Source organism: Bombyx mori, chromosome 24 (assembly GCF_030269925.1).
Source record: "Bombyx mori chromosome 24, ASM3026992v2".
Taxonomy (NCBI): Eukaryota; Metazoa; Arthropoda; class Insecta; order Lepidoptera; family Bombycidae; genus Bombyx; species Bombyx mori.
In genome coordinates, this window is record NC_085130.1 from 15,524,585 (window position 1) to 15,596,673 (window position 72,089).

At 46.5% G+C, this 72,089-nt stretch overlaps 2 long non-coding RNA genes across 2 annotated transcripts; both read left to right on the top strand.

Annotated features, from left to right (window-relative positions):
- The first annotated feature begins 9,752 nt into the window (after nt 1-9,752).
- On the top strand, nt 9,753-10,767 carry LOC134201194 (uncharacterized). The gene is made up of 2 exons (XR_009976399.1): nt 9,753-10,152; nt 10,559-10,767. It is a non-coding gene; the product is annotated as an uncharacterized LOC134201194 (long non-coding RNA).
- Nucleotides 10,768-22,586: 11,819 nt separating this feature from the next.
- Nucleotides 22,587-27,160, top strand: LOC119630467 (uncharacterized). The gene is made up of 2 exons (XR_009976561.1): nt 22,587-22,683; nt 24,236-27,160. It is a non-coding gene; the product is annotated as an uncharacterized LOC119630467 (long non-coding RNA).
- Nucleotides 27,161-72,089: the final 44,929 nt, after the last annotated feature.

Below are 72,089 nucleotides of genomic sequence, written 5' to 3' on the forward strand. Positions count from 1 at the left end.
TGGGACACGGGTGGGCTGTGTCACCAGCTGGGAGAGGCCGTAGGCCAAGGCGAAATCGTAGGCAGCCCGACCCGGGAGGTCAGTGGTTCTGGACCCCAACCACTCTTGGTGATGAGCGTTAAAGTCTCCAAGAACCACCACCTCCGCAGATGGGTACTGCTCAAGCACGCGGTTAGTCCCCTCTTGCACATGCTCTATCAGAGCTGAACCTGCATCACTGCTGTGGGACCTGTACAGGCACGCGTAGACTCGGGTACAGCCCCCGTGATCTACGCGCAGCCACAAGAGGGACAGGTCCCGTTGTTCGAGGCTTCGTAGACGGCGACAACAGACATCAGCCCGGACGAATACACACACCCCGGCTTTACGCAGGAAGTTGTGCTCCAATACGTAGCCGGGGTATTCAAGGTACGAAGTATCATCCGGAGCAGATATCTGCGTCTCCGTCAGAAAAAGAAGGGCAGGCTGCGCCGTCTCAAGATGGTGGTGTACGGCGTCGAGGTTACTATGTAGACCCCTTACATTGCTGAAATCCACATTAAATGTGGAATGCGGAGTCGCCGACAAAACCCTTTTCCTTTTTCGAACTTTCATTTTTTTACACTTAATTGCACTTAATTGCACTTGCACTTAACACCAGGTGGGCTGTGATCTTGTCTACCCATCTAAGCTATTGTGCAGGCAGGGTGGGTGGTGGTACCTACCCATGCGGACTCACAATATGCAGGCTCTCCCTCACTGCGCCTAACAATGTCTATTTTTTTTTTCGAAGAACTAAACGAACGAAGTTTGTCTCGATAAGATTGATTGTCTCTCAAGTGAACTAATTTTTTCTTTCTTTCTAAAATACCGTAGAGTGGAGCTATTTTGTAAGGTGACGGCTACTTGAGACACTGAGTGGTAGCAGTTTTGCCCAAGAAACTTTTTTTTCCCTACTCATGCCGATAGCCTTGAGAGGCTACATCAGCGTTACCCTAGCGTGTAGGTGAGCTCTCGGGGCTCAAACCGGAGGTGTGGCTAACATTGGCCCTAGCAAGAGCAGTGCTTCCCAGAATCTACCACCGTGTCGGAAACGCGACCCGCTCAGAAGATCCGGCGAGAAACTCAGTGGGCTGTGTCTGTGGATGGACCGATACAGTGCGCATAGTCACAGACTCAAAGGCGGGCTTGACCCTCGACATGGAAGCTGCGGAGGCTTGCGTATTGTTTACGCAGGCGGCTCTGAAACAATTTGTAATGTGTGATAAGACTTAGCGGTTATATTAGTAGTGCAATCGTTTATGTTGGAGTGAGTCACAGATTTTATGAGGTCGGTCCATCGTGTTGAAGATTGTCCGCGAGATCTTTTGCCATCGACTTTCCCTTGCACCACCAACCGCTCAATGGAGTCCTCATTACGAGTGATGTCCCCGAAGAACTTGAGGATTCGTATTTGGGCTGTTGACGTTAGTCTCTCCTTGATAATGAGCTCTTTCAGGATCGAAACGTTGGTACGGTGCGCGGTCCACGGAATTCTGAGGAAACGTCTGCAACACCACATTTCCAGTGCGTCAATCTTGCGACGATCTTGCATCCTCAGCGTCCACGTCTCAGCCACATATATAAACGATTGCTCTCCCTCTGCCAAACACCGGGCCACATGGCGGCGCATCGCGGAAGCATCGATATCGCAGGATCCGACTGATGCATGACCACGACCACTCTGTAAAGAGTGTACGAATAGGAAGAAGAAAAGAATTAGTAGTGCTGACCAATGCTTCAAGGCGTTATCGGAAGTGAGATAACTGTTTTTTTTCCTACTTAAGCTGGTAGCCTTGAGAGGCTGTTCTAGCGTAACCTTAACTAGTAGGTGAGCTCACTGGGCTCAAACCTGACAACGTTGCTAACACGAACCCTAGCAAGAGCCGTGCTTCGCAGAATCTACCACCGGAACGGAAACGCGACCCACTGAGAAGATCCGGCGAGAAACTCAGTAGGCTGTGTCTGAGGGTTAATTTACTCGACGGGTTCGACGAGAACGGTGACCGGTGCTTAAGGTACCTAAAAGCACCGTTAGTGGATCGGGAGGATCCGAGATGACGTGTCGGACGACGTCGACTACTTTCCATTCTGTCCGCAGGATCGGGAATGTAGTTACCGGCGGTCACGATGAGAGGGTTCTCGTGTCGTGCCGCTTTATCGAAGTGGGAGATAACTATAATAATTAAATAACACAACTGGTTAATATTACAGTTTATTCTCGACTAAAACTTAAAAAGTGAAAAGCAACGGAGCTTTCGGGCGCAGCCGCGTGTTATCGCACAATTTTGTTTAACTAATAAACTGTCCCTGCAGACGTTTTTAAATTGTTAAGTAGCAACTGAATCGATGTTCAATTCTAGAAAATTAACAATTGAGTTTTTTTGGTTTGATAAAACACATTTTATTTGGTGTCGTGGCTTGCAACCTCTTTGACAGGACATAAGACCTACACCGACTTACGAAATGAAACAAAGAGAGAAATGGAACGAGGGTGGACGTGACTAGCGGCAGGCAATGCTTTTAATGTCTTCCTAAAAGACGGACACGAACCAGACGACAAGGAACGAATTGACCGTTCTCATATGTACATAAAATAAACGACAAAAGAACGAACCGACCGTTCAGCAGAGTGCTTAGTGCTAGTTTTTTAACATTCTCGATAGCGTAAAAGTTAACCCAATTTGGTATGCAGTTGGAACAGCGCCCCTAGCGGCAAACGTACTGTTATGCGGGGTCTCCCGATTAGGTTTTTAAAAAAGAATTTTGAAAGAGAGATTTCACTTTTATTAGTTGAATTACACAAACAATTAAATTATGGAAATTGCCAGAAAGGAGATATTGTTCAAGACCGCTCCCGATGGGTGACTAAATACGACTGAGTGACTCTCGGTCGGTAACTATTACCAAGAGATTTCTCACAATGCTTACTCAGCATCAGTGGTGGTTAAAAGAGATGTATCATTACTTTAACTTTTTTTTTTATTGCTTAGATGGGTTGACGAGCTCACAGCCCACCTACTTGGTGTTAAGTGGTTACTGGAGCCCATAGACATCCACAACGTAAATGCGCCACCCACCTTGAGATATAAGTTCTTGGGTCTCAAGTATAGCTACAGCGGCTGGCCCACCCTTCAAACCGAAACGCATTAGGGACGAGCCACACCGGAATGGCAGCGCCCCTGGCGTCGCTGCTGGAGTTTTCGCGATTCCTCCAAACTGCACGCGCCTAGTCTCCTTTTGACTAGTTAAGTTTCTTCATTCGGCAATGGTCGTGTAATAAAACATGAAACCCGCAAAATTATAATTTGTGTAATTACTGGTGGTAGGACCCCTTGTGAGTCCGCGCGGGTAGGTACCACCGCCCTGCCAATTTCTGCCGTGAAGCAGTAATGTGTTTCGGTGTGAAGGATGGGGCAGCCGTTGTAACTATACTGAGACCTTAGAACTTATATCTCAAGGTGGGTGGCGCATTTACGTTGTGGATGTCTATGGGCTCCAGTAAGCACTTAACACCAGGTGGGCTGTGATCTTGTCTACCCATCTAAGCTATTGTGCAGGCAGGGTGGGTGGTGGTACCTACCCATGCGGACTCACAATATGCAGGCTCTCCCTCACTGCGCCTAACAATGTCTATTTTTTTTTTCGAAGAACTAAACGAACGAAGTTTGTCTCGATAAGATTGATTGTCTCTCAAGTGAACTAATTTTTTCTTTCTTTCTAAAATACCGTAGAGTGGAGCTATTTTGTAAGGTGACGGCTACTTGAGACACTGAGTGGTAGCAGTTTTGCCCAAGAAACTTTTTTTTCCCTACTCATGCCGATAGCCTTGAGAGGCTACATCAGCGTTACCCTAGCGTGTAGGTGAGCTCTCGGGGCTCAAACCGGAGGTGTGGCTAACATTGGCCCTAGCAAGAGCAGTGCTTCCCAGAATCTACCACCGTGTCGGAAACGCGACCCGCTCAGAAGATCCGGCGAGAAACTCAGTGGGCTGTGTCTGTGGATGGACCGATACAGTGCGCATAGTCACAGACTCAAAGGCGGGCTTGACCCTCGACATGGAAGCTGCGGAGGCTTGCGTATTGTTTACGCAGGCGGCTCTGAAACAATTTGTAATGTGTGATAAGACTTAGCGGTTATATTAGTAGTGCAATCGTTTATGTTGGAGTGAGTCACAGATTTTATGAGGTCGGTCCATCGTGTTGAAGATTGTCCGCGAGATCTTTTGCCATCGACTTTCCCTTGCACCACCAACCGCTCAATGGAGTCCTCATTACGAGTGATGTCCCCGAAGAACTTGAGGATTCGTATTTGGGCTGTTGACGTTAGTCTCTCCTTGATAATGAGCTCTTTCAGGATCGAAACGTTGGTACGGTGCGCGGTCCACGGAATTCTGAGGAAACGTCTGCAACACCACATTTCCAGTGCGTCAATCTTGCGACGATCTTGCATCCTCAGCGTCCACGTCTCAGCCACATATATAAACGATTGCTCTCCCTCTGCCAAACACCGGGCCACATGGCGGCGCATCGCGGAAGCATCGGTATCGCAGGATCCGACTGATGCATGACCACGACCACTCTGTAAAGAGTGTACGAATAGGAAGAAGAAAAGAATTAGTAGTGCTGACCAATGCTTCAAGGCGTTATCGGAAGTGAGATAACTGTTTTTTTTTCCTACTTAAGCTGGTAGCCTTGAGAGGCTGTTCTAGCGTAACCTTAACTAGTAGGTGAGCTCACTGGGCTCAAACCTGACAACGTTGCTAACACGAACCCTAGCAAGAGCCGTGCTTCGCAGAATCTACCACCGGAACGGAAACGCGACCCACTGAGAAGATCCGGCGAGAAACTCAGTAGGCTGTGTCTGAGGGTTAATTTACTCGACGGGTTCGACGAGAACGGTGACCGGTGCTTAAGGTACCTAAAAGCACCGTTAGTGGATCGGGAGGATCCGAGATGACGTGTCGGACGACGTCGACTACTTTCCATTCTGTCCGCAGGATCGGGAATGTAGTTACCGGCGGTCACGATGAGAGGGTTCTCGTGTCGTGCCGCTTTATCGAAGTGGGAGATAACTATAATAATTAAATAACACAACTGGTTAATATTACAGTTTATTCTCGACTAAAACTTAAAAAGTGAAAAGCAACGGAGCTTTCGGGCGCAGCCGCGTGTTATCGCACAATTTTGTTTAACTAATAAACTGTCCCTGCAGACGTTTTTAAATTGTTAAGTAGCAACTGAATCGATGTTCAATTCTAGAAAATTAACAATTGAGTTTTTTTGGTTTGATAAAACACATTTTATTTGGTGTCGTGGCTTGCAACCTCTTTGACAGGACATAAGACCTACACCGACTTACGAAATGAAACAAAGAGAGAAATGGAACGAGGGTGGACGTGACTAGCGGCAGGCAATGCTTTTAATGTCTTCCTAAAAGACGGACACGAACCAGACGACAAGGAACGAATTGACCGTTCTCATATGTACATAAAATAAACGACAAAAGAACGAACCGACCGTTCAGCAGAGTGCTTAGTGCTAGTTTTTTAACATTCTCGATAGCGTAAAAGTTAACCCAATTTGGTATGCAGTTGGAACAGCGCCCCTAGCGGCAAACGTACTGTTATGCGGGGTCTCCCGATTAGGTTTTTAAAAAAGAATTTTGAAAGAGAGATTTCACTTTTATTAGTTGAATTACACAAACAATTAAATTATGGAAATTGCCAGAAAGGAGATATTGTTCAAGACCGCTCCCGATGGGTGACTAAATACGACTGAGTGACTCTCGGTCGGTAACTATTACCAAGAGATTTCTCACAATGCTTACTCAGCATCAGTGGTGGTTAAAAGAGATGTATCATTACTTTAACTTTTTTTTTTATTGCTTAGATGGGTTGACGAGCTCACAGCCCACCTACTTGGTGTTAAGTGGTTACTGGAGCCCATAGACATCCACAACGTAAATGCGCCACCCACCTTGAGATATAAGTTCTAAGGTCTCAAGTAAGTTACAACGGCTGCCCCACCCTTCAAACCGAAACGCATTATTGCTTCATGGCAGAAATAGGCAGGGTGGTGGTACCCATCCGCGCGGACTCACAAGAGGTCCTACCACTAGCTAACATGGGAACTCTGTGACAGTACGCAAACGATCCCATTCCATACAAATATGAGTTAACTTTTACGCTATCGAGAACGTTAAAAAACTGAGTATTAGTATTCGTATAGTATGAGTATGAGTTTAAGTCTTCGATCATCAATAGTAACTATTGTTGATCGAAGGTTTAAGTATTCGAATCGGTCCCAAATCAGCCTGAGTTGACACATCTCTAAGTATGGTGCCTTGGTTCTCTAGCCCTAGTAAAAGCAGTGCTTGGAAGAGTACTAACGGATAGTCTCTGCGGCGGATATGTAATTAGCACATAACCGCCAAAAAACTCAAATATTAATAAGCATAGATATTAAAAACAAACCTGATACAAATAACATTATTACTCTGAATAAATATTGTTTTTTTTTTATTGCGAATCATGTTAGTGGCGCCACTAACATGATCAGACTATGTAAGAATAAAATTTGTTTGGGCTATTTAAATGTAATTTATGTAAAATAAATGACTTGGACTGATGTAAAATTCACATAAATATTTAATGTTAATAATTAGTTTCGTTTCATCAATTGTTTTGTAGTACCGTAAAATGGGGCGATTAGGGACAAATTCCAACTTTATGAGCAATTTTAAGGTAGTTGTTGATGTATATAGTGCTATATCAGGATCAAAATGATTGAGTCTTGGGAGCATCTTTGTTGTCTAATTTAAAATTATGCAACTAGCATTCCAGTTTAAGCAAAAAATGCAAAAATAGGTGTAATCCCTATTTACCCGAAAATTGCGGGTAATTGGGACGAAATGAGAAATTTGCTAGGGTTGGCACTACTATTATTTTTATATATAGATTTAATTAATTAATTTATTTAGTTGCACCAAGAAAGTGATCATCAATAAAAAAAATTGAAAAACTGACAAAAGTACATGGCAGACATCACCTCAATTATAGGTGCAATCGACAGTGCTGATATTTCTATCTGGGTTAAGAGATTAGGTGTGTCGGTTATTCCATGGATTAATCAGATGAATACCCCCACTCTGAACAAATATTAAATATTTTATTATGTATTACTTAGACATTTTTGTCCACCTTGAGATTTCATTGATCTTGTTACATGTCTCTGCAAAATCGACTTACTTATATTAAATTGCTTATCTATTTCAACTAAAGACTTATTCCCAGTTTCGCTTCGAATAAACCAGATTTTTACCAACAAATTTAAAAAATATTGTTATAACTACATAGACAACCCTACAAACCTGTACCTATTTATACTTAGGTCGTTTCCATTTCACGTATTCTCATCCCAATTGACCCCTTTTTCGTTGTTATTTGTACCTAAGACGTCCCCAATATCCCCAAAAACAACAGATTTTTACATGTATTTTTATTTAATCAAATACATTAAAACCAATAACAACTGAGACTTACCTTTAATATATATGCTGGTTCAAATACTAAATAACGTTTATAAATCATAGTCGTCTTCTATTATTATCAAATAAATAAAAGAGAGCAAAGTTTCTAGCACTAAAATAATTACCACCACAGGAAGTTAATTTGAAACGCGATTTTTTATAAGTTAGCAGCTATTATCATGCATATTCAGAGTTGTTTTGTGAACTTTCAACATTCTACTATTAAACTACAAAAAATGGAAGATTTTGCAACGAATATAAAACTTAAATTGAGCGTCGAAAGATTTTCCCGGTTTTTTCCCGATTCGCCTCTCAATCCCTAATCGCCCCATTTTACCGGTAGTCCAAGTAGTAGTAGGAAAAAAGCGCGGGAAACTTCGTTTATGGTAGACGTATTTTTCACGGTGGTGAAAATTTAATTTAATTTTATAGTTAAAACGCGGAGGATAAGCTGGTAGTGTAAGTTTTTGTAATATATGTAATCTTTGTATCATATTTGTGTATAGTGTCATCGTATAGTTGGTAAGTTTTTGTAATTTTTGTAAATATTGTATGAACGAGCCCCCCGATCTCGATCGGGGGGATGATGGCTATGTTGGCCTGAATCTCCCCGTGGGATCATATGTAACTGTTGTTTCACAAGATGAATTTGATAAAATGGATACGGATTGTTCGTTATCATCTCAGACAGGTGAAGGAAGTCGTAAACGAACACGTTATCTACGCCTTTGTCGGCAGTGTACGAAAAGGAGAAATAAGAAAGGTGGTTCTAGCGGTGATTACTGTCAGTGCGAAAGTTTATGCAATATGGAAGATGAGTCAATTTTAATAAAAAAGATTACTTCTAAAAGTTCTAAACCTATATCTCAATCGACGTCATCTTCACACTCGCAAAATAATATTAACTCACATAAAACGTCCTCTCAACCATCAACATCTTATACGGAAAATTCAAATATCTCTCAAGACTCTAACGCGGGAAATTCAAATATCTCTCAAGACTCTAACGCGGGAAATTCAAATAACACGAAAACTACAGTAACCAATACAGACTCCCGTTGGATCGGCCGGACTGAATATGTTCTTACTGATGTTTCCCCTTATTTGATACACGTTCAACGTATACAAAGTTCACCTGATGACGGGACCGTTCTCCATCCTATAACTTTCGGCAATTTTTTAAAGCAGAACAAATTTGAAAATATTATTCCCGGTAGTGTAAAGCGTATAGGAAGAAATAGGTGCGTAGTTGGCTTTTCCGATTATAAAGACGCCAATAACTTTCTTAACTGCAATCTTTTGGAAACGAAAAAGTTAAAAGCCTTCATTCCGACTTTCAACATAACAAGAATGGGGCTAGTTCGTGGGGTCCCTGTAGATTGGAGTGTAGAGGAAGTTCAACGAAATGTATCCGTTCCTATAGGCTGCGGCAAAATACTTAAAATAAGACGTTTGAATCGCAAGGTGAAAATTAATGACTCGGTTTCTTGGAAACCCTCTGAATCCGTTGTAATAACGTTTGATGGGCAAGTTTTACCAAAACGGATTTTTATGTGCTATAATGCTCTTCCAGTAGAGATATATATTTTTCCTACAATACAATGCTATAAATGCTGTCGTTATGGTCATACCAAAGTATAATGTCGTTCTAAGACTCCAATATGTTATAACTGTGGAGGTCAACATGCAGGTGTCTCATGTGACAGGTCAGATGAAGATCCTCTATACTGTGTAATGTGTAAAGTTGAAGGGTCTCATTCAGCGATAGACAAGTCATGTCCAGAGTTTGTGAGACAGACAGAAATCAAACTTAAAATGGCTCAGAGCTGCATGTCTTACGCAGAAGCCAGTAAATGTTTTCCTTCTGTTAAGCCTTCATACGCAGATGCACTAAACTCAACAATTCCAGAAGTACCGAAACCTGCATATGTTCCCACACCGAAGTCTGCATCTCGTAACAATTTTATTAATTCATCTTATAAAAAGACAGTATTTTTAAAACCTCGCTCTCCTCCTAAGCATCAATATGGTTATGATCGTGTTGTTCATAAAAATTTATTAAAATATTTCCAGGTTTCAGAGCCTAAAAATGGCTGTGCTCTGGTAGATAAAAGTAAAGAGGAAGAAAACTCTGATGTCTTAGAAATGATACTAGCTTTATTAAGTACTTTAATAAACTCAACTGATTTAGAATCATCTTTATATTCCCACATAAATGTGCTACAATATGCAGATGATCTGCTTTTTTATTCCGTAAATAAATCTATAGATATCGCTTGCAATTTCATGTCTAATTCACTTAATAGTTTAAATGTGTGGTTGGTTAAAAATGACTTAAATTTATCCGTATCCAAAAGTTCAATAGTCGTATTTTCTAAAAAACGTACAACTCCTATCATAAATGTGACCTTCAATGGTCAATCTTTGCCATATAAAACAAAAATTAAATTTTTAGGAGTTATATTAGATTCAAAATTGTCTGGACTTGCCCATTATGAACATATTGATATGAAATGTGCACAGCTACTTAATATCATGAAATGCCTCTCAGGTGTATGGTGGGGTGCTCATCCGTTTTCTATGAAACTTGTGTATAACGCTCTTGTAAGATCTGTTCTAGATTATGGCACATTTCTATTAGATGGTGGAAGTGTCTTGGGGAGTAAAAAACTTGATGTCATTCAGTCAAAAGCTTTGAGAATTGTGACAGGAGTGATGAAATCTTGCCCAACCAATGCATTACAAGTAGAATGCTGCGATCCTCCTTTAAAATTAAGAAGGCAATTTCTAAGCGATCGATACTTGTTCAAATCTATGCAGTTTTCTGACCATACTCTTCATGGAAAACTGCATGAATTGAACAATATTATTCAGACATCCCGTTATTGGCGTCACAAATCGTTACCATGTCTAATAAAAAGCTTTCGTAAATTTTTAACAATACACAGCCACATTCATCGATCTCCATCATTATCCATATTTATGACACAATTCAATTCTTTAATTCTAGCTCCGGATATAAGATATGATATAGGTGTCGGTAAACAAGATATTCTGGAGACAAATATTCGTTTCATGAGTAGCGTTGAGGAACAAAATTGGAGTGGATGGGATTATATTTTTACAGATGCCTCTAAAATCTCTATTGATGATTGTGTTGGAGTCGGTCTAGTTCATTGGCAACATAAAATAATACAAAAGATTAAACTTCCTCCTGAATCCTCTGTTTTTACTGGAGAGTGTTTTGCTCTTTTAAAAGCTGTAGAACTAGTTATTTTATTAAAATCTAAAAGAACAATCATATTTTCCGACTCAAAAAGTGCACTACGAACTATTGAAAAATTTCCATTCCAAATGAAACCTTGTTATCCTATTATATGCGAAATACGTGATAAGCTTTTGATATGTTCTCAAAGAAATCACACCATTATCTTTGCATGGATTCCAAGTCACTGTGGGATTACTTAAAGGGAACGAGAAAGCCGATCAGCTTGCCAAAGAAGCTATAAAGGATGGAGACATAGTCCCATACATTAATTATTGTCATGATTTGACTGCTCTTCCCAAAACCTATCTTTGGGAGTCATGGAATGATGTTTGGTTGAGAAGCAGCAAGTTCAAAGGCAAACTTTATGCTGAAATTCAACCCACGATTTCCAGTAAACCATGGTTCTTTAAAGCTAAAAGTTCTAAAATTGTCACTTCTATCATTTCCAGAATGCGTTTAGGACATGTATGTACACCTCATCATTTAGCAAGGCTTCGTATTGTTGATAGCAATATTTGTGAGTGTGGAGAAGATATTGGTGATCTCGACCATATTTTCTTTTCTTGCTCCCAATATGACCGCACCTCCTTTATGAATTCCTTACAATTACTACAGGTTCCGTTTCCGACTAAAATCTCCTGCCTTTTGCTTTATCCTTTATTGTATTATAATGTATTATCCTCTTTCATAATCAATAATAATATTAAGATTTAATATATTTAATTTATTTTTATTAATTATTTTCCATGTCTTGTTTTTAACTAGCTTATCCTTTTGTTTCCTTTTGATGACTTTGTCGCGTGTAGTTTCCACTGAAGTAGGAAACCTATGGAAATGAAACGTCAACAAAAATTCGTGCCACTGTGACGTCATCTGGCCACAAAACATGGCGGTTTTAGTGCTGCCCAGAAAATTTTAATGTTAGTAGGTTTTATCGATAAACGTTCTTGGCTCATTTTATTTTAAATATTGTTGAGTGAATGTATTTGTAGAATTTATACCTACTTTAATAGGAAGTAAGTATATTGTTATGTGCAAAGATGATGTGATTTAGATATTATGTGAAATCTAAGACGAGTTCGTGCTTCAAATTTGCCAAGTAAACGATATGACGATTTTTAAAATTTGCTACACTGATTTTATAAAGTTGTCGTTTGCCGCAAAACATAAAGATATGGCGTAGTACAGTGCCATCTGCCCATTTCTAGCATGCTGAATGTTATCTTATTTTGAGTACGTGTTTTTCTTAGACTATTACAATCTGTTTTAATTGTTTTGCTGACTCTAAAGTCCGTAACACACTACCGCAGCGCACCTCAAGGAAGGTACGCCGCACAATTTGAATCACTTTCACTTGAGAGTGATTCAAATTTTAAACATATCAAGGGATCGCCTGATAAAAAAAAACACCTACAGAACATTTATTCGTTAATAAAATTACAAACATTCCTTGTGACTTCCTCTCTAAAATCACTTAATTATTAAATATTTAACGAGTTGACAATAGTGTTATAAAACTATTTTATTTAAATAGTTCCGACGACTTTCTTGAGATCCTATAAAATATGTTTTAATTATTATTTTTGTATGTTTTAAGCATGATAAAATAAGAAATTTTATATAAGCAATCATATTAAATCGATATCAAAGTCAATAAATAATGTACAACCCAAAACAGACGGCCGAACTGACGTGACAATGACATTTGGCGCGCTAAACATGGCGGATTTTCGGCCTCATTAGACGGAGACGGAGACATTTACGTATATTCATGTTTCATTTTATGTACGCACTGAAATACTGTTATATTGTTTTCCTGCGAGTTAAAGTGGTGAGTAAGAACGAGATAGATATATGTTTATGTATGTGCCTTCAAAATGGGTGCTATTTATATAAGCAATTGTACGTATAGAACAATATGTCGTGTCCCTACTATATAGGTCTATGGTAGTTTCCCTACCTTTCACTTGAAACTGGCATAAAGTTAAAACTATTGCCATAAAGGAAAAAAAAAAAAAAAAAGTAGTAGTAGTTTTATTTTTCCAAATGGAAAGGCAAAGGTATTATTACACCATACAGCCTAATCTTTAATACATATTTTTTATGAAATATGATATTATGAAATGAAATGAAGCTGATTAATTTAATATGAAACATGGCATGGCATGAAATGAATTGAAATGAGATGATATGATATGGGATATTTATATGAAAAATGATAATATGGAGTGAAATGAAATGAGGAATTTGAGACATCAATCAACTGGGATGCAATTAAATGAAATGAGATGATAAATGTGATAAATGATATGGGATGAAATATAATCTTAGTAAAATGGTGGTCATTTACTAAGATTTTTTCAGTGGACTTTTTGGAGGATCCCGAGAAGTTACGTCCAACGGCTTTGTTTCATTTTCCCACATTTGTACAATTTCACAGATACTTAACAGTTAATAAACCACCATTATTACACATTTAAACCTGAAGAAACACTAAATAGACAAAATAAAACAAATTGCACAACTTGACACCTCGCGTTCCCGCCAAAAAGTCGTAGTAATCCAATTTCAATTTGTTTGTCATAGAAATGGTCTAAAAGTTGTGCCGTATTTTTTAAAGGGATTTTATAACCTAGGAACTGAGACCTTTAAGTCATGTCTTATTTTAATTTATATTTTGTAGCAAACCGACCGGTACGTCACTCTCGCGGCCGTATGCCCGCTCGCTATACATTAGACGTGCGCTAATCATGTTCGGAACTGGATTGAACATGACATCGTTCTTTTGAGTGTCGGAACTAGTTCCAGTAAACATGTTCGCGGAACTGTTTAGTTCCACGAACATGTTAAGTCTAGTGGCTGTTTGTAGTTTGTAGCTGTTTAGTTCCGCGGACATATTAAGTCTAGTAGCTGTTTGAAGCTGTTTAGTTCCGCGGACATGTTAAGTCTAGTAGCTGTTTGTATTGTAGCGAATCACGTATTAAGTTATTATTAATTACACAATATTTTTCAAAAAAGGTATTAAAAATACAATTTTTTAAAAGCGCTATATAAAAATAGATTGCCGATTATGGCAATTATTATTGTAATTATTATTTTGTAAGGTTTTTAGTTTTAGGTTCATTGTTACAGCTGGTTGCATAATTTATTAATGTACTGTAATTACTTTGTCATAATTTCAATTACTCTACTACTTTTATTATTTTTAAATGTATTGTACGATGCACCGGAAACTATAACCTATCAATTGTTAATTAAAATACCACGTTATTCTGATATACAACGTAAATTGAGCTCGTTGTAGCCTTACAACCTTTTTCCCATAACCGAGATACCGAATAGCGAAAGTGGTGAATGTTTTAAAATTCTCTAATTTTGAATTATGATTTTCTAAGAAATGGTCTACAAACACTTAAGGTTAAGTGCTCGTAGGAATGATGCATGGTCAAGGTCAAAATCCATAGCAAAACATTTTAATTTATTCAACTATCGACTGTAACACGTAGGTCGTAGAGCATAACTTCAATATTAATAAAAATGTAATATGAAAGAGCTCCACACGCAGTTTCATGCACTCGCTCCATCTCACTCCCTCGTATTCGTGCCATATGTCGCCTTATCTCTTTACGTGGACTCGTGTCGGTTCGAGACTCGTTCGGGTGGACTCGCCGCGCCACGCCTCCGCGCCGCCCGGTACCTATGCTCTAATCATGTCCGCATGTCCGTCATGTTCAACGCGTTCGTAGTTCCATACATGTACACTTGGAATGGAAATGGAACTGTCTGAACATGTTAATTTTGACAACTCGGATTGAATGATATAGTTCCATATGAGGACATAGTTCCAGGAACTATTTAGGTCCGGAACTACGCATGTCTACTATACATAGTTAGTATCTATGTCAATCTTGTAACAGTGTATAATCTATGTTCCGGGCGCTTCCGTTTTGAGTGTGAATAGCGTGCGCCCGCGTCTAAATGTAATTATTGTTTAAAATTGAAAATTGTTTGTGATAAAGGAAGATTAAAATTCGAAATTCGATATTGGTGACTAACCCATAGTTTTAAATACCCCTGAGATCTACCCCTCACTATATCTGGCTGCCCAACGTTTCCTAATTTTTTTCTTGCTTGGACTAACAAAATGGCGCGCACGCTTTTGTGAAAAATTTGCTAACTATTGTATGCTGTTGGTGCTTAATTGTAAAGAATGCCTTTAACTAGAAATCAAGATCGCCAGCAACGTCGCGAAGACGACGCTATTCCTGCTGCAGATGCAAATGCCAACGAAAATCACGAGGAGCATGATAGCCCCCATGATCGCCCCCACGCCGAATCACGTAGCAACAATTCTACGTTCAACCTGGATGATGTTTCAGCGTTGATGGCCTCGCTGCAACGTTCGCAGGCCGAAACATTTAAGAACATTATGTCGTACGTGATGGAACAAAGATCGTCGACTCCGGCACCTTCGCCGATGCCCCCAGTGAACGTAGATGGTACCTTGGCGCGTTGCAGAGCTTCTTTCAGCGGTGCACCTGGTGAATCTGTTGAGGCCTTTATAGATGCAATTGAAAGTTATACAGAATGCGTTCAAGTATCTGACGCTAACATCATACGAGGCCTAGCCATGCTTTTGTCTGCTGACGCAGCTACGTGGTGGCTAGGATTAAAGCATCACATCTCCACTTGGAACGAAGCCAAAGAAAATTTAATATATGCATATGGCACCCGCCTTCCACCACATAGAATATATTTGGAAATATTTGCTTCCCCGCAGGATAAAGAAAACACAGACAAGTTTGTTGCTCGTATTCGTGCGCTTATGGCAAAGCTACCGCGGGATGATATTACTGAAAAAGTACAACTTGATATGATATACGGGTTGCTTCATAATAGAATACGCACAAGATTGCACCGTGAAGAAATCACATCTTTCAATTCATTATTAAACCATGCTCGGAATATAGAAGATTCGATAGAGGAGACTCAATCGAGACCAGTGTCGTCCACTAGTGGTGTCCGTTCGATCCGTGCCCAGCCGGCCCCGGCTGCGAGTCGGCCTGAACCGTGCGCCGCTCGTGCGAGTGCGCCGGCGCCGCGCGCGCGCTTTCCTAACTCCGCCGCGGCCGTCGTGCCCGCCACCGCTGTGCCAGTCGCTGTCGCCCAGTCTACCGTTGCCACGCCTGCCGCTGCTGTGCCAGGTTCTGCAGAGCAATTCGTGACCACGAAGAAACAGCGTCCAGTGTGCTCCTACTGTAAACGGTTTGGACATGCACGGGAACAGTGCCGTAAGTTAAACAACCGAGGTGAGCAAAGTCAATCTAACTTTTCCGAGGGTGTGCAAAATGACAATAATGCGTTTTATAGTGTTCAGTGTAATGTTAATAATACTAACACAATTAGTTCTAATTTACCTGTTCAGAATGCAATGTATGATGTTAAGCAGCATGACAAAAATAATTTTCTGAGTAATTTTGAATGTCAAAATTTTTGTAACCGGGATGCAAATATTAATTATGCTACCATTAACAGAGGCCCTACTTCCAGAAAATCTTATTTTCATGCCTGTAATGATTCTGTGTCAAAGAATATTAACTGTAATTGCACTAGTAATAATGAGATGCCAACCTTTTGTGATTCTCATGTTTTATATAATCAGGATGTTCGGACAAAGTGTAAAAATTTAAATATTTGTTATAACCAGGGAACTAGACCTAAATGTAAGAACTCATTTTTACCTTATAAACAAATAATTGAACCAAATTGTAATAATTTAAAATTTTCAACTAACCATGACTGTGACACAAAAGGCAGTAAGTGTAATTTTGGAAAAATTAACGAATGTGTGGAAATTGATAATTGTTTGAATTTTAATTATTGTACATGTGAGGGAAGTGTTGTAGCGTCCGTGTACGACCGTGAGAGTGATGATAGGTATTTGCATTTACGGCCTATTTTCAAAATTCAAGTTCTCGGTAAACAGGGTACTGCACTTATAGATACAGCAGCTAAGCATTGTATTGCTGGTCACACGCTGTATGCTCTCCTTCTGCATAAGGGTCACCCTCTTACTCCCTCCACTAGGCGAGTCAAACTTGCTGATGGGCATGTTCGGAATATGGATGTATTGACAACCATATTACCAGTGAGGTTAGAACACATAGTGATTAACATTCCATTTATAATCTTCCCTGATTCTAATGATAATGAAACTTTACTGGGTATTGATTTTATTAATGCTGCCAAAGTTATTATTGATTTTCATCGTCATGAATGGTATTTTAGTACTGATGCTAAGGTGCATTATAAATTACTTTTTGAACCTATGTCTCGTGGTGTGTGCATAGCTTCTGCTAACATGCTTCGGGATGATGAAGGCATGCACTTGCAATCAGCTGAGCGCCAAGCATTATCTGAGTTCCTTATTCGGCATGAAAGTATTTTTACAGCAGGGGGAGGTCCGACACCATTCATAGAACATTGCATAGACACCGGAGATCACCCCCCGATAGCTGTGCCGCCCTATCGCCTTAACCCTTCCAAGAAGGAGACGATGAAGAATGAAATAGAGAAGATGCTGGCAGATGACATCATTGAAGAGTGCGAATCCGCCTGGTGCTCTCCTGCATTGATGATACCGAAGTCCAATGGTAATGTAAGATTCTGCGTGGATTACAGGCGCTTAAATGAAGTAACCAAATCGGATACTTACCCACTCCCACGCATTGATGATCTTCTCCAGAGTACGAAGAAGAATTGTTACATGACCACAATAGACCTTCGTTCTTCATATTGGCAAGTTATGGTCCGAGAAGCAGACAGAGACAAAACAGCTTTTGTCTGCCCCCTAGGCACTTACCGTTTTAAAAGAATGCCGTTCGGCTTGAAGAATGCGCCGGCGACTTTTCAAAGGCTTATTGATCGTCTACGCTCCTGTGCTGCTTTGAAGGATGTTACAGTACTTGCTTATCTAGACGATTTGTTAATTATTTCAGAAGGATTCCAGCAACACCTACAAGACCTGGAAGCTGTTTTTAGACGTCTGTCTGAATTTAAACTTCACGTAAACAGAGAGAAGTGCACTTTTGCCAAAGAAAGGGTCCGTTATCTGGGCCACGTCATCACTCCAGACGGTGTGTCTCCTGACCCTGAGAAGGTCAGTGCTGTCCTTAATATGCTGGAACCATCTAACCTAAAACATTTAAAAACTTTTCTCCAAACATGCTCTTGGTTCAGGAAGTTTATTCCAAACTTTTCAAAGATAGCAGAACCGCTTACTCGACTGACCAAGAAGAATTACACATGGAGCTGGGGACCTGAACAAACACAGGCATTCAAAGAATTGAAGCGTCTGCTGACCACGGCGCCCGTACTTGTTCAAGCGAATTTTAAACAACCCTTAGTACTGCGTACCGACGCGAGCAACTATGCACTTGGCGCAGTTTTAGCTCAAGGGGAAGGCAAGGACGAAAGGCCTATCGAGTATGCTAGCCGCCTACTCACCGCAGCGGAGCGCAACTACTCTACTACAGAACGGGAAGCGCTTGCTGTAGTCTGGGCCGTGGAGCGTTTCAGGCCATACCTCGACGGCCAACCAATTATTATAGGCAGTGACCACCAACCCTTGCGTTGGTTGCTTTCTTTAAAGTCTCCTGCTGGTAGGTTGGTCCGTTGGGCGCTTAAACTCCAAGAATTTGACATTAGATTCGAGTACACCCCAGGAAAAGCTAACGTTGTCGCTGACACGTTAAGTAGACCGATCTGTTCCAACGAAACACAAAATAACTGCGGCATCTGTTCTGTCATTTGCGACCTGCCCACCAAGTCACCTACCCAGTTACGTCAAGACCAGTTGACTGATCCGGAAATACAGAAGATCGTCACAGAACTGGAAGGAGTGGATGAACTTGCTGCTAAAAGATGGTCAGAAAGAGGATTTCTAATGGAACAAGGTGTTTTATATCGACTTAATCCGGATTCTGATGCCGAGGCTCCACAATTAGTCATTCCTGCCCATCAAGTGACCGACATTCTCAAAGAGCATCACGATGCCCCTACCGCTGGACATGCAGGAATTGACCGGACTTACCAACAAGTCTCACGTCTGTTCTACTTCACAGGAATGAGAAGAATCATAACCGACTATGTAAAGGCATGTATCCATTGTCAACGCTATAAGGCTGCTAATACCAAGCCTCCAGGTCTATTGCAGACGCCGGTGATGAACCAGCGCAACGAAGTCTTGGCAGTTGATCTTTTCGGCCCGTTACCACCTGGAAAACAGGGGGAGCGTTGGATCTTGCTAATAGAAGATACTGCTACGAGGTGGACAGAACTTTTCCCATTGAAGGAAGCTACTGCTGAGGCGTGTGCACATGTCCTCATAGAGGAGTATTTTATGAGGTTTGGTCTTCCACGCCGACTAGTTTCTGATAATGGCGTACAATTTATTTCGGCAGTCATGCGTCAATGCATGTCCATCCTGGGGATAAAGCAAAACCTTATCCCTCTCTATCACCCAGAAGCAAACCCCGCCGAACGTAAAAACAGAGATCTTAAGACTTTATTAGCACAACTCGTGGAATATGACCACACTTCCTGGCCAAACATGTTACCAGTGATTCGGTTCGCTCTTAATAACGCTAAATGTCGCACCACAGGTATGTCACCTGCTTACTTATCATTTGGCAGAGAGATGAGGTCCCCCACAGAAGTCACCCATGACCTTCGTGCTGTTCTAGACAAAGATAACTTTGTTCCCCAAATAACTCCCTATCTCAGGAAATTTGTTAACTCCTTTTCAGCGGTGCGCGAACGTGTAGAGACGCTTCAAGATAAAGCTAAAGGGTATGCTGATCGTTCGAGACGGCCCATTGAAACATTCAACGAAGGTGACATGGTTCTCATCAAATCACACGTCCTCAGTAAGAGCGCTAAAGGCCTTACTTCTAAGTTTGTTCCAAAACGCGATGGTCCGTATCGCATCGTTAAAAAGGTCAGCCCTACTACTTACCACGTCGCGCATGTTGACAAACCTGATGAAGTTTTAGGGAAATATCATGTGAACGATCTCACTCTATACCGTGAGAATCAGAGTGATGCTCTTCCGCGGCCGGTGATGCCTAAAAAGAAACGTGGTCGTCCCCCAAATAATGTTAAAACAGATTCTCGAGTTCCAGGGCATATGACGACACGGCATGCTGAACCATGTGCTGAAGCTCCACGTCTTTCTCCCGCAGCTGGTGGTATGGTTGGTCTTGCGCCTGTCCCTCAGCCCAGTAGTAATGAGATGCTAGTCCAGGAGCGAGGGCGTCCTCCAGGACTAGAGGGGGAGTATGTAGCAAACCGACCGGTACGTCACTCTCGCGGCCGTATGCCCGCTCGCTATACATAGTTAGTATCTATGTCAATCTTGTAACAGTGTATAATCTATGTTCCGGGCGCTTCCGTTTTGAGTGTGAATAGCGTGCGCCCGCGTCTAAATGTAATTATTGTTTAAAATTGAAAATTGTTTGTGATAAAGGAAGATTAAAATTCGAAATTCGATATTGGTGACTAACCCATAGTTTTAAATACCCCTGAGATCTACCCCTCACTATAATTTATATTTTTATGAAAAATGATATTATGGAGTGAAATGAAATGAAGATGATTAATTTGAGACATTAATCAACTGGGATGAAATTAGATGAAATGAAATGAGATGATATGGGATGAAATAAAATCTTAGTAAAATGGTGGTCATTTACTAAGATTTTTTCTGTGGACTTTTTGGAGGATCCCGAGAAGTTACGTCTTGCGGCTTTGTTTCATTTTCCCACATTTGTGCAATTTTACAGATATTAAACAGTTCATAAACCACCATTATTAAACATTTAAACCTGAAGAAACACTAATTATACCAAATAAAACAAATCACACAACTTCACTCCTCGCGTTCCCGCCAAAAAGTCCAGTTGTACTGTATTTAGTTGCTATAACCATAGATTATACACTTAATATTGGCTATATCTATTAAAACCTATTTAAATGGCTGACCGTGAGAAAAATTAAGGAAGCGCTTGTACAAAATATAAAAAGTTTCATTAAATTGTGTTGCGTTTTCTTTATAACAGAACCCACTGCCTGTTACATTACCGATATAATACCTCATTAAAAGAATTCACTCAGAATTGGCTTGTTAATCATAAATGTTACACCCAGTACGACAATGATATCGCAAAAAGCTCTTGCCATACTGAAAAAAACACAAGTATATATCAAAATATCGGTACCTACCTAAAACAAACAAGTTTAAATCAGTGTTTCTACTTTTAGGGATTTCGCCTTTTTTAGAGCAAAATTATGATTCATGTACAACTTATGGCTTGCTTTAAAAATGTAAACTGAATTTAGGGTATTTTACAAATTCTTTATTAGGTAACTATTTATTATATGCTCAAAAGTATTGCTTTATCTTCTTGAGGGAATTCCCCAAATTAGTTAGGATTAAATTCCAACAAATTTTATTTTACTGTTTGGATAGTATTATCAACATTTTTTGTAAAAGGCAATATACATTAATAATGATTTATATAACTATATTTGTTTTCGTTCGTTAAATATTCTCCCGGCATTGAAATTATAGCAAAGAGCTAATTTTATTACGCGAAATTGATTGTTTTTTTCGTAAGATTTATGACGTAAATAAAGGTATATTTACACATGACCCCTAAGAGAACGTAATCATTGAAACAATTCCAAGATTAACAAGTTCCGAACAACAACATTTGGACCGTCGATCTACCGAGCAGTATCACTCGTTCGGAGGAGGATCTTCCTTTCGTCGCAAACCTACAAACTAGTGACCCACGACTACGAATACCCCGGAGAAACATATGTCGGAATCCAGAGAATTGAACACGGCGCGTTCACAAGCTCGTCGTAAACCTACAGCTGTCACTTCAAGCTTAGATCGGCAGGAGACGGGTACGATACGATACCTTGATTATTTTTTTCAGAGGCCTTTTTTTAGGAGCCCTCTAATACAAATGATTCCTTATTATATTATCATAATGACCCATTCACTCAAGCATATTTACGTTTCATGAGTTATAACTTCACAGGATACATGAACAAACGAGTATAACACTTCTGACGTGAGAACGTCTTTTAATTCGATGGAACCGAACGAAAAAACATGACTCATTGAGGCGTTCCATTTAAGGCTTGAAGTGCAAGCGAGAGCGCAAGGAGCGTCAAAGAGGCACAGGCCTCCGCGTTCGGCAGCGTCAACATCTGTCTCTCTCCAACTTGAGTGAACGATGCATCCGCGTGGACAGCTGCTATACAATAATATATTTACATGTTTTCATCAAGTATGAAGTTGAGTCAATTGTCCATACAAAATATCTATCAAACAAATAAAATTAAAATTTTCTTTTCAAAATTGAAACCATTCCATGAGTATTTTCTTATGACGTTATCACGTTCAACTATCGTCAGTAAACCGACTTTACAGACAACCGATTTTTTTAACAATAAAAATCAACTCAACATATTTCATCGCATATCATCTCATCTCATTTTATTTCCGTTTCATTTCATTTTATGCCATGTTTCATATTAATCAACTTCGACTCATTTCATAATATGATTTTTATTTATAAAAGTTTTCATAAAATTAAAATCAGACTTGACTTAAAGGACTTAGTTACCAAGTCAAAAAAGTGTCGAAGATTCACGAAGCTTTGGCGTTTGGCGTCAATGGCGTCCCTCGCCCATTTCCTGTTTGGAAGGCCGTTGGTGTATAACAGAAACGAGAGGATATTATCCAAACATATCAAGCTTCAGCTATCATGAAGACTTGGAGTTTATATGCGTTGGTGAGTCTAATATAATCGAAATTTTTATTAATTGCCGGAAGCTACACCTGCTTCATAGGTAAGCCGTTATGGCTTGTCCCAATTGAATTGGGGTACCTATTAGTTTCGCTCTTGCTCATGCATAGCTTGTTGCTAATTTGCTTCTGCTCTGCATTATCTCTCTATCTATCTCTGCTAATATTTGTAGGCATTGCTCTGCATTAAGTATAGCAAACAAATATTAGTAAATGCGGACGTGTCTACCACGTGCACATAAACTTAACCATGAAGGAGTGACATCGTGTAACAAGAAGAAACTCGACATTTTGGTTGAGTTCGAACAGTGAAGTACCACCATTTTTACCGTTTTTGTAGTATAGTACAACTGGATCATAATTGGTTGAGATTTCAACTTGGTCTCAAAACATGGATAGTTGTGTTTATGTTGCGATGTCCATGGGTTCCAATACCTATTTATAGCCAGATGAGCCCCACTAGCTTTGGGAAGACACGGAGCAGTACAACCAGTAGTGTTGTGACAAGGAGACTACTTCTTGAGCCAAACATAGTTCTAAATTAAATATGAATCAATGACTTGGTGTCTTGACTGAAAACTTTGAACAAAATCAAATTGAAAAACTCCTAGAAATCTTGATTAAATTTTTTATACGAATTTCATATCCGCAACAATCAGACCAGGTGGTATACCGAGCAAAAGCATCATTGTTTTCTACTACCAGTATACTGCTCACTTCACACCAGATCAGGAGCAGTGCACATCCACAACCCAACACATGAAGCCAACATTAGCACTTTCAAAATAAACTAAGTATTGCAGTTCATTATCCGGTAGCACATATCTTCAATATTAAATCTCAACATTAGACATTGATTGACATTCTTCACACTTCCACTACTGCATTGGTAACGTGGCAGCTCTGTATTACTACTGACATTATTTTTTTGGACCACACGCTTCACTAAAACTTCATTAAACTCATGAAGCACACTACTCTATAAAACTAAGCATTTATTTGTTACAAGTGCAAGGGAAGCTGTTGGGTCATGTTTTGTTTTAAATAAATTATTTATGACTATTTAAAATCGTCAATTCTTATTCTGTTGATAGATTTAAATAAATGCTTTTGTAAGATTCAGTTATGACAAAACCCTCCCCAAACAGAGTGAAATAATTACACTATACAATTGACATCAGTTATCATTTTTTTAGCTGAATGTCCATAACTATTGACAATATTATTGTGGCTATCTTGTAGTATTTATGGGTTAGGGTACCACCAAACACTGATTAGGCTTTACATGACGATTTGTAAATCAGTTTTTTTTGTCAAAGGTACAAATGTGCTATTTTCATGCAATTCCCTATATTAGTGCTAAAATAACTAGCTTCTTGCAACCAGACAGGATAGTTAATAGATACTATAATATATGGTAATAAAGAGATGCATATATAATACAGCTTAGGCTTTTCTTTTCAGTATCCAGACCCTACGTGCCACAGAAATTGGGCTGACTGATAGAAATAATTGTAAAAGAATTTCTTTTATTCCAGGTCACCCCATGCACAATTTCCTATCGATGTCAAGCCATCCTTAGAAGCAGGCATCGATACATCAGAAAAAGGCTTCCTTTGCATCAACCCTGGGACAAATGAGCTGACTTTTGTCGTGAGCCACAACTTTAGGCTGACTCCACTCGAAGAGGGACTGTGTGACACAGAGACACATCAAGTAATTTTAGAAACAATTTATCTAGAATTTCATTTGCTAAACCACCCTTTGTGAAAAGAATTAAGAGGGTTTTCAAACTACTGAGTGATGATCAGTTGTAAGCAACATTGTATATGGAAACTGATACTACACCAATGAGTGAACGTTTGATGGCAGTTTACAAAAAACTTCAATATATTTTATTTTATTATACACATACAACTATAGCATTGCCTGCCATTGGGAGCTGTCAAGTAAGACAATTCATATTCCATCCACATTCTATTAAAACCTTAGATAAAGGAGTCTACTGTATGATATTGTTTATAGGGAGGGGTCTTGTGAGGCTCATTCATTACTGACAGCAAAACAGTTAATTAGTGCCCTTGATGTAGACATTACAGCTAAGGTATCAGATATTTTGAAAGCTATTTATTTAATATGATGATGAAGACTGGAAAACTATATAGAATTATTTAAAAAAATATTGTTAAATATTATGGATACCATTACATTAAAGAAACTGACTTTTATGTAAAATTTCAACCTGTGTTCCAAGATTTAAAATGCTTTAATTTTTAGTGTCTGTTAAATGTTGAACAATGTCATATTTATTCAGAATAAAATAATTAGTCGGGAATATTATCAAATATAATCATGTATTGGAGAAACAATTTAAGCCCACTAATAAGGTTCAGGTATATTATAAGGGGTGAAAAAATATCGGAATAGATAGGAATATTTCATGGCACATGTGAGTGAACAAGACAATGTTAACAGCTATTCATGTTTTCACAACATCACACAAGCGTACGCACGCGCACGCGCACGCGCACGCACACACACACACGCACACACACACACGCACACACACACACGCGCGCGCGCGCACACACACACACACCCACCATCAATATTATTTTCATAAAATGTTTAGATGTAAAATTCTCAAGGGTTTTTCAGAAGTATTTTCCATATATTGTGTTTCTACTGTTGCACACATTTAAAATAAAATAAAAATTATTGCTCGCTAGTAGTATCCATGACTTTATCCATTTAAACTCCAGTTATCGTTTATAACTGCATTCTACAATAATTGAGAGCTCTTCTAATTGAGAATCTAAATCTTTAAACCTCGTTCAGAGACGCCAATATTCTTGAAATTGCCTGGTGTTTAATTGTTCTTCTTTTTTAATCGGAGTTTCGTTGGAATAACGATCGTAAGCCCGGGTTGCCGTCGTGCTACCACTTATGCGGTTTCTGAGCACGGAGGAGTCGGCTGTCGCATGGTCGCCGAGATGTTTAATGCAACGTGGGCCCGCGTGGCAATTACGCGACGAGTGCCCGTAAAGCTGACGTCGGTGGCACTGCCCGGGAGAGCCACGTTTATAAGGGGGCTTCGACCATTACCCCAGATAGGCCGCAAATGGTGCGGAGACTTGAGGCAATCCGTTTGCCTTCCGCGGTGTATGGAATGGAATGGCATACACCATATTGTATGGAAACTTGTCGCGACCGCTGTGCACCCGATGCACACTTATTATCGGGTATACTTGCCTGATGAGGTCGTCCTTGACTAGCTCGGTATCGAGCTCCTTGGTTACTCCGTGTATTACTACGCGGAGTTCGCGTTCCTCCTGGAGCGCATGTGTGATAGCTTAGGCGCTCCTTTCGGAGGTGGGCTGTCCGCGCCCTTTGGTCGTCCTGTGTGGCCACCTTAATTTGTGTTCTGTGCGCGATGCTACGCGCATGGACGAAGTTCACGTTTTGTGCCTTGTAAGGCACTGGATACGCGATCCCACGCGGTCCTATCTTGTAGGATGACCGGCGGCAGCGCGGCAATTTTGCGGACGGGTGCGGGCTTGGGGGCGTGGCGATGGGGTTGCGCGGCGGGGGTAGTCGGGCGTGACTACGATCTCACTCCGCCCAAACAATTAAATTGAATTGTTGCGGACGATTCCACAGCGCGGGCGCGTTTCTTGCCGCGCGCGACGGTAGTGAACCCGTCCGAGGTTCTGGGTTGCGGACTCGCGGCGGACTCTTACTCCATTTCAGACCCGGTGTCGGAGCCGGAGTTAGCGGCCTCTGAGGACGCGATTGATACTGCGGGCGCAGGGGTGGGGGGGAAAGCGGCGACTTGGGGAGTACCGACGGGACCTTCGCGGCGGTGGCGAATCGGTGCGTGGGGGTTTGAACCTAGGCTGGCCTTGTAGGCCTCGAAACGGGACATTATGTCCGGGCAGAATTCCCGGACACATTTTGCGAACAGCGCGCTGTTCGCGTCACTCATTTTGGTGCCTGGGGGGGCGTCCCCGGGACTTAATGTAACTCGCCGAAAGGCGAGTCCCCTGAATGGGGTTTGACCCCCCTGCGCTGTACTTGTCAGCAGTGATTAGCAGAGGGGGGGGGGTGCCTATGCCGTGAAAACGACAATCAGCTGGGATTGGGGTGGAATATGGAAAGGTAGGGCCCCGCTAGGTTGTGAGAATGCCACAACAAGCGGTGATCGCAGTGGGGTGTTAGTCTCGAAAGAGACTGTTTTTTAAAAAGAATAAATAAATAAAAATAATAATGACAATGAAATGGATGATAAAATGAAATGAAATTGTCGTTTTCGAGAGCAGGAAGACTAACGAACTCGAATTACGTTTTTCCGATTCAAGGTCGCGACGCCAGCGACAGTGCGTCAGGAATGCACAACAATGTCGCGATCGGTGCGACAACGACAATGTTGGACAACACGAAACACACGTTCGCGACGGCAGCGACAATTTTTTGCAAAAAAGCGTCCGGACTGAACGGCGATGCAATCGGAACTGGAGAGAATCTGTTTTTTTTTTCCTACCTAAGCTGAGAGGCTATTTCAGAGTAAATGCATTTAAGATGGTGGCCAACATCGTTATTAGTTGGGCTGGTAACAGTTTTAGCGCGCGGCTGCGGATGCCGTCGGAGCCGTAAGCTTTCCGTGGTTGTAGGCTATCGATCGCCTCCTTAACCTCGGAAGTGGTAATGGGGGGTAACGCGTCCGAGGGCGGCAGGGAAGCTCTGCGCTCGACCTCCCTGTCGACTAGCTCGGTGTGTTCGTGGTCCGCGTGTTAAGTGCTGGTGGTGCACTGCTCTTGCAGTGCATCGGCCAGCAACTCTGCCTTGTCATCGTCATCGAAAGCCGGTGGTTGGCCTGAGGGGCGTACGAGAGGCGGCATAGTGGCGATAGTTTCGGACTTGAGGGTCCTAGCTAGTCGCCAGTATGCTTGGTGAGTGGGCGCGAGCTCTTCTAAATAACTATCCCAGTTTTCGTTTCGGGCGTCGCTTAAGCGGGATTTGACCTCCCGCTGTAAGCGACGCATCCGAGTCCGGTTTGAATCCGTGGGATATCGATCGTAGGCCCGGATTTCCGCGTTTCTAACTCTTACGAGGTCCCTAAGATCGGGGGAAAGTCTGATGCGGTGGAAGCAGTCCTCCACATCGACTTGCTTTGAAGATCTTATGATCGCCGTCGAGACGTGATCAGTGAAGATGTTTACGGATTCGACGGTGTCCTCGGGGGATGGAGTTGAATCCGGGCCGCATGGGAGGATTGGTGGAGCGGTGTCAGCTAAGCACGTGCCCAGCTTCTTCCAATCCACCATGGTCCTCGTATCTGGTTCGCGGTTGAGTGGGCGACCGAGCTGTATGACGACAGGTCGGTGGTCTGAGTCGAGTTCTGACATTGCCTCGATGGAGCGTAAGCGCAGGGTTACGTTCCTCAGCAGTGCCAGATCTATTGTGCTCGGACGACGCGCGGCGTTGTACGGATAGCACGTGGGGGTCGGGGGGTTGAATATCTCGAATGTGAGGTCGTCTATGAACGCGTCGAGACGCCTACCGTTCACATTCGTGCGATGGCAGTTCCACCTAGTGTGGTGGCAATTTAGATCGCCTGCCAGAATGACCGCGTCCCCCATACCGAGCAGTGTCTCGAGGTCACTGCTCAGGAGGGGTTTGTCAGGGGGGAGATAAACGGATGCGATGACGATCGGCTGGTGTCCCGTCAGCGCGATGCGGCACACTGACGTCTCGATATGTAAGAGCGAGGGAGTATCGAGCGGGACGCAGTGCAGGGCCCTCCTATAGTAAATGACAGTCCCGCCCTTACGGGTGGAGAGTCTGTCATTCCTAACCATGACGTAATTCGCGACTTTGGGGTCGCGACGCGAGGGCTTTAGGAAGGTCTCCTGCACCAGAAGGATGTCGATGAGATTATCGCGGAGAAACTCATATACTTGATCGCGCTGACGCGCGAGTCCGTTAGCATTATAAAATGCTAACTTTAAGGAGCGCGGTTTTTCCCTACCGTTGTTGGCCATTGATTACCGGTAATCAAACCAGCGTACGCTGGACGGACTCGATGACGTCTATGTATTCGAACGTCGCGTATAGGCGGTCTTCGGCCGTGACCGCTCTGCGCATGGCGTCGGCGAATGAACGCATGCGGTCGATGTTAATCGCGGCGATGTAGTCGCGAATAATCGAAAAGTCGTTTGAGTGCGCGGAGCCGGGGCGAGGCGCGGGACCGGGCGCGGGGGCGGGGCGCGGCGCGAGAAGGGGCTGGGGTGCCGGTGGTTTCCCTGCCAGCGTGAGCGGCAGCGGTTTTGCCCACGTGGAGACGGTGGGCACCGGTGCCGGCACGAAGGCAGGTTTCGGCGCGCGGGGCGCCGAAGTCTTTGGGCCGACGGTTTTTGGTGGCGCGTTGGCCAGACGCTTTCGCGGGGCCTTAGGGCATCCGCGGTAGTTGGCTGTGTGGCCCTGCTTCTGGCAGAGCACACAGCTCGGCGGTTCGGTCGCGGTTTCCTTGACCCGCGAGCAGTCGGCTGTCGCGTGGTCACCGAGGCACTTTACGCACCGCGGACGCGCGTGGCAATTGCGCGCGGAATGGCCGTAAAGCTGGCAGCGGTGGCACTGCCCGGGAGTGCCTTTTTTATATGGGGCCTCGACGGTGACCCCGGATAAGCCGCAAACGGTGCGGAGACTTGAGGCAATCCGTTTGCCTTCCGGAGTAGGTTCTAGCGCGACGAGAACCATATTGAATGGGAACCTATCTCGGCCGCTGTGCATTCGGTGCACGCTTATAATCGGGTACGCCTGCCCGATGAGGTCCTCCTTGACTAGCTCGACGTCGAGCTCCTTCGGTACTCCACGTATTACTACGCGGAGCTCGCGATCCTCCTGGAGCGCATAAGTGTGGAAGCTTATGCGCTCCTTACGGAGGTGGGCTGTCAGCGCCCTGTGATCGTCCGGTGAGGCCGTCTTAATTTGTATGCCGTGCGCGATGTTACGCGCATGGACGACGTTGACGTTAAGTGCCTTACAGGCACGGGATACGCGATCCCACGCGGTCTTTTCTTGTAAAATTACCGGCGGCGGCGCGGGAATTTTGCGGACGGACGCGGGTTGGGGTCGCGGCGACGGGGTTGCGCGGCGAGGGGAGTCGGGTGAGACCACGACTTTAGGCCGCGACGCGTTCGCGGCCTTGGGTTGTTTCGGCGCCGCGGACGGTTCCACGGCGCGGGCGCGTTTCTTACCGCGCGTTACGATTTTGAACCCATCGGAGGTTCCGGGTTCGGGGCTGGCGGCCGACTCGAACTCCATCTCCGACTCGGAGTCGGAGCCGGAGCTTGATGCCGCGCATGACGCGATCGACGCGGGCGCGGGGGTGGGGGGCGACATCGGTGAGTCGGGAATAGTCGCGGCGGCGGCGATCGGTGCGTGGGTGCTCTCTACTAGGCTGGCTTTGTACGCCCTAAACTTCGACATAATGTCCGGGCAGTACTCGCGGACGAATTTCGCGAACAGCGCGGGGTTCTCGTTTTTTTCCATCGTAGTTTTACCCGGGGGGGGCGTCCCCGGGACTTAAGGCACACTCGCCGAAAGGCGAGTCCCCTGAGTAGGAGTTATACCCCCTGCGCTTTACCAGCTACAAGGGGGGGAGTGCCTATGCCGTGAGAACGGCAGTCAGCTGGGATTGGGGTGGAAGTTTGGGAAGGTGGGGCCCCACTGGGTTGTGAGTGCCACAACAAGCGGTGATCGCAGTGGAGGCTTAGTCTTTAAAAAGACTGTTTTGCTCGCCGAATAATATAAATAAATTTAATAATATGGTATGAGTGAAATGATAGTGAGGTTGTCGTTTCGAATGCACAATCAACAAGTTCGAATTGTTTTTACGATCCAAGGTCGCGACGCCAGCGACAGTGCGTCAAGAATTCACAACAATGCCGCGATCGGTGCGACAACGACAATGCAGTGAAACTCAGGACACAAGATCGCGACGGCAGCGACAATTTTTCGTAAGAACGCGTCCGGACTGTACGGCGATGCAATCGGAACTGCCCCTTTTTTTTTTTTTTTTTTCCTGCCACAATCTGTTTTGTTTTTTTTTTTTTTTCCTACCTAAGCTGAGAGCCTTCAGAGGCTATGTCAGCGTAACCCTAACTTTTGTAGGTGAGCTCACGGGGCTCAAACCTGATGACGTTGCTAACACGAACCCTAGCAAGAGCCGTGCTTCGCAGAATCTACCACCGGATCGGAAACGCGACCCACTGAGAAGATCCGGCGAGAAACTCAGTGGGCTGTGTCTGAGAGTTAGTTTACTCGTCGAGCCCTTCGTCGCAAGCGACGGGTTCGACGAGAACGGTGACCGGTGCTTGAAGTACCTAGAAGCACCGTTAGTGGATCGGGAGGATCCGAGATGACGTGTTTTGGGCGACGTCGACTGCTTTCCATTCTGTCCGCAGGATCGGGAATGTAGTTACCGGCGGCCACGATGAGAGGGTTCTCGTGTCGTGCCGCTTTATCGAAGTGGCGCATGGACGCCAACTGCAGATACTTACTGATGGACTCTAAGTCCAGCTCGTCATGGAGGTCGACGTTCCTGACGAACCACGGGGCTCCGACGGCTATCCTGCAAAAACGGGATTGAATGATTTGGAAGGATTTTAAGTGTATGCGGGCCGCGTGAGCGAACACTACACTTGCATAGGTCATGACGGGGCGTATGCAAGTTTTGTAGAGTGTCACCTTATTTCTAAGGGACATTTTGCTTCGCCTACATATCATCGGGTAGAGACGTCCTAGAATGAAGGCGGCACGGTCGCGTACCGTCTTAATGTGGGGGCGGAATGTCATCCTACTGTCGAGGGTGACACCTAAGTATTTGACCTTCGGGGCCCACGGTATGGGCTGGTCGAACATCGTGATTGGGCGAACGGCGGGGGCGGGGGTATTGACGCGCCTAGTCGGGAGGGGGATGCTCAGCGTGGTGTTCGGAGGGCGACCCCTTTTGAAGAGCACCGCTGTGCTTTTCGTAGGGTTGATGTCGATGCGCCACTTCCGGAACCACTGTCCCATGGTGGTAGCTGCGGTCTGAAGTCGTCGATGAAGCAACGCCTTCTTCCTACACGAGTAGTAGATGGCGGTGTCATCGGCGAAGAGCGCCAGATGGGTCTCCGGAGACCGGGGTATATCATTGATATACAAACTGAATAGTAACGGGGAGAGGGCGGAGCCTTGCGGGCTGTGACGTGACGGGGCCGGGAACGCGTTCCCTCGACTCGATATCGGAACGAACGGTTCGACAAGTAGTCTCGTATGATGAGCACGAGCCTGTCTGGCACTCCCATGTTATACAGTTTGTATATCAAACCGTTGTGCCAGACTTTGTCGAACGCCTTCGCTATATCGAAGAAGAGGGCTCCTGTCGGAATGGGTTTCCGCCTGTTCAGCCCTAGTAAGATGTGCTCCGTGAGGCGGTGCACTTGATGGACGCACGAGTGTCTGGCGCGGAATCCAAACTGCTCGTCTATCAGAATTTTGTTCGCGGATACGAAGTCCCAGAGGCGTTTACGAAGGAGCCGTTCGTATAGTTTGCCTATCGCCGGGAGGAGACTGATGGGGCGGTAACTCGCGGTTTCGTTATTCGGTTTGCCCGGCTTGTGTATGCCGATAACGTCCGCTTCTTTCCACGCCGCGGGAAAGATGCAGTTCGTCATAGCAGCATTTAGTATGGTGGCCAACATCGTTATCAGTTGGGCTGGTAACAATTTAAGCGCGCGGTTGCGGATGCCGTCGGAGCCGGGAGCTTTCCGTGGTTGTAGGCTATCGATCGCCTCCTTAACCTCGGAAGTGGTAATGGGGGGTAACGCGTCCGAGGGCGGCAGGGAAGCTCTGCGCTCGACCTCCCTGTCGACGAACTCGGTGTGTTCGGGGTCCGCGTGTTGAGTGCTGGTGGTGCACTGCTCTTGCAGTGCATCGGCCAGCAACTCTGCCTTGTCATCGTCATCGTAAGCCGGTGGTTGGCCTGAGGGGCGTACGAGAGGCGGCATAGTGACGATAGTTTCGGACTTGAGGGTCCTAGCTAGTCGCCAGTATGCTTGGTGAGTGGGCGCGAGTTCTTTTAAATAACTATCCCAGTTTTCGTTTCGGGCGTCGCTCAAGCGGGATTTGACCTCCCGCTGTAAGCGACGCATCCGAGTCCGGTTTGAATCCGTGGGATATCGATCGTAGGCCCGGATTGCCGCGTTTCTAACTCTTACGAGGTCCCTAAGATCGGGGGAAAGTCTGATGCGGTGGAAGCAGTCCTCCACATCGACTTGCTTTGAAGATCTTGTGATCGCCGTCGAGACGTGATCAGTGAAGATGTTTATGGATTCGACGGTGTCCTCGGGGGATGGAGTTGAATCCGGGCCGCAAGGGAGGATTGGTGGAGCGGTGTCAGCTAAGCACGTGCCCAGCTTCTTCCAATCCACCATGGTCCTCGTATCTGGTTCGCGGTTGAGTGGGCGACCGAGCTGCATGACGACAGGTCGGTGGTCTGAGTCGAGTTCTGACATTGCCTCGATGGAGCGCAAGCGCAGAGTTACGTTCCTCAGCAGTGCCAGATCTATTGTGCTCGGACGACGCGCGGCGTTGTACGGATAGCACGTGGGGGTCGGAGGGTTGAATATCTCGAATGTGAGGTCGTCTATGAACGCGTCGAGACGCCTACCGTTCACATTCGTGCGATGGCAGTTCCACCTAGTGTGGTGGCAATTTAAATCGCCTGCCAGAATGACCGCGTCCCCCATACCGAGCAGTGTCTCGAGGTCACTGCTCAGGAGGGGTTTGTCAGGGGGGAGATAAACGGATGCGATGACGATCGGCTGGTGTCCCGTCAGCGCGATGCGGCACACTGACGCCTCGATATGTAAGAGCGAGGGAGTATCGAGAGGGACGCAGTGCAGGGCCCTCCTATAGTAAATGACAGTCCCGCCCTTGCGGGTGGAGAGTCTGTCATTCCTAACCATGACGTAATTCGCGACTTTGGGGTCGCGACGCGAGGGCTTTAGGAAGGTCTCCTGCACCAGAAGGATGTCGATGAGATTGTCACGTAGAAACTCATAAACCTGGTCGCGCTGACGCGCGAGTCCGTTAGCATTGTAGAATGCTAACTTCAAGGAATGGGGTTTTAATCTCGCGTTGCACGCCATTGATTACCGGTAATCAAACCAGCGTGCGCTGGACGGACTCGATGACGTCTTATGTATTCGAACGTCGCGTTTAGGCGGTCTTCGGCCGTGACCGCTCTGCGCATGGCGTCGGCGAATGAACGCATGCGGTCGATGTTTATCGCGGCGATGTAGTCGCGAATAATCGTAAAGTCGTTTGAGTGCGCGGGGCGGGGGCGGGGCGCGGCACGAGTAGAGGTTGCGGCGCGTACCGCGGTTGGGATGCCGGTGTCGTTCCTGCCTTCGTGAACGGCAACGGTTTCGCCCACGCGGAGACGGTGGGCACCGGAGCCGGTACGAAAGCCGGTTTCGGCGCCGAAGTCTTTGGGCCAGCGGATTTAGGGGGCGCGTTTGCCGGGCGCTTCCGTGGAGCCTTGGGGCATCCACGGTAGTTGGCCGTGTGTCCCTGCTTGCGGCAGAGTACACAGCTCGGCGGCTCCGTCGCTGTCTCCTTTACGCGCGAGCAATCGGTGGTCGCGTGATCGTCTAAACACTTCACGCAACGCGGTCGCGCGTTGCAGTTACGCGCGGAGTGGCCATAGAGCTGGCAACGGTGGCACTGCCCGGGAGTGCCGCGTTTGTAGGGGGCCTCTACGGTGACCCCCGATAGGCCGCACACGGTGCGGAGACATGAGGCAATTTTCTTGCCCTCCGGTGTGGGTTCGAGTGCTACGAGCACCATGTCGTACGCGAATTTGTCGCGCCCGCTGTGCATCCGGTGCACACTTATGACGGGGTAGGACTGACCTACCAGGTCATTTTTAATTTGCTCGACGTCGAGCTCTTTTGGGACTCCGCGTACTACGACGCGGAGTTCGCGCTCCTCCTGGAGCGCATAGGTGTGATAACCTATGCGTTCCTTGCGGAGGTATGCTGTCAAAGACCTATGGTCGTCGGATGTCTCTACTTTGATTTGTATTCCATGCGGGATATTCCTCGCATGGACTACATTTATCTTGTTGGGCTTAAGGGCCAGGGATACGCGATCCCAAGAAGACTTTTCCCGCAGGATGACCGGCGGCGGCGCGGGAACTTTTCGGACGGGCGCGGGCCCGGGGCGCGGCGACGGGGTTGCGCGGCGAGGGGAGTCCGGGGTTATGACGGTCTTAGGCCGCGAGGCCTTGGGTTGTTTGGGCGCCGTGGGCGGATCCACAGCGCGGGCGCGTTTTTTGCCGCGCGCGACGGTGGTGAACCCTTCCGAGGTTCCCGGTTGAGGCGCGCGTTGTCCTCGCGGCGGACTCGTACTCCATTTCCGACTCCGACTCGGAGTCGGAGCCGGAGCTTACTGCTACGGAGGACGCGATTGACACGGGCGCGGGGGTGGGGGGCGACAGTGGCGAGTCGCGAGGTACTGGCGCGGGGGGCGACAACGGAGAGTCGCGGAGTGCCGGCGCGTCAAGGCCGGCCTTGTAGGCTTCGAATCTTGATATGATGTCCGGACAAAAGTCGCGGACGAACTTAAAAAAGAGCGCGCCATTGGCGTCACTCATGGTGAGTGTGCCCGGGGGGCGTCCCCGGGACTTAAAGCAAACTCGCCGAAAGGCGAGTCCCCTTTTCTTTTTTTTTTTTTTTTTTCTACAGGAGAAAATCGCCGGATCCCCACCCGCGCGGCAGGTGGGGTATGTGGGAGTTGAACCTCACTAAAAACTCCTGCCGCTCACAACCGGCGCCCTACCTCGGACCGGGCCGGAGCCCAGTCGGGGCTATTGAAACGGCGGGACAGGGTTGACGCAGAGCACATTACATCCATCCCACCGTCCCACGGACGCCGGACCGGTGGCCGCCAGCGAAACGACCACCGGTTCCCTCGTTCAGCGGGCCGAGAGCCCGCTTTGATGGCGCCGCGTTACACCTTCCCCCAGAGCGGTCGGGGGAACGCGGTCTACCATCACCCGGCTTCCTATTGCGGGTGAGCGTGCAGAGCACGCCACCCCTCGTCTGGGTCCCTCCCCGCACAAAACGGGTGGGACCCCTAGCTCTTAGGGGGCCAGGTCACGGATACGACCCCGGTCCCGACCCCCTGCTCGGCGGCGGCGGGTTTCTGCGTAGTGAGGAGAGCTTTCCCTCACTCGCCCCGCCGCCTCCTTCTGCGAGATGGTGCACTCGCAGAAGTCGAGCATAGCCTTCCATGACTCATCGCTGCCAAGCATCGACGCCACGACGCCAGGCAGCGACAAGTCAGGTCCTATCTTTGCGACCAGGACACGGCGCTGCACCTCCCAAGCGGGGCAGACAGCGAGCGTATGCTCCGCCGTGTCCAGGTCGTGTCCACAATGGTGACACCTCGTCGTCGGCTCAGCCCCTATCCGGCGCAGGTACTTCCCGAAGCATCCGTGCCCGGTCAGCACCTGCACCAGACGAAAGGTGAGACGTCCCTCGCCACGATTCACCCAGTCATCAAAGACCGGGTAAACCGCCTCGACGGTCCGTAGCCCCCACGTGGGGTTGGCCAATCGCCTCGACCACGACTCGAGCACGGACCGCCGAGAATGGGCCTTCCGCGCCCGCAGCTCACTCTCGGGGACACGCGCCACGCCCCGAGCACGAAGCTCGCTGCGCCACCGATAGTCGGCAGCGAGCGACTCCGCCTCCAGCTCCCATGGCGGCGTCCCCGCCAAAACACACGCCGCCTCGAAGGAGACGGTGCGATATCCGCGGATGACCCTGATGGCAACGGTGCGCTGCGGCCGGCGCAAGAACCGAGCCATAGTGGCCCGGCTGCGCGGCTCAGCCCACACAGGTGCACCGTACAGGGCCATCGATCGCACCACCCCCGCGTAGAGACGGCGCACAACCTGATCCGGTCCCCCAATATTCGGGAGCAGCCGGCTCAAAGAACCGGCCGTCCCCATCAATCGGGGGACCAGCTCCGCAAAGTGAGCACGAAAGACCCACCGGCTGTCCAACACGAGGCCGAGGTACTTCAACTGCACCCCGACCCCTATCCGGACGCCTCCAACCACGATGTGGGTGTCAACGGGTGGCGCCCTCCGCGGCCCGTGAAACCACAGAGCCTCGGATTTATTGAGCGCCACGTCGAGACCCAGCCTCCTTATCCTTCCGACGACGAGGGCCACTCCCGCTGTGGCGAGACGGGCAGACTCCCTAAAATCATCCCCCCGGGCCACGACCAACGTGTCGTCCGCGTAACAAATAACGCGGAGGCCCGGGAGGAGGGCGCCCCTCAGCACCCAGTCGTACCCGATATTCCACAAGAGGGGGCCGAGAACCGACCCCTGCGGAACACCACGCACGACCGGAAAACGATGAAGGGTCCCACCGTACCCGGTACATACGACCGACCTGGCCCCCAAATAGGACCCAACCAGCCGGCGGAGGTAGAGGGGCACTCCATGCCTCTCCAGTGCCCCCCCTATCACGGTCCAGGGCAGAGTGTTAAATGCGTTGGCGATGTCAAGAGACACCGCCAGCGCCACCCCACCCCGAGAAACGGCCTCGTCCGAGAGGGACCGCACGCGAAGAATTGCATCCACGGTCGAACGGCCCTCCCGGAAGCCGTACTGCTCCGCCGACAGGTCAGGCCCCACCCCGACCAGGTGCCGAACGATGCGGGCAGCCAGAATACGTTCCAGCAATTTTCCCGCCTCGTCCAGCAGCACGATAGGACGATACCCGGCGGCTGTATCCACCGGGCGCCCCTCCTTCCTCAACAACACAAGTCTACCCGTCCGCCAGAGCGACGGAAACCGTCCCGACTCCAAGCAGCCATTATATAGCTCAAGGAGCCGGTCCCCCAGGGCAAGGCGAGTCCCCTGAGTGGGATTTATACCCCCTGCGCTGTACTTGCCAGCAGTGATTTGCAGGGGGGGGATGCCTATGCCGTGAAAACGGCAGTCAGCTGGGATTGGGGTGGAGAGTTTGGGAAGGTGGGGCCCCACTGGGTTGTGAGTGCCACAACAAGCGGTGATCGCAGTGGGTTTTAGTCTTTAAAAAGACTGTTTTGCACGACGGATAAATTAAATATATTTAATAAATGGTAATGAATGAAAGTGAATGTGAAATTGGCGTTTTCGAATGCAGAACAACGAACTCGAAATGTTTTTTCGACCCAAGGTCGCGACGCCAGCGACCGTGCGTCAGGAATTCACAACAAAGTCGCGATCGACGCGACAGCGACAATGTCGTGTAAACCAAAACACAAGATCGCGACGGCAGCGACAATATTTCGAGAAAACACGTCCGGACTCGACAGCGTTGCAAACGGAATTGCGATGACACACACAATCTGAAAGTCTAAATGCGCTTTTATACAGATTGACTCGAGCGGTGTTTTGCCGTAACGAGAGCGCTTAGAATGCACCCTTGATCTGTGTGTTATTCGAGTCGAGTTCACGGACGAACGCGGTGAAATGCTATTAAGTTGTTGAGGCGAGACGCCGGAGCTTGCCGCTGGTGGCAGACAAGGAGCCCAAGCCGGCAGGAGCAACGTGCTTAGTCCGAGGAGTCCTCGTGGGAGGCAGCCATTTAAAGTGCGTACTATTAGAGTGGGTCCGAGCACCGGTGCACACGACTTCACTCGACGGCTGTCTGAGTACAAGTTCAGCTGCTACATATTACTGGAGCTTACTTTGCACACACACACACACACATATATAAATTAAAATCTGTCAGCAATTGACGGTGTTAACTAATTACTAATTACTACGTTACTTTTAATTATACTCTTATAGTATTTAATTTTAAAATAAAATTAGAATCCGATAGCGCTAACAGAAATGTACAGTTAAATAAAAAAACTTAAACCTAAAAATAATAACTCAATGAAATGTCATCATTACTTCTATCTATTCCAAAAACTGTCTCTTTATGTTATTAGTTAATGTAATAAAAATGCGAAATATTAACTTATGTGATGTAGTATTTTTTCTAAACTCATGCTAAGTGGGGTGAGACGATGTGAGATTGATGCAACACGGTTTGATGTTAATTGTGACAAATTTATAAACAAATGTTATGGGAAAGAAAATTTTTGTTTGCTAACGCTTCATTTTACTACTAATTCACCTGTCAATTATTCGTTCTGGTGCTTGAATAAGATCGATTGGACTAAACATATTAGTGTTGGAAATTGTTGTTGAATGCAGTGTCTTATATTTATTTATAAATGAATGTCCATTCGAAGAAAATTGTGATAATCTCAACATTAAATTAATTCATAAAAAATTGATTATAGATAATGTGACTGTTTTCCTTCCTTCAAATCACATACTTTAACTGTTACATAAATAGTTAATTACCTACGTAGATAAATAAGAAAGACAGGTCCGAAACGTAAACACGGTATTATTATTTATATTAATTTTCTTGTTTTTTTTTTTTTATTGATTGAATAATATTGTAAGAGTTAGTTACATTTTTTATTAAATGTTTTAAAAAGTTTGTTTGGTTTTATTTATTTTGAGCTTGTTTCCATACTCAAACAGATTCATTACAAATTACCACGTTGACTGCGTTATGCAGTTTTGAAGACCCCACGACTTTTTTTATTGCTTACATGGGTGGACGAGCTCACAGCCCACCTGGTGCTATGTGGTTACTGGAGCCCATAGACATCTACAACGTAAATGCGCCATCCACCTCGAGATATAAGTTCTAAGGTCTCAAGTACAGTTACAACGGTTGGCCCACGCTTCAAACCGAAACTGATTACTGCTTCACGGCAGAAATAAGAAAGGCGGTGGTACGTACCCGTCCGGACTCAAGAGGTCTACCACCAGTAATTACGCAAATTATACTTTTGCGGGGTTCATTTTTATTACAACGTTATTTCTTCACCGTGAAAGTCAATCGTGAACATTTGTTGAGTACATATTTCATTAGAAAAATTGGTACCCGCCTGAGATTCGAATACCGGTGCATCGCTCAACACGAATGCACCGGACTCCTATGATGCGGCAGTTACACCCGCGTTCATTCGCTCGATACGGGAGGCGACTACGTCAAGACTTCCATGGGTGTGGGTGAGTTCTTTGTGATGCATATCAGGTCTCATTGTCACTCTGTAATTAAGTCCAATCTTGCCTCGAAAAGATCTCATGTCCACTGGTAGTAAGTCTTTCGAAAATGTTCCAGGCAGTATTTTAGCTGTTCCCCTGAGCAATGATGACTGACGTACACAAGGAGGCGGTGAGTGACCACTGAACGTCTGGACGTCTGCTGAGGACAATTTAAACGAATTGTCATAATTATAATCTTTTTTTTTTCTATAATTATATTAGCTAGACGCCATGGTGGAGAAGAACAGTTATGACTCGGTACCCTGCAAGTAAATCTGGGCACCTGACCGATAGCAGTCCCGAGACTGGCACTAAAGTTGACTTAGAACAAGTGATCGGCAAACCGCGGCTCTTCCGCGAAATGTTCCCATATTTAATTGTGAAATAATAATGTATCTTATTAAAGCAAAGCATAAGTTAAAACAATTGCTTTTTAAACAAATTCTAATACTGTATTACCTATACCACAGACCCAGAAACAATAGAGGTCCTATATGTAGCATCAACATGTCCGGTTCAACAAACAGACCCGGCCACTGGTACCTACCACGAGGACATTGTCTGTTTCCCAAAAAAAAAATTTTTTTTATTGCTTAGGTGGGTGTCCACCCATCTAAGCTGTGAGCTCGTCCGAGCTTACGGCCGACCTGGAGTTAAGTGCTTACCGGAGCTCCTAGACATTAACAGCGTAAATACGCCACCCACCTGTAGATATGAGTTCTAAGGTCTCAGTATAGTTACAATGGCTGCCCCGCCCTTCAAACCGAAAGGCGTTACTGCTTCACGGCAGAAATAGGCAGGGTGGTGGTACCTACCCGGCGGACTCACAATATGCAGGCTCCCTCACTGCGCCTAACAATGTCTATTTTATTCGAAGAACTAAACCAACGAAGTTTGTCTCAATAAGATTGATTCCGTCTCATGTGAACTAATTTTTCCTTTCTTTGTGAAATACCGGAGAGTGGAGCTATTTTGGAAGACGAGGGTTACTTGAGACACTGAATGGTAGCAGTTTTGCCCAAGACCGAAGCTTTTTTTTCTTACCTAGGCTGAGAGCCTTGAGAGGCTACATCAGCATTACCCTAGCGTGTAGGTGAGCTCGCGGGGCTCAATCCGGAAGTGTTGCTAACACTGGGCCTAGCAAGAACAGTGCTTCCCACAATCTACCACCGGATCGGAAACGCGACCCGCTCAGAAGATCCGGCGAGAAACTCAGTGTGCTGTGTCTGTGGGTGGACCGATACACTGCGCATAGTCGCAGACTCAAAGGCGGGCTTGGCCCTCGACATGGAAGCTGCGGTGGCTTGCGAATTGTTTACGCAGGCGGCTCTGAAACAATTTGTAATGTGTGATAAGACTAAGCGATTATATTGGTAGTGCTGACCAATGGTTCAAGGCTGTAGGGACACTGTTTGTTATGTAAACAAAATTGTTCGTAGTCATGACATGACATGCGGCTGCACTCGCAAGCTCTGTTTCTTTTTACTTCTTAAATTCAGTCGCGAATAAACGCTCTGATTAACCAGTTGTGTTATTTAATTATCTCACTTCCGATAACACCCTGAACCATTATTGAACACTACCAAAATAACTCCATAAAGGCGTTATCGGAAGAAATATAACTATAATAATTAAATAACACAATGTTAAACGGACTAAAAACTGACGCGAACCAGACGACAAGGAACGAATTGACCGTTCTCATACATACATAAAACAGACGACAAAAGAACGAACCGACCGTTCAGCAGAGTGCTTAGTGCTAGTTGCGTTCGACAAAGTCTGGCACAACGGTTTGATCTACAAACTGTACAACATGGGAGTGCCAGACAGACTCGTGCTCATCATACGAGACTTCTTGTCGAACCGTTCGTTTCGATATCGAGTAGAGGGAACTCGTTCTCGTCCCCGTCATCTGACTGCCGGAGTCCCGCAAGGCTCCGCACTCTCCCCGTTACTATTTAGTTTGTATATCAACGATATACCCCGGTCTCCGGAGACCCATCTAGCGCTCTTCGCCGATGACACGGCTATCTACTACTCGTGTAGGAAGATGTCGTTGCTTCATCGGCGACTCCAGACCGCAGTAACCACCATGGGACAGTGGTTCCGGAAGTGGCGAATAGACATTAACCCCACGAAAAGCACAGCGGTGCTATTCAAAAGGGGTCGCCCTCCGAATACCACTTCGAGCACCCCACTCCCCAGTAGGCGCGTAAACACCTCCGCCGTTAGCCCCATCACTCTCTTTGACCAGCCCATACCGTGGGCCCCGAAGGTCAAATACCTAGGCGTCACCCTCGACAGAGGGATGACATTCCGTCCCCACGTAAAAACGGTACGCGATCGCGCCGCGTTTATACTAGGACGACTCTACCCAATGCTTTGTAGACGAAGCAAACTGTCCCTCCGTAACAAGGTAACCCTCTACAAAACTTGCATACGCCCCGTCATGACGTATGCAAGCGTAGTGTTCGCTCACGCGGCCCGCACCAACTTGAAACCCCTTCAGGTAATACAATCCCGATTCTGCAGGATAGCCGTCGGAGCACCATGGTTCCAGAGGAACGTGGACCTCCACGATGACCTGGAGCTCGACCCCGTCAGTAAGTATCTACAGTCGGCATCGCTGCGCCACTTTGAGAAGGCGGCACGACATGAGAACCCTCTTGTCGTGGCCGCCGGAAACTACATACCCGATCCTGTAGACCGTTTGGTAAACCGTCGACGTCGCCCAAAGCACGTCATCACGGATCCTCCTGATCCACTAACGGTGCTTTTAGGCAATACAAGCACCGGTCACCGTCCTCGCCGAACCCGTCGCTTGCGACGAAGGGCTCGACGAGCGAATTAACCCACAGACACAGCCCACTGAGTTTCTCGCCGGATCTTCTCAGTGGGTCGCGCTTCCGATCCGGTGGTAGATTCTGCGAAGCACTGCTCTTGCTAGGGCGGTGTTAGCAATTCTCCGGTTTGAGCCCCGCGAGCTCACCTACACAAGCTAGGGTACGCTGAAATAGCCTCTCAAGGCTATCAGCATAGGTAGGAAAAAAAAAAAAAAAAAAAAAAAAAAAAAAAAAAAAAAAAAAAAAAAAAAAAAAAAAAAAAAAAAAAAAAAAAGTGCTAGTTTTTTAACGTTCTCGATAGCGTAAAAGTTAACCCAATTTTGTAAGCAGTTGGAACAGCGCCCCTAGCGGCAAACGTACGCAAACGATCCCATTCCATACAAATATGAGCTAACTTTTACGCTATCGAGAACGTTAAAAAACTCGCACTAAGCACACTGGACCTGTTGAATACAAATATAATTAAACGACTAGCCCTCGTTACATGACAATTAGAACAGTCAGAATACTCAAGTTCCTGAGTACTTTTTAAGTATTCGAATCGGTCCCAAATCAGCCTGAGTTGACACATCTCTAAGTATGATGCCTTGCTTCTCTAGCCCTAGTAAAAGCAGTGCTTAGCACAGTATACCAACGGATCGTCCCTGCGGTGCCACGTTGCCCGGACCGGATATGTAATTAGCAAATAATTACCAAAAAACTCAAATATTAATAAGCATGGATATTAAAAACAACCCTGTTACAGTTCACACTGAATAAATACTGAATTTTTTTTATTGCGAATCATGTTGGTGGTGCCACCTATTATCATACTATGTAAGAATACATTTTGTTTGGGTTATTTAAATACAGGGTGGCCCATAAGTCCTTTGATATGAAAAAAAATTTATTAAAATAAAACTAATTACATTATGAATTAAATTTTTATTTACATAAAAAGCTTAAAAAACGGGAATTATTTTTTGAAAATAACATCTCCTAAATGTAATCCGTTGCGATCACGGCACTCTTGCAAACGACGTCTAAAATTGTCGATGACTGCGCGGCACGTCACTGCTGAAATGCTTGTCATTTCTCTGCGGATGTTTTCTTTTAGGGCCTCAATTGACCGCGGGTTTGTGTCGTATACTTCAGCATTAAGGTAGCCCCACAAAAAAAAATCCATCGGGGTCAGATCTGGACTACGTGGAGGCCAGGAAATGTCTCCTCTCTTAGAGATAACTTTGCCAGGAAAAGTTGACGGATAACGGGCATAGCAGTGTTAGAGGTGTGAGAAGTGGCCCCATCCTGTTGAAACCACGTCCTGGCATTAAAGCCTGAAAAGTTTTGCAATTCTGGTATGAAAAACTCTTCGATCATAGCCACATATCGCTCCGACGTAACAGTAACTGCGCGCCCTCTGCCATCCTCAAAGAAGTAAGGCCCTAGGATACCATGGGCTGACATAGCGGCCCAAACAGTCACTTTCGGACTATGTAAGGGCTTCTGATGCTTAAGTTTTGGATTGATGGGGCTCCAATAGCGGCAATTTTGTTTACTAACATGCCCGTTAAGATGGAAATGAGCCTCGTCAGAGAACATTATGTTATTGAAGGAAGTAAACCGATTCAACATTTCATTCGCATAATTTTGTCTTTGAATACCGTCAGTTTCCTTTAATTCTTGAACCAACTAAATTTTGTAAGGGTGCATATGTAAATCTTTCTTCAAAATCCGTTGTAACGATGTCCTGGATACGTTTAATGCTCTGGCGCGCTTACGAGTTGACTGTGTCGGATTTTCGCGAATAGACTGTGTCACTGTGTCTATGTTTTGTTCCGTACGTGACGTCCTTGGGCGACCCAACCGCGGTTTATCTAACGTCGAACCGGTCTCCTCGAACTTAGCAACCCAGTTCTTAATCGTTTGAAGAGTTGGAGTGTCGTCAAAGTTGTGTAAACCTTTGTGTTCTCGAAATTTACGCCGCGCAACGGTTGCCGAATTGTCGTTTTTATAAAACTCGCGCACACAAAACACACGGTCCGCTCCGGTAAAACGCTCCATCGCGACTAAATTCCCAGAAACCGAAGTTACTCCCCCCGCTTCCCCTGCACCGCTCACGCGCCCCCTGTTCGTTTTATTCAAATTTTACTTTTCAAAGGACTTATGGGCCACCCTGTATAATTTATGTAAATTAAACGACTTGGGCTGATGTAAAATTCACTTATATATTTAATGTTAATAATTAGTTACGTTTTATCAATTGTTTGGTAGTAATTCAATTTCAATTTATATGTATAAAAGAAGTTGTATTTAGTTGCTATAACCATTAAAACCTATTTAAATGGCTGACCGTGAGACCGTGAGAAAAATTAAGGAAGCGCTTGTACAAAATATAAAGTTTCATTAGATTGTGTTGCGTTTTCTTTATAACAGAACCCACTGCCTGTTACATTGCCGATATAATACCTCATTAAAAGAATTCACTCAGAATTGGCTTGTTAATCATAAATGTTACACCCAGTACGAGAATGATATCCCAAAAAGCTCTTGCCATACTGAAAAAAACACAAGTATATATCAAAATATCGGTACCTACCTACAACAAACAAATTTCAATCAGTGTTTCTACTTTTAGGGATTTCGCCTTTTTTAGAGCAAAATTGTGATTCAAGTACAACTTATGGCTTGTTTTAAAAATGAAAACTGAATTTAGGGAATTTTACAAATTCTTTATTACGTGACTATTTATTATATTATGCTCAAAAGTATTGCTTTATCTTCTTGAGGAAATTCCCCAAATTAGTTAGGATTTAATTCCAACATTTTATTTTACTATTTGGATAGTATTATCAACATTTTTTATAAAAGGCAATATACATTAATAATGATTTATATAACTATATTTGTTTTCGTTTCTTAAATATTCTCCCGGCATTTAAATTATAGCAAAGAGCTAATTTTATTACGAGAAATTGAGTGTTTTTTTTCGTAAGATTTACGACCTAAATAAAGGCATATTTACACATGACCCCTAACAGAACATAATCATTGAAACAGTTCCAAGATTTTTTGAACATTGACGATAATTTATTAGCTGCAGCTAAAACAAGATGGTTGTGGTAGCCATGATACAACACAAGATTATTGACAGATGCCTGGATCTTGCTTACGACATTTTCAAGATAAGCTTGCATATATACAAGTTCCGAACAACAACATTGGGACCGTCGATCTACTGAGCAGTATCACTGGTTCGGAGGAAGATCTTCCTTTCGTCGCAAACCTACAAACTAGTGACCCAGGACTACGAATACCCCGGAGAAACAGATGTCGGAATCCAGAGAATTGAACACGGCGCATTCACAAGCTCGTCGTAAACCTACAGCTGTCACTTCAAGCTTAGATCGGCAGGAGACGGGTACGATACGATACCTTGATTATTTTTTCAGAGGCCCTTTTTTAGGAGCCCTCTAATACAAATGATTCATTATTATATTATCTTATTGACCCATTCACTCAAGCATATTTACGTTTCATGAGTTATAACTTCACAAGATACAGGAACAAACGAGTATAACACTTTTGACGTGACAACGTCTTATAATTCGATGGAGCCGGCTGCACGCACGAAAAAACATGACTCATTGAGGCGTTCCATTTAAGGCTTGAAGTGCAACCGAGAGCGCTACGAGCGTCAAAGAGGCCCAAACGGCCTCCGCGTTCGACATCTGTCTCTCTCCAACTTGAGTGAACGATGCATCCGCGTGGATAGATGCTATACAATAATATATTTACATGTTTTCATCAAGTATGAAGTTGAGTCAATTGTCCATACAAAATATCTATCAAACAAATAAAATTAAAATTTTCTTTTGAAAAATGAAACCATTTGTGGCGTTTATGTACGCACCTTTTTATAATGCGTTAGCCGGAACGCACGAGATGTGGGAAACAGCATATAGTCTGTGACACGAGACCTTTTTACCGCCAAATGACTTTTTGGCGGGAACGCGAGGAGTGAAGTTGTGTGATTTGTTTTATTTTGTCTATTTAGTGTTTCTTCGGGTTTAAATGTGTAATAATGGTGGTTTATTAACCGTTTAATATCTGTGAAAGTGCACAAATGTGGGAAAATGAAACAAAGCCGCTGGACGTAACTTCTCGGAATCCTCCAAAAAGTCCACTGAAAAATCTTAGTAAATGACCACCATTTTACTGAGATTAGATTTCATCTCATATCATCTCATTTAATTTCATCCTAGTTGATTAATGTCTCAAATTAATCAATTTCATTTCACTCCATAATATCATTTTTCATAAAATTAAGAATATAGATTAAAATAAGACATGACTTACCAGGTCTCAGTTACCAGGTCATAAAATCTCTTAAAAAAAAAAATTACCGCCAAATATTTAAAACATAAAAATATTTTATAATGTGTTAAATAACGAATATAATATAATTAGCTAGAATTGTTTATGCCGCTACATCAATAAAATTTATATTGTTTCAACTGTTATGTTAATTACATAAAACACGACTTTACGGCGAAAGAAAGATGGGACTCTATATGAACTCCCTCACATTCCATCAGTATTTTCTTATGACGTTGTCACGTTCAACTATCGCCAGTAAACCGACTTTACAGACAACCGATTTTTTTTAAACAATAAAAATCAACTCAACTTTACATGTTGCCATTGATGATCCAAAAGATGTTACAAAGCTTTCTGTTGAAGCCTTAACCTTAAGAATCACACACACACAATCAAGACACTTTTTTATTTGTTTTGATGAAATTTAGAAAAGCTATCTATGAAAGATGTATTTGACCATTTTGGGGCTATAATCGTTAAATGCAACATGAAATAATCTGCTAACGAATATCGAAACCAGACTTTAATCGGAACATGTGTTTCGTATTTAAAAAATAAAGCCAGTTAAGTAAGCTTCAGAGACAACAGTGCTAGTTTTTTTATAAATAAAAATCGAAGTGGAAGCATATTTTCACTATGGATTCCATCTTCAAATACAGAATTGAAGCCGTAAGTTTATGCAGTATCCTGAAAATTGAAAAATCTCACTAAAGAAACAGGCTCACCAATGAAAACCTTATCGGAATCACTATCACTATCCTTCACAATCACTATCCCTATATCTGTCTTTCCCTATGTATGCTTAAATCTTTAAAACTACGCAACGGATTTTGATGCGGCTTTTTTTAATAGATAGAGTGATTGAAGAGGAAGGTTTATATATATAAAAATCCATTAAATAGTGGAGAAATCAATAATAAATTACAGTTTCCGATGCGAAGCGAGGGCGGGTCGCTAGTAAGTTATAATAGAAATGGCAGCTAACGACTGCCTAATTTTGGAACTTACTCAGTGCCGTGTGTAGGCGTGTAGGACCGTGAAAATGTGAAACAGTAATTAATGCTTCGATTTTTAGCTCCTCTAATTAGTATATACTTCATGGTTGTTTGATTTTTGGTATTTAAATATGCAAAGAAAATTAAATGTACAGATTTACATACATTCTTCGTCCTAAGGCAAGGAATTAAATAGGGATTTTTTGAAAGGATCATTTCTAAGTAATTTAGGGTAAGACAACAATCTTAAGTGGAAACGCTGTTAAAAATTATGTCGAATATTAGTTTTCTTTATGGCGGGAACGCGAGGAGTGAAGTTGTGTGATTTGTTGTATTTTGTCTATTTAGTGTTTCTTCAGGTTTAAATGTGTAATCAGGGCGGTTTATTAACTGTTTAATATCTGTAAAAGAGCATAAATGTGGAAAAATGAAACACACCCGCTGGACGTAACTTCTCGAGATTCTCCATAAAGTCCACTGAAAAAATCTCAGTAAATGACCACCATTTTACTGAGATTATATTTCACCCCATATCATCACATCTCATTTCATTTCATTTTGTTTCCGTTTCATTTCATTTCATTTCATGCCATGTTTCATATTAATCAACTTCGACTCATTTCATAATATGATTTTTATTTATAAAAGTTTTCATAAAATTAAAATCAGACTTGACTTAAAGGTCTTAGTTACCAAGTCAAAAAAGTGTCGAAGATTCACGAAGCTTTGGCAATTGGCGTCCCTCGGCCATTTCCTGTTTGGAAGGCCGTTGGTGTACAACAGAAACAAAAAGATATTATCCAAACATACCAGGCTTCAGCTATCATGAAGACTTGGAGTTTATATGCGTTGGTGAGTCTAATAAAATCGAATTTTTTTATTAATTGCCGGAAGCTACACCTGCTTCATAGGTAAGCCGTTATGGCTTGTCCCAATTGAATTGGGGTACCTATTAGTTTCGCTCTTGCTCATGCATAGCTTGTTGCTAATTTGCTTCTGCTCTGCATTATCTCTCTATCTATCTCTGCTAATATTTGTAAGCATTGCTCTGCATTAAGTATAGCAAACAAATATTAGTAAATGCGGACGTGTCTACCACGTGCACATAAACATAACTATGAAGGAGTGACATCGTGTAACAAGAAGAAACTCGAGATTCTGGTTGAGTTCGAACAGTGAAGTACCAGCATTTTTACCGTTTTTGTAGTATAGTACAACTGGATCATAATTTTGAGATTTCAACTTGGTCTAAGATGGATAGTTGTGTTTATGTTGCGATGTCCATGGGTTCCAATACCTGGGACCTGGGTTTATAGCCAGATGAGCCCCACTAGCTTTGGGAAGACACGGAGCAGTACAACCAGTAGTGTTGTGACAAGGAGACCACCTGTTGAGCCAAACATAGTTCTAAATTAAATATGAATCAATGACTTGGTGTCTTGACTGAAAACTTTGAACAAAATCAAATTGAAAAACTCCTAGAAATCTTGATTAAATTCTTTATACGAATTTCATATCCGCAACAATCAGACCAGGTGGTATACCGAGCAAAAGCATCATTGTTTTCTACTACCAGTATACTGCTCACTTCACACCAGATCAGGAGCAGTGCACATCCACAACCCAACACATGAAGCCAACATTAGCACTTTCAAAATAAACTAAGTATTGCAGTTCATTATCCGGTAGCACATATCTTCAATATTAAATCTCAACATTATACATTGATTGACATTCTTCACACTTCCACTACTGCATTGGTAATGTGGCAGCTCTGTATTACTACTGACATTATTTTTTTGGACCACACGCTTCACTAAAACTTCTTTAAACTCTTGAAGCACACTACTCTATAAAACTAAGCATTTATTTGTTACAAGTGCAAAGGAAGCTGTTGGGTCATGTTTTGTTTTAAATAAATTATTTATGACTATTTAAAATCGCCAATTCTTATTCTGTTGATAGATTTAAATAAATGCTTTTGTAAGATTCAGTTATGACAAAACCCTCCCCAAACAGTGAAATAATAATTACACTATACAATTGACATCAGTTACCATTTTTAAAGCTGAATGTCCATAACTATTGACAATATTATTGTGGCTAACTAAGTTGCAGTATTTATGGGTTAGGGTACCACCAAACACTGATTAGGCTTTACATGACGATTTGTAAATCCGTTTTTTTTGTCAAAGGTACAATGTGCTATTTTCATGCAATTCCCTATATTAGTGCTAAAATAACTAGCTTCTTGCAATCAGACAGGATAGTTAATAGATACTATAATATATGGTAATAAAGAGATGCATATATAATACAGCTTAGGCTTTTCTTTTCAGTATCCAGACCCTACGTGCCACAGAAATTGGGCTGACTGATAGAAATAATTGTAAAAGAATTTCTTTTATTCCAGGTCACCCCATGCACAATTTCCTATCGATGTCAAGGCACCCTTAGAAACAGGCATCGATACATCAGAAAAAGGCTTCCTTCGCATCAAACCTGGGACAAATGAGCTGACTTTCGTCGTGAGCCACAACTTTAGGCTGACTTCACTCGAAGAGGGACTGTGTGACACAGAGACACATCAAGTAATTTTAGAAACATTAATTTATCTAGAATTTCATTTGCTAAACCGCCCTTTGTGAAAAGAATTAAGAGGTTTTCAAACTACTGAGTGATGATCAGTTGGAAGCAACATTGTATATAGAAACTGATACTACACCAATGAGTGAACATTTGAAAGCAGCTTACAAAAAACTTCAATATATTTTATTTTATTATACACTTACAACTATAGCATTGTCTGTCATTGGGAGCTTTCAAGTAAGACAATTCAGATTCCTTCCACATTCTATTAAAACCTTAGATAAAGGAGTCTACTGTATGATATAGTTTATAGGGAGGGGTCTTGTGAGGCTCATTCATTACTGACAGCAAAACAGTTCATTAGTGCCCTTGATGTAGACATCACAGCTAAGGCATCAGATATTTTGAAAGCTATTTATTTAATATTATGATGAAGACTGGAAAACGATTGACTTATTAAAAAAAATATTGTTAAAAGTTATGGATACCATTACATTAAAGAAACTGATTTTTATGTAAAAATTCAACCTGTGTTCCAAGGTTGAATTTTTAGTGTCTGTTAATTGTTGAACAATGTCATATTTATTCAGAATAAAATAAAGGTATATTATAAGCGGTGTAAAAATATTGGAATAGATAGGAATATTGCATGGCACATGTGAGTGAACAAGACAATGTTAACAGCTATTCATGTTTAACACATAAGCTCACACACACACATACACACACAAAAACAACATCAAAATGATTTTCATGAAATGTTTAGATGTAAATTTTTCAAGGGTTTTTCAGTAGTATTTTCCATATATTGTGTTTCTCATGTTGAACACATTTCATATTAAAGAAAATATTGGTCGCTAGTAGTATCCACGACTTTATCCATTTAAACTCCAGTATTCGTTTATAACTGCATTGTACAATAATTGAGAGCCACTCGTTCTTTAAACCTCGTTCAGAGACGCCGATATTTCTTGCAAAGATTATTGAAATATCCTGGTGTTTAATTCTTCTTGTTTCTTAATCGGAGTTCCGTTGGAATAACGATCGTAAGCCCGGGTTGCCGTCGTGCTACCACTTACTGAGCACGGAGGAGTCTGCTGTCGCATGGTTGCCGAGACATTTAACGCAACGTGGGCGCGCGTGGCAATTAGGCGACGAGTGCCCGTAAAGTTGGCATCGGTGGCACTGCCCGGGAGTGTCACGTTTATAGGGGGCTTCGACCGTTCCCCCAGATAGGCTCGCGGCGGACTCGTACTCCATTTCTGACTCGATGTCGGAGCCGGAGCAAGCGGCCTCGGAGGACGCGATTGATACTGCGGGCGCGGGTGGGGAGAGGAAAGCGGCGACTCTGGGAGTACCGACGGGACCTTCGCGGCGGCGGCAATCGGTGCATGGGGGTTCGAACCTAGGCTGGCCTTGTAGGCCTCGAAACGGGACATGTCCGGGTAGAATTCGCGGACGAATAGTGAGAACAGCGCGCTGTCCTCGTCCGTCATTTTGAAGGGGTGCCCGGGGGGCGGGGGCGTCCCCGGGACTTATGTAATTCGCCGAAAGGTGAGTCCTCTGAATGGGGTTTGACCCCCCTGCGCTGTACTAGTCAGCAGTGATTTGCAGGGGGGGTGCCTATGCCGTGAAAACGACAATCAGCAGGGAATTGGGATGGAACTTGGAAAGGTGGGACCCCACTAGGTTGTGAGAATGCCATAACAAGCGCTGAACGTAACGGGTTTTTTGTCTTGAAAAAGACAGTTTTTTGAGTTTTCGTTTGCAAAGCGAAACAAATTCGCACTGTGTTTTCACGACTCAAGGTCGCGACGCCAGCGACAGTGCTTCGAGAATGCAAAACTCGGTGTGTTCGGGGTCCGCTTATTTGTGCATCGGCCAGCAGCTCTGCCTTGTCATCGTCATCGAAAGCCGGTGGTTGGCCTGAAGGGCGTACGAGGGGAGGCATAGTAGCGGTAGTTTCGGATTTGAGAGTCCTAGCTAGTCGCCAGTATGCTTGGTGTGAGGGCGCGAGGTCTTCTAAGTAACTATCCCAGTTTTCGTTTCGGGCGTCGCTTAGGCGGGATTTGACCTCCCGCTGTAAGCGACGCATCCGAGTCCGGTTTGAATCCGTGGGATATCGATCGTAGGCCCGGTTTGCCGCGTTTCTGACTCTTACGAGGTCCCTAAGATCAGGGGAAAGTCTGATGCGGTGGAAGCAGTCCTCCACATCGACTTGTTTCGAAGATCTTATGATCGCCGTCGAGACGTGATCAGTGAAGATGTTTATGGATTCGACTGTGTCCTCGGGGGATGGAGTTGAATCCGGGCCGCAGGGGAGGATTGGTGGAGCGGTGTCAGCCAGTGCACGTGCCCAGCTTCTTCCAATCCACCATGGTCCTCGTATCTGGTTCGCGGTTGAGTGGGCGACCGAGCTGCATGACGACAGGTCGGTGGTCTGAGTCGAGTTCTGACATTGCCTCGATGGAGCGCAAGCGCAGAGTTACGTTCCTCAGCAGTGCCAGATCTATTGTGCTCGGACGACGCGCGGCGTTGTACGGATAGCACGTGGGGGTCGGGGGGTTGAATATCTCGAATGTGAGTTCGTCTATGAACGCGTCGAGACGCCTACCGTTCACATTCGTGCGATGGCAGTTCCACCTAATGTGGTGGCAATTTAAATCGCCTGCCAGAATGACCGCGTCCCCCATACCGAGCAGTGTCTCGAGGTCACTGCTCAGGAGGGGTTTGTCAGGGGGGAGACAGACTGATGCGATGACGATCGGCTGGTGTCCCGTCAGCGCGATGCGGCACACTGACGCCTCGATATGTAAGAGCGAGGGAGTATCGAGAGGGACGCAGTGCAGGGCCCTCCTATAGTAAATGACAGTCCCGCCCTTGGGGGCGGAGAGTCTGTCATTCCTAACCATGACGTAATTCGCGACTTTGGGGTCGCGACGCGAGGGCTTTAGGAAGGTCTCCTGCACCAGAAGGATGTCGATGAGATTGTCGCGTAGAAACTCATAAACCTGGTCGAGCTGACGCGCGAGTCCGTTAGCATTGTAGAATGCTAACTTCAAAGAATGGGGTTTTAGTCTCGCGTTGTACGCCATCGATTACCGGTATTTTAAACCAGCGTGCGCTGGACGGACTCGATGACGTCCATGTGATCGAACGTCGCGTATATAGTCTTCGGCCGTGACCGCCCTGCGCATGACGTCGGCGAACGAACGCATGCGGTCGATGTTAATCGCGGCGATGTAATCTCGTATGATCGAGAAGTCGTTTGAGTGCGCGGGGCCGGGGCGAGGCGCGGGACCGGGCGCGGGGGCGGGGCGCGGCGCGAGTAGAGGTTGCGGCGCGTACCGCGGTTGGGGTGCCGGTGTCGTTCCTGCCTTCGTGAACGGCAACGGTTTCGCCCACGCGGAACGGTGGGCACCGGAGCCGGTACGAAAGCCGGTTTCGGCGCGCGGGGCGCCGAAGTCTTTGGGCCAGCGGTTTTAGGGGGCGCGTTTGCCGGGCGCTTCCGTGGAGCCTTGGGGCATCCACGGTAGTTGGCCGTGTGTCCCTGCTTGCGGCAGAGTACACAGCTCGGCGGCTCCGTCGCTGTCTCCTTTACGCGCGAGCAATCGGTGGTCGCGTGATCGTCTAAGCACTTCACGCAACGCGGTCGCGCGTTGCAGTTACGCGCGGAGTGGCCATAGAGTTGGCAACGGTGGCACTGCCCGGGAGTGCCGCGTTTGTAGGGGGCCTCTACGGTGACCCCCGATAGGCCGCACACGGTGCGGAGACATGAGGCAATTTTCTTGCCCTCCGGTGTGGCTTCTAGTGCTACGAGCACCATATCGTACGCGAATTTGTCGCGCCCGCTGTGCATCCGGTGCACACTTATGACGGGGTAGGACTGACCTACCAGGTCATTCTTAATTTGCTCGACGTCGAGCTCTTTTGGGACTCCGCGTACTACGACGCGGAGTTCACGCTCCTCCTGGAGCGCATAGGTATGATAACCTATGCGTTCCTTGCGGAGGTATGCTGTCAAAGACCTATGGTCGTCGGATGTCTCTACTTTGATTTGTATTCCATGCGGGATACTCGCATGGACTACATTTATCTTGTTGGCCTTAAGGGCCAGGGATACGCGATCCCAAGAAGATTTTTCCCGCAGGATGACCGGCGGCGGCGCGGGAACTTTTCGGACGGGCGCGGGCCCGGGGCGCGGCGACAGGGTTGCGGGGAGTCCGGGGTTATGACGGTCTTCGGCCGCGAGGCGTTCGCGGCCTTGGGTTGTTTGGGCGCCGTGGGCGGATCCACAGCGCGGGCGCGTTTTTTGCCGCGCGCGACGGTGGTGAACCCTTCCGAGGTTCCCGGTTGGGGACTCGCGGCGGACTCGTACTCCATTTCCGACTCGGAGTCGGAGCCGGAGCTTACCGCTACGGAGGACGCGATCGACGCGGGCGCGGGGGTGGGGGGCGACATCGGCGAGTCGCGGAGTACCGGCGCGGGAGGCGACAGCGGAGAGTCTCGGATTGCCGGCGCGTCAAGGCCGGCCTTGTAGGCTTCAAATCTTGATATGATGTCCGGACAAAAGTCGCGGACGAACTTAAAAAAGAGCGCGCCATTGGCGTCACTCATGGTGAGTGTGCCCGGGGGGGGCGTCCCCGGGACTTAAAGCAAACTCTCCGAAAGACGAGTCCCCTGAGTGGGATTTATACCCCCTGCGCTGTACTTGCCAGCAGTGATTTGCAGGGGGGGGATGCCTATGCCGTGAAAACGGCAGTCAGCTGGGATTGGGGTGGAGAGTTGGGGAAGGTGGGACCCCACTGGGTTGTGAGTGCCACAACAAGCGGTGATCGCAGTGGGTTTTAGTCTTTTTTGACTGTTTTGCACGACGGATAAATTAAATATATTTAATAAATGGTAATGAATGAAGTGAATGTGAATTTGGCGTTTTCGAATGCAGAACAAACGAATTCGAAATGTTTTTTCGACCCAAGGTCGCTACGCCAGCGCCCGTGCGTCAGGAATACACAACAAAGTCGCGATCGACGCGACAGCGACAATGTCGTGTAAACCAAAACACAAGATCGCGACGGCAGCGACAATATTTCGAGAAAACACGTCCGGACTCGACAGCGTTGCAAACGGAATTGTTGACACAATCTGTTTTTTTTTTTTTTTTTTCCTACCTAAGCTGAGAGCCTTGAGAGGCTATGTCAGCGTAACCCTAACTTTTGTAGGTGAGCTCACGGGGCTCAAACCTGATGACGTTGCTAACACGAACCCTAGCAAGAGCCGTGCTTCGCAGAATCTACCACCGGATCGGAAACGCGACCCACTGAGAAGATCCGGCGAGAAACTCAGTGGGCTGTGTCTGGGAGTTAATTTACTCGTCGAGCCCTTCGTCGCAAGCGACGGGTTCGACGAGAACGATGACCGGTGCTTGAAGTACCTAGAAGCACCGTTAGTGGATCGGGAGGATCCGAGATGACGTGTTTTGGGCGACGTCGACTGCTTTCCATACTGTCCGCAGGATCGGGAATGTAGTTACCGGCGGCCACGATGAGAGGGTTCTCGTGTCGTGCCGCTTCATCGAAGTGGCGCATTGACGCCGACTGCATATACTTACTGGTGGACTCTAAGTCCAGGTCGTCATGGAGGTCGACGTTCCTGACGAACCACGGGGCTCCGACGGCTATCCTGCAAAAACGGGATTGAATGACTTGGAATGATTTTAAGTGTATGCGGGCCGCGTGAGCGAACACTACACTTGCATAGGTCATGACGGGGCGTATGCAAGTTTTGTAGAGTGTCACCTTATTTCTAAGGGACATTTTACTTCGCCTACATATCATCGGGTAGAGACGTCCTAGAATGAAGGCGGCACGGTCGCGTACCGTCTTTATGTGGGGGCGGAATGTCATCCTACTGTCGAGGGTGACGCCTAAATATTTGACCTTCGGGGCCCACGGTATGTGCTGGTCGAACATCGTGATTGGGCGAACGGCGGGGGCGGGGTTATTGACGCGCCTAGTCGGGAGGGGGATGCTCAGCGTGGTGTTCGGAGGGCGACCCCTTTTGAAGAGCACCGCTGTGCTTTTCGTGGGGTTGATGTCGATGCGCCACTTCCGGAACCACTGTCCCATGGTGGTAGCTGCGGTCTGAAGTCGTCGATGATGCAACGCCTTCTTCCTACACGAGTAGTAGATGGCGGTGTCATCGGCGAAGAGCGCCAGATGGGTCTCCGGAGACCGGGGTATATCGTTGATATACAAACTAAATAGTAACGGGGAGAGAGCGGAGCCTTGCGGGACTCCGGCTGTGACGTGACGGGGCCGGGAACGCGTTCCCTCGACTCGATATCGGAACGAACGGTTCGACAAGTAGTCTCGTATGATGAGCACGAGTCTGTCTGGCACTCCCATGTTATACAGTTTGTATATCAAACCGTTGTGCCAGACTTTGTCGAACGCCTTCGCTATATCGAAGAAGAGGGCTCCTGTCGGAATGGGTTTCCGCCTGTTCAGCCCTAGTAAGATGTGCTCCGTGAGGCGGTGCACTTGATGGACGCACGAGTGTCTAGCGCGGAATCCAAACTGCTCGTCTATAAGAATTTTATTCGCGGATACGAAGTCCCAGAGGCGTTTACGAAGGAGCCGTTCGTATAGTTTGCCTATCGCCGGGAGGAGACTGATGGGGCGGTAACTCGCGGTTTCGTTCTTCGGTTTGCCCGGCTTGTGTATGCCGATAACGTCCGCTTCTTTCCACGCCGCGGGAAAGATGCAGTTCGTCATAGCAGCATTTAATATGGTGGCCAACATCGTTATCAGTTGGGCTGGTAACAGTTTAAGCGCGCGGTTGCGGATGCCGTCGGAGCCGGGAGCTTTCCGTGGTTGCAGGCTATCGATCGCCTCCTTGACCTCGGAAGTGGTAATGGGGGGTAACGCGTCCGAGGGCGGCAGGGAAGCTCTGCGCTCGACCTCCCTGTCGACGAACTCGGTGTGTTCGGGGTCCGCGTGTTGAGTGCTGGTGGTGCACTGCTCTTGCAGTGCATCGGCCAGCAACTCTGCCTTGTCATCGTCATCGTAAGCCGGTGATTGGCCTGAGGGGCGTACGAGAGGCGGCATAGTGACGATAGTTTCGGACTTGAGGGTCCTAGCTAGTCGCCAGTATGCTTGGTGAGTGGGCGCGAGTTCTTTTAAATAACTATCCCAGTTTTCGTTTCGGGCGTCGCTCAAGCGGGATTTGACCTCCCGCTGTAAGCGACGCATCCGAGTCCGGTTTGAATCCGTGGGATATCGATCGTAGGCCCGGATTGCCGCGTTCCTAACTCTAACGAGGTCCCTAAGATCGGGGGAAAGTCTGATGCGGTGGAAGCAGTCCTCCACATCAACTTGCTTTGAAGATCTTGTGATCGCCGTCGAGACGTGATAAGTGAAGATATTTATGGATTCGACGGTGTCCTCGGGGGATGGAGTTGAATCCGGGCCGCAAGGGAGGATTGGTGGAGCGGTGTCAGCTAAGCACGTGCCCAGCTTCTTCCAATCCACCATGGTCCTCGTATCTGGTTCGCGGTTGAGTGGGCGACCGAGCTGCATGACGACAGGTCGGTGGTCTGAGTCGAGTTCTGACATTGCCTCGATGGAGCGCAAGCGCAGAGTTACGTTCCTCAGCAGTGCCAGATCTATTGTGCTCGGACGACGCGCGGCGTTGTACGGATAGCACGTGGGGGTCGGGGGGTTGAATATTTCGAATGTGAGGTCGTCTATGAACGCGTCGAGACGCCTACCGTTCACATTCGTGCGATGGCAGTTCCACCTAGTGTGGTGGCAATTTAAATCGCCTGCCAGAATGACCGCGTCCCCCATACCGAGCAGTGTCTCGAGGTCACTGCTCAGGAGGGGTTTGTCAGGAGGGAGATATACGGATGCGATGACGATCGGCTGGTGTCCCGTCAGCGCGATGCGGCACACTGACGCCTCGATATGTAAGAGCGAGGGAGTATCGAGAGGGACGCAGTGCAGGGCCCTCCTATAGTAAATGACAGTCCCGCCCTTGCGGGTGGAGAGTCTGTCATTCCTAACCATGACGTAATTCGCGACTTTGGGGTCGCGACGCGAGGGCTTTAGGAAGGTCTCCTGCACCAGAAGGATGTCGATGAGATTGTCACGTAGAAACTCATAAACCTGGTCGCGCTGACGCGCGAGTCCGTTAGCATTGTAGAATGCTAACTTCAAAGAATGGGGTTTTAATCTCGCGTTGCACGCCATTGATTACCGGTAATCAAACCAGCGTGCGCTGGACGGACTCGATGACGTCGATGTATTCGAACGTCGCGTTTAGGCGGTCTTCGGCCGTGACCGCTCTGCGCATGGCGTCGGCGAACGCACGCATGCGGTCGATATTTATCGCGGCGATGTAGTCGCGAATAATTGTAAAGTCGTTTGAGTGCGCGGGGCCGGGGCGAGGCGCGGGACCGGGCGCGGGGGCGGGGCGCGGCGCGAGTAGAGGTTGCGGCGCGTACCGCGGTTGGGGTGCCGGTGTCGTTCCTGCCTTCGTGAACGGCAACGGTTTCGCCCACGCGGAGACGGTGGGCACCGGAGCCGGTACGAAAGCCGGTTTCGGCGCGCGGGGCGCCGAAGTCTTTGGGCCAGCGGTTATGTATTTTAGGGGGCGCGTTTGCCGGGCGCTTCCGTGGAGCCTTGGGGCATCCACGGTAGTTGGCCGTGTGTCCCTGCTTGCGGCAGAGTACACAGCTCGGCGGTTCGGTCGCGGTCTCTTTGACCCGCGAACAGTCGGCTGTCGCGTGGTCACCGAGGCACTTTACGCACCGCGGACGCGCGTGGCAGTTGCGCGCGGAGTGGCCATACAGTTGGCACCTATGGCACTGACCGGGAGTGCCTTTTTTGTGTGGGGCCTCGACGGTGACCCCTGATAACCCGCAAACGGTGCGGAGGCTTGAGGCAATTCGTTTGCCTTCGGCGGTTGGTTCCAACGCGACGAGAACCATGTTATACGCGAATTTATCGCGCCCGCTGTGCATACGGTGCACACTTATGATTGGGTACGTTTGCCTGATTAGGTCTTCCTTGATTAGCTCGACGTCGAGCTCTTTTGGTACTCCGCGTATTACTACGCGGAGCTCGCGGTCCTCCTGGAGTGCATAGGTGTGGTATCCTATGCTCTCCTTTCGGAGGTAAGAAGTGAGGGCCCTATGGTCGCCCGGCGTTGCGACCTTTATTTGAATCCCGTGCGCGAGATTACGCGCTTGGGAGTAGTTGATTTTGTTGGCCGTAAGGGCCTGGGATACCCGGTTCCACGCGGATTTTTCACGTAGGATTACGGGCGGGGGCGCGACGATTTTGTTGACGGGCGCGGGTTTCGGCGACGGAGTTGCGCGGCGAGGGGAGTCGGGTGTGACCACGACTTTAGGACGCGACGCGTTCGCGGCCTTGGGCTGTTTTGGCGCCGTGGACGGTTCCACGGCACGTGCGCGTTTTTTGCCGCGCGTGACGGTTTTGAACCCATCCGAGGGTCCGGGTTCCGGGCTGGCGGCCGACTCGAACTCCATCTCCGACTCGGAGTCGGAGCCGGAGCTCGATGCCGCGCATGACTCGATCGACGCGGGCGCGGGGGTGGGGGGCGACATCGGTGAGTCGGGAATAGTCGCGGCGGCGGCGATCGGTGCGTGGGTGCTCTCTACTAGGCTAGCTTTGTACGCCCTAAACTTCGACATAATGTCCGGGCAGTACTCTCGAACGAATTTCGCGAACAACGCGGGGTTATCGTCTTCTTCCATCGTAGTTTTGCCCGGGGGGGGCGTCCCCGGGACTTAAGGCACACTCGCCGAAAGGCGAGTCCCCTGAGTAGGAGTTCACCCCCTGCGCTTTACCAGCAACAAGGGGGGGGAGTGCCTTTGCCGTGAAAACGGCAGTTGGCTGGGGATTGGGGTGGAGTTTGGAAGGTGGGGCCCCACTGGGTTGTGAGTGCCACAACAAGCGGTGATCGCAGTGGGGGTTCAGTCTTTAAAAAGACTGTTTTGCTCGCCGAATAATATAAATAAATTTAATAATATGGTATGAGTGAAATGATAGTGAAGTTGGCGTTTCGAATGCACAACTCAAGTACAAACTGTTTTCACAACTCAAGGTCGCGACGCCAGCGACAGCGCGTCAAGAATGCACAACAATGCCGCGATCGGTGCGACAACGACAATGTTGGACAACTCGAGACTCACGTTCGCGACGGCAGCGACAATTATTTGCAAAAACGCGTCCGGACTGAACGGCGATGCAATCGGAACTGCACAATCTGTTTTTTTTTTTTTTTTCCTACCTAAGCTGATAGCCCTAGCGGCTATTTCAGCGTAGCCTTAACTTTAGTAGGTGAGCTCACGGGGCTCATACCTGACGATGTTGCTAACACGAACCCTAGCAAGAGTCGTGCTTCGCAGAATCTACCACCGGATCGGAAACGCGACCCACTGAGAAGATCCGGCGAGAAACTCAGTGGGCTGTGTCTGAGAGTTAATTTACTCGTCGAGCCCTTCGTCGCAAGCGACGGGTTCGACGAGAACGGTGACCGGTGCTTGAAGTACCTAAAAGCACCGTTAGTGGATCAGGAGGATCCGAGATGACGTGTTTAGGGCGACGTCGACTGCTTTCCATTCTGTCCGCAGGATCGGGAATGTAGTTACCGGCGGCCACGATGAGAGGGTTCTCGTGTCGTGCCGCTTTATCGAAGTGGCGCATGGACGCCGACTGCAGATACTTACTGATGGACTCTAAGTCCAGGTCGTCATGGAGGTCGACGTTCCTGACGAACCACGGGGCTCCGACGGCTATCCTGCAAAAACGGGATTGAATAATTTGAAAGGATTTTAAGTGTATGCGGGCCGCGTGAGCGAACACTACACTTGCATAGGTCATGACGGGGCGTATGCAAGTTTTGTAGAGTGTCACCTTATTTCTAAGGGACATTTTGCTTCGCCTACATATCATCGGGTAGAGACGTCCTAGAATGAAGGCGGCACGGTCGCGTACCGTCTTAATGTGGGGGCGGAATGTCATCCTACTGTCGAGGGTGACACCTAAGTATTTGACCTTCGGGGCCCACGGTATGGGCTGGTCGAACATCGTGATTGGGCGAACGGCGGGGGCGGGGGTATTGACGCGCCTAGTCGGGAGGGGGATGCTCAGCGTGGTGTTCGGAGGGCGACCCCTTTTGAAGAGCACCGCTGTGCTTTTCGTGGGGTTAATGTCGATGCGCCACTTCCGGAACCACTGTCCCATGGTGGTAGCTGCGGTCTGAAGTCGTCGATGAAGCAACGCCTTCTTCCTACACGAGTAGTAGATGGCGGTGTCATCGGCGAAGAGCGCCAGATGGGTCTCCGGAGACCGGGGTATATCGTTGATATACAAACTGAATAGTAACGGGGAGAGGGCGGAGCCTTGCGGGACTCCGGCTGTGACGTGACGGGGCCGGGAACGCGTTCCCTCGACTCGATATCGGAACGAACGGTTCGACAAGTAGTCTCGTATGATGAGCACGAGTCTGTCTGGCACTCCCATGTTATACAGTTTGTATATCAAACCGTTGTGCCAGACTTTGTCGAACGCCTTCGCTATATCGAAGAAGAGGGCTCCTGTCGGAATGGGTTTCCGCCTGTTCAGCCCTAGTAAGATGTGCTCCGTGAGGCGGTGCACTTGATGGACGCACGAGTGTCTGGCGCGGAATCCAAACTGCTCGTCTATAAGAATTTTATTCGCGGATACGAAGTCCCAGAGGCGTTTACGAAGGAGCCGTTCGTATAGTTTGCCTATCGCCGGGAGGAGACTGATGGGGCGGTAACTCGCGGTTTCGTTCTTCGGTTTGCCCGGCTTGTGTATGCCGATAACGTCCGCTTCTTTCCACGCCGCGGGAAAGATACAGTTCGTCATAGCAGCATTTAATATGGTGGCCAACATCGTTATCAGTTGGGCTGGTAACAGTTTAAGCGCGCGGTTGCGGATGCCGTCGGAGCCGGGAGCTTTCCGTGGTTGTAGGCTATCGATCGCCTCCTTGACCTCGGAAGTGGTAATGGGGGGTAACGCGTCCGAGGGCGGCAGGGAAGCTCTGCGCTCGACCTCCCTGTCGACGAACTCGGTGTGTTCGGGGTCCGCGTGTTGAGTGCTGGTGGTGCACTGCTCTTGCAGTGCATCGGCCAGCAACTCTGCCTTGTCATCGTCATCGTAAGCCGGTGGTTGGCCTGAGGGGCGTACGAGAGGCGGCATAGTGGCTATAGTTTCGGACTTGAGGGTCCTAGCTAGTTGCCAGTATGCTTGGTGAGTGGGCGCGAGTTCTTCTAAATAACTATCCCAGTTTTCGTTTCGGGCGTCGCTTAAGCGGGATTTGACCTCCCGCTGTAAGCGACGCATCCGAGTCCGGTTTGAATCCGTGGGATATCGATCGTAGGCCCGGATTGCCGCGTTTCTAATTCTAACGAGGTCCCTAAGTTCGGGGGAAAGTCTGATGCGGTGGAAGCAGTCCTCCACATCGACTTGTTTCGAGGATCTTATGATCGCCGTCGAGACGTGATCAGTGAAGATGTTTATGGATTCGACGGTATCCTCGGGGGATGGAGTTGAATCCGGGCCGCAAGGGAGGATTGGTGGAGCGGTGTCAGCTAAGCACGTGCCCAGCTTCTTCCAATCCACCATGGTCCTCGTATCTGGTTCGCGGTTGAGTGGGCGACCGAGCTGCATGACGACAGGTCGGTGGTCTGAGTCGAGTTCTGACATTGCCTCGATGGAGCGTAAGCGCAGAGTTACGTTCCTCAGCAGTGCCAGATCTATTGTGCTCGGACGACGCGCGGCGTTGTACGGATAGCACGTGGGGGTCGGGGGGTTGAATACTTCGAATGTGAGGTCGTCTATGAACGCGTCGAGACGCCTACCGTTCACATTCGTGCGATGGCAGTTCCACCTAGTGTGGTGGCAATTTAAATCGCCTGCCAGGATGACCGCGTCCCCCATACCGAACAGTGTCTCGAGGTCACTGCTCAGGAGGGGTTTGTCAGGGGGGAGATAAACGGATGCGATGACGATCGGCTGGTGTCCCGTCAGCGCGATGCGGCACACTGACGCCTCGATATGTAAGAGCGAGGGAGTATCGAGAGGGACGCAGTGCAGGGCCCTCCTATAGTAAATGACAGTCCCGCCCTTGCGGGCGGAGAGTCTGTCATTCCTAACCATGACGTAATTCGCGACTTTGGGGTCGCGACGCGAGGGCTTTAGGAAGGTCTCCTGCACCAGAAGGATGTCGATGAGATTATCGCGGAGAAACTCATATACTTGATCGCGCTGACGCGCGAGTCCGTTAGCATTATAAAATGCTAACTTTATGGAACGCGGTTTTTCCCTACCGTTGCACGCCATTGATTACCGGTAATCAAACCAGCGTGCGCTGGACGGACTCGATGACGTCGATGTACTCGAACGTCGCGTTTAGGCGGTCTTCGGCCGTGACCGCTCTGCGCATGGCGTCGGCGAACGCACGCATGCGGTCGATATTTATCGCGGCGATATAATCGCGCACGATTGAGAATTCGTTAACGGCAGGCCGCGCGGGGCCGGGGCGAGGCGCGGGACCGGGCGCGGGGGCGGGGGCGGGGCGCGGCGCGAGCAGGGGCTGGGGTGCCGGTGGCTTTCCTGCCAACGTGAGCGGCAGCGGTTTTGCCCACGCGGAGACGGTGGGCACCGGTGCCGGCACGAAGGCAGGTTTCGGCGCGCGGGGCGCCGAAGTCTTTGGGCCGACGGTTTTTGGAGGCGCGTTGGCCAGACGCTTCCGCGGGGCCTTGGGGCATCCGCGGTAGTTGGCTGTGTGGCCCTGCTTCTGGCAGAGCACACAGCTCGGTGGTTCGGTCGCTGTCTCTTTGACCCGCGAACAGTCGGCTGTCGCGTGGTCTCCGAGGCACTTTACGCACCGCGGACGCGCGTGGCAGTTGCGCGCGGAGTGGCCGTAAAGCTGGCAGCGGTGGCACTGCCCGGGAGTGCCTTTTCTATATGGGGCCTCGACGGTGACCCCGGATAAGCCGCAAACGGTGCGGAGGCTTGAGGCAATCCGTTTGCCTTCGGCGGTTGGTTCTAACGCGACGAGAACCATATTATATGCGAATTTATCGCGCCCGCTGTGCATTCGGTGCACGCTTACAATCGGGTACGCCTGCCCGATGAGGTCCTCCTTGACCAGCTCGACGTCGAGCTCCTTCGGTACTCCGCGTATTACTACGCGGAGCTCGCGATCCTCCTGGAGCGCATAAGTGTGGAAGCTTATGCGTTCCTTTCGGAGGTGGGCTGTCAGCGCCCTGTGGTCGTCCGGTGAGGCCGTTTTTATCTGAATGCCGTGCGCGATGTTACGCGCATGGATGACGGTGACGTTTTGTGCCTTACAGGCACGGGATACGCGATCCCACGCGGTCTTATCTTGTAAAATTACCGGCGGCGGCGCGGGAATTTTACGGACGGACGCGGGTTGGGGTCGCGGCGACGGGGTTGCGCGGCGAGGGGAGTCGGGTGAGACCACGACTTTAGGACGCGACGCGTTCGCGGCCTTTGGCTGTTTCGGCGCCGCGGACGGTTCCACGGCGCGGGCGCGTTTTTTCCCGCGCGCGACGGTGGTGAACCCATCGGAGGTTCCGGGTTCGGGGCTGGCGGCCGACTCGAACTCCATCTCCGACTCGGAGTCGGAGCCGGAGCTCGATGCCGCGCAGGACGCTATCGACGCGGGCGCGGGGGTGGGGGGCGACATCGGCGAGTCTGGGATATTCGCGGCGGCGGCGAGCGGTGCGCGGGACTGAGCTGCTAATTTGGCTTTATGGGCCTTAAATTGAGTCATGATGTCCGGGCAAAACTCCCGGACGAAAAGGACGAACATGGCGGGGTCGTCGTCCGCCATGGTGGTTGTGCCCAGGGGGGGCGTCCCCGGGACTTAAAGCAACTCGCCGAAAGGCGAGTCCCCTGAGTAGGAGTTCACCCCTTGTGCTTTACCAGCAACAAAGGGGGGGAGTGCCTTTGCCGTGAAAACGGCAGTTGGCTGGGGATTGGGGTGGAGTTTGGAAGGTGGGGCCCCACTGGGTTGTGAGTGCCACAACAAGCGGTGATCGCAGTGGGGGTTCAGTCTTTAAAAAGACTATTTTGCTCGCCGAATAATATAAATAAATTTAATAATATGATATGCGTGAAATGATAGTGAGGATGTCGTTTCGAATGCACAATCAACAAGTTCGAATTGTTTTTACGATCCAAGGTCGCGACGCCAGCGACAATGCGTCGAGAATTCACAACAATGCCGCGATCGGTGCGACAACGACAATGCAGTGAAACTCAGGACACAAGATCGCGACGGCAGCGACAATTTTTCGTAAGAACGCGTCCGGACTGTACGGCGATGCAATCGGAACTGGATTTTTGCACAATCTGAAAGTCTGAATGCTCTTTTATACAGATTGACTCGAGCGGTGTTTTGCCGTAACGAGAGCGCTTAGAATGCACCCTTGATCTGTGTGTTATTTTAACGAGACAACTATATAACTTTCCCAATTGCTTGTTTATAATGTTACTATCCATTTCATTAAAATTTTCTGTTTAATTCTACGTTGCCTACGGTTTTATGATTTAATAATAATATTTTAACATCTTGATTATTGAAACCATTTATGATGTCATTATTGGTTTTATTTTTAAACCTATTTCTATTGCGAGTTTGTCGCATTTGTTATTCGTCTGTACAAAGTCTTAGTTTTCTATGGGTAGAATCACTAGTCTTCGCAGGACTCTGCCCAAGGTTCTCTAATGTCTACGTTCCAGCTGTTTCGTGTGACGGTGTCATACTCTTCAAACGTTCCTGACGTGGCTACCGGACCACCTAGCAATAATTAGTTCGGGATCGTTCGCAGTGTCCGAGACGTGGGTGTGTGACTTTTCACTGTAAATTCCACTTCTTGACTTCCGGTATTGCTGTTCACGCCATTTTTCAAAGTCCGTGAATGGTGCTCCGGAAAGGATAAACCTCCAGGCGATCGTTTGTTTTGCTGCTTCTTTCGCTGTTGCGTTGTCGATGGCTTAGCGCGATTCCATTACCGTTCCTTTCAGGCTGGTGCCGTTGTCCGATCTATCCACGTCGAACAACCTTGGGTGGTTGCTTGCTCGGTATCGCTAATCATAATCCCTTTAAGGTATGGGACACGAGGTCTCACGACTCGAGCTCAATGAATACGGTGACCTAAGTTTTGGATGTTGGTGGTAGCTACCAGTAGCAAGTGCATTAGTCTACTGGTAGATGCGTAGGACGTATCTGGGCGTCGACGGTGACTGGTCGTGAGGAGTTTGAGCAGGAGGGTACTACCCTTAGGTTAGCGGCGGCCACGAGCAGCGCGTTGTCGCTGAGGCGGCGGTGCTGCTCGTAAGTGCACAAACTTCATCCTCCTATGGAGCCGCGGTAGGGTCGCGCGTCTCTGTGGCGGGGGGGGGGCGGTTGCGAGGTCTAGTGCATGTTGACCGACGCGGTGGTGGAATGCTATTGAATTGTTGTTGTGGCGAGACGCCGGGGCTTGTCGCTGGTGACAAACTGAGCACGAGTTCAGCTGCGACGTATTACTGGAGTTTACTTTATACTCGTATAGTATTTAATTTTAAATTAAAATTTGAATCCGATATCGCTAACAGAAATGTACAGTTTAATATAAAAAACTAAACCTAAAATAATAACTCAATGAAATATCATCATTACTTCTATCTATTCCAAAAACTCTCTTGATGTTATTAATTAATAAAAATGCGAAATATTAATTTATGGGATGTACTCTTTTTACTAAACTCATATGCTAAATGGGGTGTGACGATGAGATGCAACACAGCTTGATGTTTAATGTGTGATAAACTTATAAACATTTGTTATGGGAAAGAAAACTTTTGTTTGCTAACGTTTGATTTCACTACTAATTAACCTGTCAATTATTCGTTCTGGTGCTTGAATAAGATCGATTGGACAAAAATTATTCGTTGTGGAAATTGTTGTTGAATGCAGTGTCTTATATTTATTTATGAATATCCATTCGAAAAACAGTGTGATAATCTCAACATTAAATTAATTCATAAAAAAATTATTATATCAAATGTATGACTTGTGACTGTTTTCCTTCAAATTACATACATTAACTGTTTCATAAATAGTTAATTATCTACGTAGATAAATAAGTAAGACAGGTCCGAAACGTAAACACAGTATTATTATTTCTATTAATTTTCCTGGTTGGTTTTTATTTTTGTTATTGATTGAATAATATTGTAAGAGTTTGTTACATTTTCTATTAAATGTTTTAAAAAGTTTATATGTTTGGTTTTATTTATTTTGAGCTTGTTTCCTTACTCAAACAGATTCATTAAAAATGAACACGTTGAATGCGTTATGCGGTTTTAAAGACCCCAAGCGTTTTTTTTTTATTGTATGGGTGGACGTGCTCACGGCCCACCTGGTGTTAAGTGCTTACCGCAGCTCCTATAGACATCTACAGCGTAAATGCCGCCACCCACCTTAAGATATGAGTTCTAAGGTCTCAGTATAGTCACAACGGCTGCCCCGCCTTTCAAACCGAAAGGCGTTACTGCTTCACGGCCGAAATAGGCAGGGTGGTGGTTTCTACCCATGCGGACTCACAATATGCAGGCTGCCTCACTGCGCCTAACAATGTCCATTTTATTCGAAGAACTAAACGAACGAAGTTTGTCTCGATAAGATTGTGTCTCAAGTGAACTAATTTTTCCTTTCTTTGTGAAATATGTACCGTAGAGTGGAGCTATTTTAGAAGATGAGTGCTACTTGAGACACTGAGCGGTACCTAGCAGTTTTGCCCAAGAATTTTTTGAAGTGAAACTTCTTTAGGCTCATGAGGGTAAAATTTTTACAGATGTAACGCATAGACCTATGATGTAACGTCACGCAGGTATGCGATGGAAGTGTCCTATTTAACTCAATCGGAAACATGAGAAACGGCGCCAGTAAATCAAACTACTATTGAAATGAAGTACTTGTCAAATGTCAGTAGTAGTTTTCCAACTGGAAAGGCAAATGTATCATACCAGCCTAATATTTTATAATTTTGTTGTGAAAAATGTTAATAAGAATTGAAATGAAATGAAAAGAATTTGGAACATTCATCAAATAGCATAAAATTAAATTAGTCAGTTTTGGGTGGTGACTTTAACATTAATTTTGCAGTTGATAATTCCAAACCATTAATTAACTTTCTAGAAGAAAAATTTAGTCTACAGATAAATAATAATCCAAACACACCAACTACAAATTCAGGAACGACAATAGATGCTATTTTTACAAGATATTTAGATAATGTTGAAACACGAACTTATATTGCATATTTTACGTATTATAATGCTTTAGTCACAACAATACCAATAGAGATCGCGTCGAATAATGTAAATATTGAAGAAATAAATTTAAAAAATTAAATTTATATTTTATATTAATTTTCAACACTTAATATTTTAATGACAATTAAATTCCCAACATATCTTCCTTTTCCCTTCCTCTAAGTCTCGGAAATGTAAAGTTTTAGATTTGTATAAATATAAGCAAGACTTATAAATTAGTTCGCCAAAGAAATTTCACTTCTGACATGTGTACTTTGTACGCACGCACTTTTTTTTCCCCTGCTCATGCCGTTAGCCTTGAGAGGCTACATCAGCGTTACCCTAGCGTGTAGGTGAGCTCTCAGGGCTCAAACCAGAGGTGTTGCTAACACTGGTTCTAGCAAGAGTAGTACTTCCCAGAATCTACCACCGGATCGGAAACGCGACCCGCTGAGAAGATCCGGCGAGAAACTCAGTGGGCTGTTTGTGGGTGTACCGATACACTGTGCATAGTCGCAGACTCAAAGGTGGGCTTGGCCCTCGACATCGAAGCCACGGCAGCTTGCGATTTGCTGTTGACGCAGGCGGCTCTGAAAATCGTGGCTACGATGCTCGGCAGCGACGAGTCCTGGCAGGCGATGCTCGACTTCTGCGAGTCCACCATCTCGCAGAAGGAGGCGGCGGAACGGGAGAGGGAGAGCTCTTCTTCCCTCTCGGCGCCGTGCCGCCGCCGTCGAGCCGGGGTTCGGAGGAGGGCGTTTGTCCAGCTCCAGCCCCTATGAGGAGGCAGTCTCCTCCCGGTGATGGTCACGGGGCGACCTAAGGGGGTTGAGGCTGCGCCGCACGCTACCGTCACTCTAGCGCGCTGGCACCAGGAGGACGGGACGGCGCGTCGGCGGCTGCGGACTGCGATGCGGTCCGCATTTTCGTCGTCGCTGTCATCGCCGAACATACTGTTGAAGAGCAACCCGGTCGGCGGTGTATCGCGTTCCGACCCGGCAGGCTGGTTCTGGCCCAGCGGGGTATCCCGGAACACCAGCGGCACCGCCCGGGCGGCCTGGTAGGGCCACCGTACCGCGGAGACCGACGTCGTTGGTCGTCGACTATCGCCTCGACGACCCGTCGGTCGGGCGTCCTCGGGGTGGCGCCGCGTGTCTGGTTGTAGTGTTGACCGCGGGAACCCCCCTACTCTGAACGGGTTCTGACCCCGGACGGAGATCGGACGTTGGGTGTAAGAGTGCAGGGGAGTCGTTTAGTGGGTGGGCCCTAAAATCCTTGGGCCCGCGATCTGCTCTCAACACCTGCAGATCGTTGAGTCTCACATACCCCGCGCGCCCCCTAGGCGCGGGGACCTCGTAGGAGGTTCGGCCCCCGGCTTTTAAAAAAAAAAAAGGCGGCTCTGAAACAGTTGTACTGTGCGATAAGACTTTTAGCGGTTACATTGGTAGTGCTGACCAATGGTTCGAGGCGTTATCGGAAGTGAGATAACTGTAATAATTAATTAACATGTCATAGTATGTTATAAGAGATTGCTGTACATGCCTGTAACTGGCTTACATACCAGTACTTAATTTTATACATGTTAATTTTAAGCTTGAATGTTTTGTGTGTATTGCTGTTGGTGTGTCTAAATAAAACAAATAAAAAATAAAATTAACACAACTGGTTAATCGTAGAGTTTATTCGCGACTAAAAGTAAAAAGCAACGGAGCTTGCGGGTGCAGCCGCATGTTATGACCACGCACAATTTTGTTTATGAGTCTTGAGACCTTAGAACTTATATCTCAAGGTGGGTGTCGCAGTTACGTTGTAGATGTCTATGGGCTCCAGTAACCACTTAATACCAGGTGGGCTGCGAGCTCGTCCACTCATAAAAGCAATAAAAAATAAAATTAAAAAATAACGCAAATTACAATTAAGTCCTTCATCGTGAAAGTCATTTAGTGAACATGAGTTGGGCGTGGATCAAGGATGGCGATCTGAAATCGATTTATCCAAGAATATACCTCTGTATTTATTTTTAATAAAGTTGTTTTTTTAAGTCGATATGTAACACTGAATCGATATTTCAAGAATGGGGTTTATTATAATCATAAGTCATAACACTAATACATAAATCACGACTTCAATCAATCTAATCAATGAAGCCTCTTTTTAAATTGATATGGAGCAACTGAATCGATGTTCAATTCTAGAAAATTAACAGTTGATTTTTTTTGTTTTGGTAAAATACATTTTAGTTGGTGCCGTGGCGTGCAACCTCTTTGACAGGACGTAAGATCTACAACGACTACACATAGGCTACGGGCACGAAATTTGCGATGGCTGAGCGATGGCGGCAGCGGGGCGACGCGACACGGAGCGGGTAGGCAGCGATATCTCGCGCGGGCACGAAACAAGCTGGCGGGCAGTCGCGCTTGAGCAGTGTTGTGCGAATCATGAGTTTACGTCGAAGAGAACTATTGGAGCCTAGTCTCCTATTGAGAGAATTATTATTACCTAGAGATGGTGTTCATCCAATAAATCAACGAAGACGCAATTTGGGAGAATTTTCTACGCTTTATTACAAGCTAAGGTGTCATTCAATGAAATTTTAAATTCCTTGTTAAATTATAAATTCCTCATTATCAATTTCCATTACTAAAATAAGAACTGAACACAACACTGTGTACCCGCGCAAGCGACGAAACCAAAGTAGTTTGTTCTCGTCGCTTCCGCGTCGCCGTCGCCCCATCATCGCCCGTTTCGTGCCCGTCCCCATACTGTGCAATGCTTTTGTATACATCGCCGTCGCGCCGCTGTCGCCATCGCAAGTTTCGTGTCCGTAGACATAGACTAAGACAGAGACTTGACAAGAATATGAAAAGAAAAAAGAGAAATGGAACGAGGGCGGACGTGACTAGCGGCAGGCAGTGCTTTTAATGTCTTCCCTTAAGTGTATAATCTATGGTCTTCCCAAAAGACGGACACTAACTAGACGACAAGGA